General features: G+C 37.4%; 5 protein-coding genes and 3 pseudogenes across 9 annotated transcripts in view; 7 read left to right on the plus strand and 1 right to left on the minus strand.

Moving 5' to 3' along the window:
* Positions 1 to 5,778, plus strand: part of LOC104603906 (uncharacterized) — a 12,450-nt gene extending 6,672 nt beyond the window's left edge. For 3 of the 4 annotated variants that reach the window (XM_088901433.1, XM_088901432.1, XM_010268067.3), the window contains exon 4: positions 4,458 to 4,752. In XM_088901433.1, coding sequence (XP_088757559.1) covers positions 4,458 to 4,503 — 46 coding nt within the window. In that variant the 3' untranslated portion in view covers positions 4,504 to 4,752. Of the gene's footprint in view, positions 1 to 4,457; positions 4,753 to 5,621 lie in introns of those variants that run through there. The other variant, XM_088901434.1, reaches the window with a different exon arrangement.
* Positions 5,779 to 13,780: 8,002 nt separating this feature from the next.
* On the plus strand, positions 13,781 to 15,343 carry LOC104603903 (heavy metal-associated isoprenylated plant protein 2-like). The gene is made up of 3 exons (XM_010268064.3): positions 13,781 to 13,843; positions 14,087 to 14,162; positions 14,721 to 15,343. The coding sequence occupies exons 1-3, from the start codon at positions 13,832 to 13,834 to the stop codon at positions 14,966 to 14,968; spliced, it is 336 nt and encodes a 111-aa protein (XP_010266366.1). The 5' UTR covers positions 13,781 to 13,831; the 3' UTR covers positions 14,969 to 15,343.
* A 6,104-nt stretch (positions 15,344 to 21,447) lies between these two features.
* LOC104603902 (heavy metal-associated isoprenylated plant protein 43-like) lies at positions 21,448 to 23,140 on the plus strand. Of its 2 annotated transcripts, XM_010268063.2 has the most exons (4): positions 21,448 to 21,577; positions 21,699 to 21,774; positions 21,970 to 22,272; positions 22,900 to 23,140. In XM_010268063.2, exons 1-3 carry the CDS (start codon positions 21,521 to 21,523, stop codon positions 22,236 to 22,238), a joined length of 402 nt encoding a protein of 133 aa, XP_010266365.1. In that variant the 5' UTR covers positions 21,448 to 21,520; the 3' UTR covers positions 22,239 to 22,272; positions 22,900 to 23,140. The 2 variants fall into 2 exon arrangements, with proteins under 2 accessions (XP_010266365.1, XP_010266364.1); XM_010268062.2 differs by lacking the exon at positions 22,900 to 23,140 and having other exon boundaries at positions 21,970 to 22,866.
* An 8,801-nt stretch (positions 23,141 to 31,941) lies between these two features.
* LOC104603899 (cytochrome P450 89A2 pseudogene) lies at positions 31,942 to 34,324 on the plus strand (annotated as a pseudogene).
* Positions 34,325 to 45,185: 10,861 nt separating this feature from the next.
* Positions 45,186 to 46,156, minus strand: LOC148801158 (uncharacterized; annotated as a pseudogene).
* A 2,489-nt stretch (positions 46,157 to 48,645) lies between these two features.
* LOC104603900 (cytochrome P450 89A2 pseudogene) lies at positions 48,646 to 51,022 on the plus strand (annotated as a pseudogene).
* A 3,610-nt stretch (positions 51,023 to 54,632) lies between these two features.
* On the plus strand, positions 54,633 to 56,904 carry LOC104603898 (cytochrome P450 89A2-like). The gene has a single exon (XM_010268061.3). The coding sequence runs from the start codon at positions 55,149 to 55,151 to the stop codon at positions 56,652 to 56,654; it is 1,506 nt and encodes a 501-aa protein (XP_010266363.1). The 5' UTR covers positions 54,633 to 55,148; the 3' UTR covers positions 56,655 to 56,904.
* Positions 56,905 to 61,785: 4,881 nt separating this feature from the next.
* LOC104604066 (Tetratricopeptide repeat (TPR)-like superfamily protein) lies at positions 61,786 to 64,736 on the plus strand. The gene has a single exon (XM_010268298.3). The coding sequence runs from the start codon at positions 62,263 to 62,265 to the stop codon at positions 64,651 to 64,653; it is 2,391 nt and encodes a 796-aa protein (XP_010266600.2). The 5' UTR covers positions 61,786 to 62,262; the 3' UTR covers positions 64,654 to 64,736.
* The last annotated feature ends 7,353 nt before the right edge of the window (positions 64,737 to 72,089 follow it).

Genomic DNA, 72,089 nt, shown 5'->3' on the forward strand with positions numbered 1-72,089 from the left:
TTAAAATCCAAAATTCGTGTAGGCAGTCTGTTAATCAAATAAGTGGCTGTTAAAACGGCTTCTCCCTAAAGATACTTAGGAACCTTAGTTTGAAAACTTAGGGCTCTAACAACTTCAAGGAGATGTTTGTTTTTTCCTTTCAGCCACCCCATTTTGTTGAGGTGTATTATTACACGAACTTTGGTGTACAATTCCTTTCTCAGCAAAAAAATTCCCTAACACATTGTTAAAAAATTCCTTTCCATTATCATTTCGAAAAATTTTAATATGAGTCTGAAATTGTGTTTGAACCATGTTATAGAAATTTTTGAACACAATTTTAGCATCAGATTTCTCTTTTAAAAGGAAAACCCAAGTTATCCTAGTATGATCATCAATAAAAGTAATGAACCAACGTTTTTCAGAAAGAGTTGTTACTCTAGAAGGGCCCCAAACATCACTGTGAATCATGGTAAATGGTTTTGATTTTTTATATGGTTGAGACTGAAAAACAGCACGATGATGTTTTGCTAGTTCACAAGATTCACACTTGAAAACTGAATGATTTTTATTCATGAATAACTTGGGAAATAGATGCTTTAAATATTGAAAGCTAGGATGTCCTAATCGATAATGCCATAACAAAACTTCACTGTCACTAGAAACAGAAGTAGAGCTGAAACAAGTCTATTGGTCTTGCCTTCCAAAGGTAGATCCTTTATTAAAGAGGTAGAGACCACCATCCTGTTTAGCCCCCAATCATCTTCTCCGAGGTTAAATCCTCAAATTCACAACAAGAAGACCAAAAATTAACTCGACAATTATGATCAAGGGTTAGTTTGCTGACTGATAATAGATTGTATGATAGGTTAGGAACATGTAGAACATCTTTGAGGTTTAGAGAAGGAGAAATAGATATAGTTCCTTTCCCAGCAACAGTAGCAAAGGAACCATCTGCAATCTTAACCTTTTGATTCCCTGCACAGGGTGTATATGAAGAAAATAATTGCGAAGTGTCGGTCATATGATCAGTGGCACCTGAATCTAGTATCCAGGAGCCATTAGATTTGGTACAAGCAATGGCTGCACTGAAAAAATTACTTGGCTAAGCTAGAGAACAGGATGGGTTAGAATTTCTTAACGATTGAGATTGAAACATTTTATATAAGTGCTCTATTTGTTCCTTTGTGAAAGGAAGAGACTCTGAGGATGATTGCTGCCCTGGATCCGAGTTGCTTACTTGAAGTGCGTGGACATCTCCCCCTGACTTGTTGTCACTGCCTGATTTTTTCTTCCAACCCGCCGGTTTCCCGTGCAGCTTCCAGCAGGTTTCCCAAGTATGCCATGGCTTTTTACAATGATCGCACTAAGGCCTTTGCTTTCCTCCTCGCTTATCTCCGTCTAAGTCTGCACCTCGGGCCACAAGAGTGGACCCTTCATTCTCTGTTTTTGTTTCACTAACATTCTTCAACATCACTTGCCGCCTTGCTTCTTCTCTACGCACTTCTGAAAAAACCTCTCTTATAGTAGGCAAGGGCTTTCGTCCTAAGATACGTCTCCAAACCTCATCAAGTTCTTTGTTCAAACCAGTCAAGAAGACAAAAACCCGATCTCTTTCTATCTTCTTTTTGTATCGAGCACTGTCACTGGGACTTTCCCATTCTTCTTCTTCAAATAAATCCAACTCCTGCCAAACAACCATCATCTCATTATAATAAGCTATACTTCACATTCACCTTGCTGCATCTTCCACATTCGGGTATTCAGTTCGAACAGTTGTGAATGATTGTCCAAATCTGAATAGGTTTCCCTAACAGCTTCCCACACATCGCGAGCCGTTGACAGAAACATGAATGGTTTTCCAACTACAGGATCCATAGAGTTGATCAACCAGGCGATAACCATAGAATTTTCAGAACGCCACTGCCTGTACTTTGGATCATCAGTGGCTGGCGGTTTCACTTCGCCATTCAAATAGCCGAGTTTCCCTTTGCCGTCAATCACCAACTGCACGGACTGAGACCACTCAAGATAATTTTTTCCATTCAATTTGTGAATGGTAATCTGCAGGGAATTCTTAGAAAGAGAAATAGCCGCTGGTTGAATACCTCCCTCCGAAGATGTCACACCACTGGTCACATCCGAAGATGCTGAACCTAAGCCAACCATGGCGGCTTTAAAATTCATGGTCGAACCCTAAAGTTCTGATACCATGTTGCGAAATATAGAGAGAGAAAAGAAGAAGCTTTTCTTTATTGATGATAAAAACATATTGAGCATACACCTTAAGTAAGAAAAGATAGGAAAGACAAAACCCCTAGAATTTCTCTCAATCAGGGATTGACTAAATCTTTCCCTTAATCCTAGGATATGACTTTCCTAAATTTATTCAAATCTAATCTTTCCTAAATTTATTCAAATCAAATCATATATTTCTTAATTTGCCGCAAATCCTGTCTTTCTTAATTTGCCGACAATAGACTTATGTCCACCTATCATTAATACCGCAGGTTGTGCCATGCTTACATTATTAAGAATTCTGTTGGTGGCTTCCACCTAACCTTTTTCTTGAGCATAATAAGGTTTTGGGGTTAAAAATCCTATACTGCTTATCAAAAAAAAAATCTAAATCCTATACTCATAATCAAATACTTGGGTCATTGCAATTGTCTTAGTAGTCCCAGATAGGGGTGATTATTTCTAGCCTTCCCAGCCAGCCTTCAAATTTCTGGGCATGGGCCTAGGACCAATACTTTAGGTCCAGCCCATAATATATACTTATATATTATATTTTTTTGATGGATATATTATAATATGATGCATTAATGTATCATATATAATATTTTCTGTTATATAAAATAGAAAAAGAGGGTACAGAAGGGGAATGACCGGAAGTCACTCAAGATAGAAAAGAAAAACAATCTCCAACTCACAAACATGCAACCAACCCTGCCGAGCCTCAAAATCACCAAACCCAAGAGCCCAAAATATCACATCAATCAAAAAAAAAAAAGAGCCCAAAATATCACTAAACAAACACAAGCTACAACAACCAAAGACCAAGCAAAACTCAATAATGTGAAAACTCAACCTCAACACCAGCTCCACCTTCAAAACTGCAGCCTCTAAACCACTAACCACTAAAAACTTCTAGAGGTTTTCTTGGTCTTCAAGATTTTCTTGCTTGGTTTAATCCCAAATAGGCCTCCTTTTAGTCTAGCAAAAACCTATGAGACCAGAATGTCTCGATGTTTTCTGTCTTTTATCTTCTATTTGCTAAAACACACTTCTGGGAATCCAACAAGCAAGGTGGGGGTTCTCATTAATTCTTTCCAATTCCAGAACTGTGTTTCTCTTAAAGAATTGGGCATCAACTAAAACTGCAGTTTTTTTTTTCTCACTACCATCCTCTTCCAAACTCGTTGTGGTTAAGTTGTTATGGCCTTCATCAATTGGCGGCACAGGCACTTGAAAATCTCCAGTGTTCTCGTTTTCAGGCATCACGTAGTGTTCTTCCAGATGTTGGAACATTTTCCTTGTAAATGACTCACCTCCCAAGACAAGCAAGCCTAGAGCTTTACTTACCTCCACAGCTTTCTCTCTGACCTTAGCCACACCAATAGATTTGTCAATCTGATGAGTCTCATCTAAAAGACTTCTTCCTCATCCTCCTCACTTAGACTTCTCTCCTCATACGTTCTTTTCCTATAATAAATTCTTGTTTTCCTTAAGCTCTGGTCACATTCTTTGATCCTTTCTCCGGAATAGTAATCAAAGCCGAACAGGATTGTGGACCCTTCACTATACTTCCCCCATCTCCGTCTGGATTCAGCACAAGGATCTTATCCGTGCCTTCAATCAACAGAGAATCAACCCCCAAAATTTTTGATTGTTTGCTCTCAAGGGTCTTCCTCATATTAAACTTAGAGAAATAGAAAGAATCAAAGTAACCTACCTCTGATTAATACTTGTGTTCCACAACATTGTGACTGAGAGAGGTGCAATCAACAAGCTCTTTCTCCACCCCGAAAAACAAAAGAGTCTTCTCACCTTTTCCTCACCTTGTGGTTTGTGCCTTTAATGAACAAAAAGACTAATTATATGCAATTACAAGTTTTTCCTTGTGGATTTTGGTTTTATCCTCCTCTGAAATTGAGATAGGATGGGAACATAAATTTAGTGAATAAGTAAACTTTTCATTTACATATTTGGCCATCAATTCTATTATTAGATAAGCCGTGGGCGTTTGTGCAATTTATGAGAGCCCGCAATTAACCAAATTAAATGTTGAGGTTGTAGGTATTGTTTTTCCTATTTCTTTACTCAGCTGGATTGAAGTATCAGGCTTTAGATGGTTCTGATCCTTAGTATTTTTTTATACAATTTCTGGAGCCAAGTTGAATAACGAGGCTGAAGATGGTTTGGTTATATATTCAACTTTTTGCATATGACAGAAAATTGTTATGTTATGCATGTAGAGATAAAAAGAGAAAAGTAAAGGACATGGAGCAGATGATGGAATGAGAGATAGGAGATCGTCTTTGAGTAAAGGGAAGCAGAGATGGAGCAAGGCACCCTCCTTGGGATGGCGAGTTATTTGTTGACTGTTCTTTGGCTTACACCTTATTGGACTGGTCTTTCTCTCCCACTCTCTCAGGGATCTTGTAAAGAAGTGAGATGGTTACATGACTAACCCATATAAACATCTTAATTTTTTGAGAAATATAAACTCTACGTAATGAAATCGAGTGAAGTGGTCCCTCTTTGTTTCAAGTAGGCTTCCTTAATTAGTATAGATTTTCTGCCAAAATAAGCCCAATTTAATTGAGGGAAAAAAAATCCTTAAACCTCCCCCGAGGTTTGTTATAAATACTAAAACATCTCCCCATCTTTCTAAATGGATAACCTCCTCCACAAGGTTCAAATGTATCGGTCGATACGTATTGTTTCGAGAGCTCCCCGATACATCCCTATAAGAAGTGTATTGGGGTTTTGACCAATTCAGGGGTGGAGTCTTAAATCGCTCTTGAATCGGTTTTAAAAAAAATAAAAAAAAATACCGATATGGTCTAATACACCCCTACTGTCATATCGGACATATCGATATTTTGAACCCTACTGATATAGCATGACAACCGCCCTTCACTTATGCTAAAAGTTGCTGTCATCATAGGGCCGTCAATGGATCGGGTCTGGTTTGAGACAAGGTGTATCAGTCCCAACCATCGGGACAAAATTACAGACCCAGAACTGTCTAGATTATTAATTGAGATAATTTGGTTTGATCTGATTAGACTTGATTATACTGACATCTGTAATTAATTATGTTAATAACAACTTCAAACTTAATATAACTTTGACAATGAAATAGTAATTTTTTTTTATGTTAATTAATCTATGTATTTTTAACCAAAATTATCTTATATATGATCTATCAAATTTACCTTTTATACATAAAAATATAAGAAAACTAGGAGACTTTTATACATTATTAACTCAGTAATCGGTTCAGAATCAATCAAGTGCTTTTTAATCTTGTTAGCCACCTGTCATTCCAATAATTTATGTCCATGAAGTTTTGTAAAAGTAGAAGTCTAACTTTGTTTTATTTGTCAACTTCTGATTGGGCTGACATTATACAGGTGGCATATTTAAAGGATGGGCTTCAATATGAATGATTTTGATTTGTCAGAAAGTTGTTATATGGGCCACGTCAAAAACTAGGTAACTCACTCACTAGTAGGGCATTTTTATGTTAGATTCAAACATCTAAAAACCTTATTAGGACATTCTTGATGTTTCTCCCATTCTGTTAAAATTAACAGCAGAATCATGGGATGTTTAAAGATTATGATAAAACTGAGGCGGGAGGATGAGGGGAGAGGGGTTAATGTCGTACTATCGGCTTAGGCTCAGTTTGGAAGGAGTACAAACACAAATGTAAATATGTAGAGTGCAAAATTTTGTATTTTGTATTATTTTGTATGTTTTATATGGTGTATATTTATATTTGTACTTTTTCCAAACTGAACCTAATGCTTAGTTGGAGAAGAGTGCAAATACAAATATGCATGTATTTGCACCATATACATTTGTATTTGCATTCTTCTCTGGAAAGAGTACAAATACAAATATGTACAGTATAAATACATACAAAATAATACAAAATTTAAAGATTTGTACTCCTTTCAAACTGAGCCTGAACAGCTTGTCCAAATATGGTTAAGGAACCAGAATTATACAGATCCTTAATTCAGTCTGTCCGACCTTTTTGAATGGGCTTTATAGCAGCCCAATAATAATCATTTTATAAGATACAAGCAGTGGCATCATAATGCTATACTCCCTGATTAAAACCCTTGTGATCATTATATTTAGATGATCAAAATCTCTCAAATCTAGTCTCAACAAATAGCCCCTAAGCAAGTTTCGAAGTATCGGCACGTATTTGCAGGTGCCGTGAAAGGTGATGTACAAAGCGTTGCATGGTAAAGTTGTTTATTAAAAATGTCATGTGTATTGCTTATACGTCACATAGATATGAGCATTAGACTACATAATTGCCGTTTTTATGGATATGCGATGTCAAACTCTCTGGAATAGCGCGAGTCGGTCTGGATTAGGTTAGGGTTGGGTTGAGGTCAATCTTAACCCAGTCATCAGCCAGTCAGCCCAAATTTTCTTTATTTTTTTTGTTGGGCTGGGTCTGGTTTTTTTATTTCATTCTGCTAAAATGTTTTTTTTTTTTTTTGGGCAAATGCATGGTAGTATGTGAAAATTTATTCTATGAGAATGAATTATAACTACACAACACCTCTTGTAGTGGTATTTGTTTTCAACTTTTCATTACGACATTCGGTCCCATGAAACTTGTGGTTGAGGTTAGTGGTGAGCAAGAAAAACTGAAAAAGTATATCAATCCGGAAAATTGATCGAAACTGAACAAAATATTTGATTAATTCGCTAATCAAATCGATCGGTTCAGTTAACCAATATAGAAAACTGGCAGTTAGTAAACTGACCACTATACATATAATTCTATATATTTTAGGTATATTTATGTATATCATATATATTTATATACATATTTTATATTTTCTTTATATATTATAAATTAATAAATATGTATTATATATAAATATATATTTATAATATGTAATATATTATTTATTATTTAAAATATACTATTATATATATATTTCTGTTTTTTATTATTTATTTATATAATTTTTATAATATATATTGTAAATATAAAAAACTGACCAACTGAATCAGTCAATCGATTAACCGATCGGCTTCGTTTTGATTTTATTTACTGGTTTTTCAGAAACCGATAATATCAATTCGGTTCTAAAAATAAGCCCATGATTAGGTTAACTGAACCATGAGCACCCCTAGTTGAGGTTATTCACTTGTCTTATGAAACATAGTGATTTCTACACAATAGTAAGACTTTATTTATTTTCCTTTAAATTTCATATAAACATACTTTGATTCAATGCATAAAAAAAGTTAAAGGTTCACTGGTTTTAGCATATGTAGGAGTACCATTATATTACACTAGAGAATTTTGTTTACTTTAAATTTAAAACTTATTGATATATACATATTTATATAATATGTATGAATATATAAAGACATGTCGGGTTGAAAGTAAGTTGGGTCTGGATTCTTATCTTTCAACACTTATCCTAACCTTACACTTTTGACCAAACTCCCTCTATGTTAAAATATTCAGCAATAGTGTCCCGAAATCCGACCACTGATGCAGCCCAAATGGGAATTAATTATTTCACTGGTTGTATGTAAAGGAAACCAATCTGTGATAGTTGAAAAACAGTTAGGACTCCAAGTCCAACCCAGTTTTCAGAACACCCATATATTTAACTCGTCTGATTTCAGTTTTCAAACCGTAGAATCAAAGAAAGTTCCTTGGGGTATTCCAACTCCTTCCCTTCTTAATGGCCTTCAGCAGAAGATCAGATCAGAACAACATAGAATCCGCCATTACTAATTCCACCTTGCGTCCACAGATTACAGACCTCTTCAGGCTGTGTTTTATCATGCTATTCTCTTTCTAGGTTATTTCTACTCCATTTAACTAAAATATCTTGACCCCTTCTCCTTCTTCCTTCTTTTTCAGCCATATTAAAAGGACACATATTAGACTACGACCAAGATGTGGCTCTGATTCTTTCTTTCTCATCGTTTGTTTTATTATTTTTTATTTGTTAGATATTTGGTAAGTTGCAGTTGAATCAATGTGTCACACTTCATCACTGAATTCTTTAAGTCAGGGTTGGTTAAATACAAGAAACAAACAAACACGCACACACACTCTTTCTCATCTTCAAATCTAGAATTGACACACGTAAAATAAAAATGCTGGCCATACGGTCCACATCCATATGGGCACCACCATCACCACCTCAAAGGAATCACCTTAACTGGGTCCCATGCATTGTTTCTCATAGACGGTGATAGACAACGGTTTTATCCACCCTGAACCCGAATTGCTAGAAATATAGAATTGGAGTCAACAGGGTTGGTTTTGTGGACCAGCCCAACACAATTGTCATTGCTTCAGTGCCTGGGGTCCCGGGACACCTATGTCATGGGTGGGTCCCAATACTTGCCCTGCATTGCATGTTTCTAGAATCGCGGGCCCCATCATTATATGGGGCAATTATTGAGTGGCCCCACTGAAGGATTGACCGTGATTAAACCCAGCATATAACTCAGATCAATTTTAACCATCTGACTTGAGAGCAATATTTGAAGAGATTCACCAACATTTCACCGCCGTTCAATTAATCCAAAATATCAAACAAAATCAGATGGTTATAATCTCATGTGAGCCCTCGGAGGACAGTCCTTTCTCCGTAAAAGTGGGGTATGATCATTTAGTATGAGATTTGCTCTATGAATCAGGAGTGGTTCCCTGTTTGGGCTGCCAAATTAAATAAATATCTTTTTCCCTCTTCTTGAAAGTAGGGGTGTCCATAGTTCGGTAATGGAACCATGGTTGTAAATCAAATTTATGGTATCGGTTTTTTCATTTTTTCAAAATAAAACTGAATCGGTACCACCGGTTAACCGGTCCATTGGTTTTAATTTTTGACCGGTTTGGTTTTTTATATTTATAATATATTATATGAATACATGTATAATATTATATTATAAATAATAAATAATATATAATTTATTATCAATATTTTAAAAATATATACTATATAATATATTTATAAATAGATATTATAAATATAACATAAATATATATTTATATATAATATATAGAAAATATGTGACATATATTATATATATCGGTTGGTTCGGTTAACCGCTGATTTTTTTGTAAATTAACTGAAAACCAAACCGAAATTGAACCGATCAGTTCAGTTAACAAAATTTTGTGGTTTGATTTTCTTGATTCGATTCGGTTTTTTGGTTTTTTGGTTTTTCATGAACACCCCTACTTAAAGGCTGCTTCAAAACTATACAGAAGAAGTTATATATATATATATATATATATATATATATATATATATATATATGCAAAAGATGTCATTCTAATAATACCAAGAGAGATTAATTTAAAAATGAAATGAATTGAAGTTTTCTTTTTTATAGTCTATAATATATAATGGTTGCTTTCTTAGTTTAGAGAATTCTAACATTATAGAACTATACTACATTACTACTCAACATGGAAAGTTGTCTAAATCAACAATTCAGATGAACAAAGAATATTCTTTATTCATAGTCAAGTTTCAGTCCTGGCAAAACTAAATCCATATGGTGTATTTTAAAGCTTAAACAGCTCAATTTCTTAGAGGCTATTGACCAACATAACTTCAGAAAGGCCCAATAACTGATTAGAGAGTATGGAGCTGATGACATAGAGTAGGCCCAAAGAACTGGCTAATCCAAACAATGCCCCCCCCCCCCCCCCCCCCCCCCCCCCCACAAAGGTTCGCCAATCTCTATTTGTACATTTTTTTCCACTAGGCTGAAAGGGAAAAGGCCAATTACAGGAAGTTTCTCCTCTTTTTTTACCATTTTTTAAAGTCAGGTTGGTATGCAGAGGTAGCCTACTGCATCTTCTAATTAATTATAACTATTTTTCTTAGGTGGCCTACTGCAGTCTTCCTTTGTCTATTTTACATCTTGTAATTAATTATAAAGCAGCAAGAGGCAGTTCCATACTTTTCAAGGTAATTTTTCCATCAAATTTAGTAGAATGAGTATTGATTTTCTCAATATTTTTTTTTTCATTTAAGAAAATAAATTAAATATCACCTTATTTAATAGTAAAATAATTATTGATTCTACTCCTCTCAAGTTTGTATTATGATTTCAGTTTAACATTAAATGCTATTCTATATAACATATTTCTTCCCACTTCTCTCTTTAGATTCAGAGCTCCATCCCCCTTTTTTTCTATTCCAATTAGTGTATACATTTTTAAAAAAGATTACGAGGCCCTCCACATACTTTGCACACTAGGAACTGCCTATCTAAACTATTTTCTACTCTTGTAATTTGCATTCCCTTTTGTCGTATTAGATTTTTATTATAAAAATAAATGTAAGATCTCGGATTTGTTGTAGAAGAGACCTGAAATAAAATCCCACTGTCACCAGGGTTTAGGGAGACCGTATTTACTGTGAGGGAGACATATGAGATATATTGAATGTGCGGTTGCAACTTGCTGTGAGGTGCGCTTTGGAAGGAGCAAATCCGAATTTAGGTTGAGGGGGGGCTAAGGGATGGGAGATAGGCTACCCCATTGTTGTATGGTCCCATGAAAACAAACAAAGAAAATACTTAAACAAATTAAATGATATCATTAGAGCTCTTCTGGTATGTCTTTCTGATATTGGGGGAAGGGGCTCACCTTGAATTAGATGAAATTGGATTTAGTTCTCACAAAATGATGCTATCCTACCAATTCATAGCCACTCACAACTGTGTGCATCGGAAATATTTCCTCATGAAACAAACAACTATATAAATACATAAATATTTTCAATAATACACGGTTGTAAGTAGATTGCGGTACTCCAAGTTGGAATTAGATGAAGTAACGTTTTGGTGGGGCCATAACAATACATCTACCCTGTGGTTCTCGGTTTTAGCCTTTTAGCCCTGCACTGCGATGAAACTATGTCATGGCAATTGGCAGAAGTGAACTCTTTAAGTTAGGATTCCCAGATGTCTCTCTCTCTCTCTCCTCTGAGTTTAATGACAGAACCTTGTAAGAGGTGCAGCTTTAGAATTTTTAGAAGTGATGAAGAGGGCGGAAGAATGTAAATTATGAACAAACGATTTTTTTGATCGAAACTGGTGATCGGAAGAAGCAGAGCCTTCGTTTGAAGCCAGTATGTTAATGAACACATGATTTTTATTTTTTGATATGTAGACAGCTGAAGCCTTTTCCTTTTTTTTTTTTTCCTGCGATCGATCATGGTTGCTTTCTATAGATTATAATACGAAGCCTATTCCTCTGGTTCTACCTCCACCTCTGCTCTGCCTGTTAGCTTTAATTATTCGAGTTTTCTTTCTGGTTCAATCTCATGTAATATTGTCTTTTATTTTCTCCAAGATTTTGTACATGATCCGGTGGTATATGCCACACTTCTCTCTCTCTCTTGGATCTGCCGCAAATAATGGTGTGTGAACCGAGTCCGGATCTGCTAATCATAGAGCGTTCCTCGCATCTATTTCACAGCATGTCCTGTGGCTGTGAGACGAATGTGAAGAGTAGGGGTGAGCAAAAAAAAACTGAAAAATCGAATCGATCGAAAAAATCGACTGAAACCGAACTGAAAAATCAGTTAACCGAATCGGTCAGTTCAGTTTCACTTCAATGTTCTTAAAAAACCGACAGTTTTGGTTTGGTTTTAATTAACCAGTTAACCGAACCAACTGATATATATACAGTAATATATAATATTATATATATATTATATTTTTTTTATTTTTATTTTTTAAAATAGAATACAAAAGTTTGGCAGTCTCTCAATCTCTTCGAAACCTTTCAGCCTCTTTGTCTCTTCAAAACCTAAACTTAATACATTCTCTGTTTCTCACCCTCTCAGTCTCTCTTAGTCTTCGTATCCCCCAGACGACCAGACCCCAATCCCAAGTGGCCAGTTCGACAGTCGACGTTGCAGTTCCCCTTGCTTTCCTCCGATGCTAGTCGTCCTTCTCCTTTGATTGACAGCCTCTCCGGCTCTCCCCCAGTGTCTTTGTCTTTGTCTCTCATTCTCTGTGAGTGAATGAGTCTGTGTCTCTATCTCTCTCTTCTCGCCTGTCATCTCCGCCACGTGGCTTGCGCCAACCACCAGCACCAAGCCGTCTTGCCGGCAAACAAGCACCAACTCCATCTCTGTATCTCTTTTCTCTCTCTCTCTCTCTCATCTCTCCTTTCTACAGCTCCACCAGCGCCACCTCTCAAGATCTCACTTCAGGTGACAGCTGACAGCAATCACCGGTACCAACCATTCCAGCACTGGCAAATCACCACCTCTAAGGCGCCACCTCTTTTAGGTATTTTATTTTATTTTTTTATTTTAAATGTATAAAAAACCGAAACACGATTAATTGCATTGATTCAGTTTTTTTGGTTTGAATATTTAAAAAATGATCAAATTAGTTCTATTTAAAAAAATACCTTACGATTCAATTAACCCAACTGTGAACACCGCTAGAGGACTGCTCTACGAAGAACAGAACCCAATTCATGTGAATCAGGCTATGTAACCAATCATGAGGTAACACTACGTCAGTGTTGTGTAAATTGGGATCCAACTCATGTGGACCGTGTGTGGAAAACACTGTGATGTCATGTGATTAGAGAAAGTTTTCTGTGACTACATGCAACCCGAATAATGAAATGCCAACACACTAGTGTTTGAAAGATAAAATTTTAGTTAATGTGATTTGTTTCGTGTATTTCATTTGGGGTTGCATGCGACCATGGTTGCAGCAGATGTAAGGTTCTCGTCGTATAAGAGAGAGAACCACCGATATGTTTTGAGAGGAAGGCCACGTATAAGAGAGAGATAAGCAGAGTTGGGGAGCCTGAAATTTGCAGGGCTATTCCCTTATCAGCGGATACATATCATTATTAGTGACCCACCGATATGTTATTGTAAAGACCGTTTCAGGGGTAGACGGGCCTTTAAACTAACCCACAATTAGCTAGAAATATAAAACGCTTATCAACATAGACCTGTATCAATATTTAGAAACCTTGATAGAATCAAACCCCGCTGCTCCCACTAGGATAGAGGGATGGGGATATCCCAACATGAAGCCTGAAAAAAGAAGAAAAAAAAAAAAAGCAACATGAAGAGCTCTTTCACATTGGTTTTGAAGTAGGAAACAATGAAAATGAGGGGACTGTTAGAAGGGCAAAATAGAGCTTTTAAAATATTAAATAAATCACGTGACGTCACATGCAAGTGGCATGTGAGGTTTCACTAACGGATGGGTAGTTGTTGTCCAATGACATCACTTGAAAAGGTATGTTATGGTGCAGTCAAAAGGTTGAGGGTATGTTTAAGTATTTAATTATCTCTAATAATAAACAACTACTAGAGATTTTGTTTTTCATGGTAACCGCGCTCTCTGTGCATTATATGGTTTTGACATCACCTTGCCCAATTTAAATAATGGGAAGTTGCCGCCTTCTTTCCTTACCAAACATGGTTTGTTTAATATATACTAACAGCTTGCTGAATTCTATAAAAAGCTATTTTCTGGATTCATTCAGATTAATTTGATGAGGGAATAAGGAGTAAGGTTTGCTGATAATTCGTTATCCTTAGCTACTGTAATTAACATCATGAGCACCAAGGTAAACACAAGCTTGGTTCCTCTCTTTCTTCTCTCTACCTCTCACTCAACTTTTCATTTTATGTTTGTGTTTGGATGGAAGGAGTGGTTAATTGGAATTGAATTCTGTGCCAAAAATACACCATTCGAAGTCTTTAGTTAGTTTGCTAGTTCTGTCCCCAGTTCCAATTCTACCCTGACCCAAACACTAGCTTTAATTTGCCATTTTTAATTCTTCATGTTACATTTTCATGTCTTGACACAGAAAATAGAGATGAAAGTCAACATCCCCAGCAACAAGTGCAAGACCCAGCTATTGAAATCCGTTACTAAACTTCAAGGTAATTAATTCTTAAAATCCTATCTCAGTCAATTCTACTCTCAAGTCTCAATATTCCAAAGCTATCAAACGTTCTTTGTCTCTTAATTACTATGTTATAACTTCGAAGGAGCAAACTGTGAGTAACTTGTAGCTTCTATCTTACTTTGTTGAGGTTGGTGAACCCTGAACCATATTGTGACTAAAGCAATGGTAGCTTACTTTTTTGGGGGAAACTGAATTGCTTTTGGGGAGAGGAATTTGTGAGTGGGCTTAATTATGGAAGCCACATAAAATCCTACTTTAAGCTTTGTGCTTTTGGTATCCAAACATGCTTTAATTCCATGGAAAAATATCTTTGTGGGAAACCCAACAAGAATCACCAACTGTTTGTTTCTTGTAATCCTGATATGACTTCATTCTGCTTTAACATGTTGAGAATAACTTCATAATAGAAATATTTATCTAATTCTATGTTGTATCCAAATACCCCATAAGAGATCAAATATTAGCATCCTGCAGCTTTGATAATCCTTCTGATGAATTAAGCTGTTGCGTTTGTTTTGGTTTGATGTTGCAGGCATAGATCAGGTGTCTGTGGATAGAGAAAAGGGGACGTTAACGGTAATTGGCACCGTCGATCCAGTAGAAGTAACAAAGAAAGTTAGGAAAATCGTGAAGGTGGTTCAGATTTCTAGCGTTGGACCCCCCAAGAAGCCTCCATCCCCCAAGAAACCTGAGATTCCTACTTGCCCCCCATATTGTCCTCACTGCCAACTTATTGCCGTCAAACCCTACCCAGACAGCTCTGTTTGCTCCATCCTCTAGTTGTCATTTTGGTTGTGTTTGGTGCCATTTCTGTTTCTACTTAAAAGGTTGTGGCCTGTGGGTTGATCAATACAAAATTAATGAGAAATATGTTTCGTCACCCCATCTCATACTTACTAGAATCACTTCAGCTAGAACAGCAATGATACCAAACACAACCTTAAGCTTTGTGTCTGTAAGTTGCATTTCTATCATTTCTTGCACAAATAATATTTTTCTTTTTGTTATTCCTGGTGCTTTGGAAACCTAGACATGGTTGAAGATTTAGATGCATTTTAGAATGCAATTATCCATTGAATTGTACAAATTTAAATGCTTTGTATCATAGTAAATGCTATGAAATTTATAAGTACATATAATTCTGATATGCTTTGACCTGAGCAGCCAGTAATGTGATCAAAAGTTAGGAAATTAAACATATAGAAATATTTGTGGAAGAAGTGTTTGTGGGGATTACTTTTTTTTCATTATTTTTCTTCTAAACAATCATTCAACATCGATATTCATGGAAAACTTTTTTCCTGATAGAGTAAACTTGGGGAGCTTCTCTACATACATAGTTTTGCTACATAGAGGGATCTTTAAGCAAGGGGCCATTACTTAATGGAGTGATGTGGCTCTAAAATCCATCATGGAAAGGATCAAAGTAAACTCTTTAGATGATGGGTATACTTTCTAATCAGGTCAAGTAGGGAAATTTCCTACTGGGGCCTGCACCATTTCTCCACATGGAGGATGATGTAGTAGGTTTGATCTATCCACTGGATTGGCCACCTGTCCAATCCTCCAACATAGACTATTAAATGTTTTCAATATAAATCTCACATAAAAGAGAATATATGGATTATATATTTTGATGATGTGGCATAGGTCTTCAGGCTCAAATGATAAGGAGAGAGAGAGAGAGGGGGGGGGGGGGGGGCTGGCCAATCCTGTATTCACCCTTTATTAATTTTTTGTTTTTTTATACAAGTAATTAATACTGGCTATTGAAAGATACAATATTTTAATCCATAAATTTGCCCAAAAAGATAGGCTTAATATTCTGTTGTTTGGGCTTTAAACAAACCCAACCCCCCCTAATTATTACCTTCACTATTATATACATTACTTCGTCATCATACAAGCAATTTCAGTGGTTAGGACTTGGGATTGTAATTAAGATAACAAACACTTATATTACAAATACAATGCTGGTAAATCATTTTAGAAAGATTTTTTCAGCAGTGTAAATGGCTAAAAACATATTGAGTTTTTGGGGTCTTATCTCTAAATACAAAAGTCATTTGATAAACGATTTGATCTATGGGGTTTTTAAAAATGCTTTTAGAGACTATCTATCACAAGAAAACCCCAAAGGTTTCATTTAAAACTTTTTGAAAGGTAGCATTTTTGATCTTTTCAGGTCTTTCTGCACGGGTATTTCAGACTTGACAAAGCCTAAAAAAACTGTACGAAAAGACTTATCAAATGCGGCCGAATATAACCATATGTCCTATTTCAGACATCAGTGTTTTAAATAACTTAATAATTTACCTATTTCATTTAAAATTCAAATAAATTAATTAGAAAGGTTTCCTTATTAGAATAACCATGTCCACTTTGTTTGGACCACGCATTTTGTGACATAGGGATATAGGCATCCTGTGGCCAATCTGAACCGTCCATGAAGTAAGAAATCCTAAATTGGCTACTTGTACATTTTTCATATCTACATTATGGTTTTGAAAGTCATATCGAAAACGAAAGCATTTTGACCACTGGTTCCTAGGTCCAATGATCTGACCATCCGGTGCAACTCCAGGCCGGACAGTTTTGAGATCCAAAACCGGATTTGGACCCATGACCAGTTCCTGGGTCAATTAGTCTGACCCTCCCGGTTCTATTTTCAAAACAAAGCATTCCAACTTTCACACACACACATTATATATACATATATATATAATGCTGAGTTAATCAAATGGATCTCCAAGAAGCATAGTTTAAAAACGGGAAGATGCATAATTAGGATTTGCAGTTTGATAGGCCAAATGTGTCACATCATATTTGGGCTTTTGAAGCAGCCCTTTGCCAAGCCCTCCCCACGTAATGGTCTGAAAATTTAGGCCCATCTATACATGATCTGTATCTTTTGTCTGGTAAGCTGGGCTGGGCTTTAATATTAAAGCCCATGAATTAAACTGCAACCGGGTTTCTTCCACACATGAATCTCTCTGGTGTCCATTTCTGACACCAGAGAGATAATAGGTCTGCTACAGAGTCCACTGTATCTTCCACACAGAGACCCACTCTCTCTGATTGGCTCTTTGATCACTTTTTCGTCCATTTAGCCCTAATACCCAGCAACTTATTGGAGCTTGCACAAGACTTATGGACGATTAAAAGTTTTAACTAGGAATTCCTGCTCTCACCAGTGTCTCTAATGTCAAAAGAAGCAAACACTCTTGATAGGAGATGTTCCCACACGTGCCCCACAGCACAACCCAACCGTGAGAACATATCTCGATGACAAGTACAAAAAATGTTCCACACTGAGATGTGCATGTGCAACGCCAATCTAACGGACATAAAAGCATGGCTAGGTCGGCCAGTCTGACTAGCTGGTTCCAATTAAGATTTGTTTGGATAAAACCTTTGGTAAGGTTTAAGCCTTGAGGCTCAGTTTGGAAGGAATACAAATACAAATATGAAGAGTGCAAATCCTTATATTTTGTATGTATTTATATTATACATATTTGCATTTGTACTGCTTCCAAACTAAGCATAAGGAAATCAAATGCTTTCTTTCTTGAGCGAGTCGAAATAGATTCAGAAAGAAAGCTGGGAGAGATCTCGATTATGGGAGAAAGACCTGGGAAGCTGAATGCATAAATATAACTCTCTCATAATTTATCTTTCCTTTTCTTGCTTTATGAGCTAGACCAGAATCATACAATAAATGACAAAGATGAAACACAATATGCTATATATCAAGATGTGGATGTGGTTCAATTCAATATACCCAGTGACCCAGTTGAATTGAGTGATGCCATTTGCATAATTGTTGATGACGAAGGGATGATGGGCGTCATTCACGACTCAAGATATCAGAATGGATTGGGACCTTGACTGGTTTACCCCATTAATGACACTCTTTGAAGGTTCCTTCCCCTTCCGCGATCCCATCACACGTAGAAACTACTAAGCAAAAAGACAGTTGATTTAATTAAGCTTTCAGAGAAGTTGAACAGGATCCATTGGAATTATTATTGAAACCCAAATAATTTCCCAAGGATAGAAGACCAAGATGGCTGTAAACAAGATTGTTTTAAGCCAGAAGCCAGTTCCTTTTCCTTTCTTTGAGTTGCATAAGAAATTCCTGTTTGACTCGTTTTGATCAGAAACATGACTAGATTAGTAGAATCTGTATGTTTTCTTAGAAAAGTGAAGCATAACAGACTCATAATCTACTGTAACCCAATTTTAGAATTTTGGGAAATGAGTTTTGGTAGAATGAATATAATTAACTTATTGTGGGTGTTGCATGGTTTTAAGAATCCCAGTCTGATAGGATGTGGAAAAGGAAACCCTATATGTATAATTGGCTTAGGTTGATTCAATAAAAGTTGCAAATATGTGATGAAGATATCTGTGATATTACAGCCACACATTGGGAACACCTCCCCTGTGAATGATAATAAATAGTACAATAAGAGATGTTCCCAGTATGCGGCTGTAGATGTGTGTATAAAACGTCCTGTGTGTTTAAAATATCGATACATTCGATACGTTAGTAGGGGCATATCAGACGAATCGATACTGCTTTTTATTGTTTTTTTTTTTATTTTTTTTCACAATTGATTCAGGGGGGGCAGTTTAGGGCTCCTCCACCCTCTGAACCGGTCAGACCCCTGATACACCCATTATAAAGGTATATTAAAAAGGTCCCAAAATGATACGTATCGACCAATACGAACCGACACGTGTCTGATACTTTGAACCTTGATGTCTACTATGCGGAATTGACCTACTTGTCTTAAAGTTTGTTTTCTACGTGATGATATTTTGGAATTTGTTAGGCTAATCTTTTCAATTTCAATTTCGTATGTATTTTCAATCGTAATTGCAATCCGACAAAAGAATTTAAGATGAAAGGTTGAGATTGAGATATGATCAGTAGAGTATTAGATGTAATTAATTAGTTTCAGACAAATATATCCTGCCAGTAGAAAATCAAGGCTCTGTGTTGGAGATATATCATTTGAAGTTTGACATGGGAAGCTTTATAAAGCTGGCTACCCTCAGTTGGTTACATCCCCATCAGTCCATCACTAAGCTGAAACAGGAAGAAAATTGGTCTCTATTTTCATGGCTTAATTATTGAGGGTTCAAAGTTGAGATATCTGATCCTTTTACAAAAAACCCAAATAAAAAAGAAGTTGATATTTATTAAAATTGGTCTCTATTTTCATGGCTTAATTGATATTTATTAACCATTTATGAGAACCGGGGAGGTAAGAACACCCATCTGAGAGCTTTTAACCGGTTCAGCTGCTTTAAAGCGCTCGGGATAAGTTATTGAAAGAGATTGAAGCAGAGGCATATTTGTGCTCGAAAGGCTCAAGCGTAGTGGCCTATGGCTTTTAGAAGTGGTCCCTATATGAATAGTCTATGTTGGTCAATAATCCAAAAAGCTCGAATTATCATCCATCAGCTTAAAAACAGCTGAACCAGCTTAATTTAATATTCAGTTCGGCCCTCCCAAATGGGCTCACATATCCAGGAAGGGATTAGAGTCGCTTTTTTACATGCTAAGGTGGTGGTAGTGGAACCCTAAAGTCTCAATTCCCAATTATTGTAGTCACTCATCTGGTACTTCTCTTCTTTTGACCCTTTTTCAAGGGATTTCATCCAGAAATGCAGAGTTTATGACCGACCAATTAATATTTTTCATCATCATTTAGCTATTTGCATTGATTTTTACCATTGATCATGTATATATATAAAGCTAACTTGAAAAAGGCATCTAGATCAAGCCTAACAGAATTTCTAGGGTAATTCTTAAGCTGTACCATTGAACTTTTGGTTAGTTGAGTCCTTGAATGCTAGGTTTGAGAATGTATGACCAAGACTCTAGGATTTGGCTTCAATTGATGAATTCAACCAATCAATACATACATCAGTTATTAATTAATTAATAAATAAATAAATTGAGAAGATTAATTATGTAAAAGTCACAGAAAATATATATATATATATATATATATATATATATATATATATCAGAAGAATCATAAATAAATTGAGAATGCATGAAGAGTAAAGTAATATTAAAAAAATAATTCTGAAGCTAAACACCACCATTAATTTCCTGATGGATGTTTGGCACATGATTGAATGTTTGGAGGAAGATGACAGCACCATTAATATCCATGATATAGCATTGTAGTTTCCAGTGTCCTTGACTGTATTGAGTCTATTGACCGTATGACCCTTTTTTCAACAAACATGTAAGAAATTTGAGTCACGCAGACGCCAAGAATAAGAACGATTGCTTTCAGGATTCAAGTCATTAGATGAAATCAGTAAATTCCATATACTAAGTGATGTAGCCAAGTGACGATATATATGGGTGGGCAATACTGGCTTGCGCCTACCACCTCCTGTGATTTTTACATCTAAACCCTAAATCTTCAAATATAAAACCTAAATCCCTAAACCGTAAATCCTAATCCTAAATTTTAAATCCTAAATCATAAAATCTAAAATCTAAATCCTTAAAATCTAACCCTGAACCTTAAAACCTAAGCCTCTAAAATCTAAAATCTAAAATCTAAATCTTAAATCCCTAAACCCTAACCCTAAACCATAAATCTAAAATTTAAATCCTTAAACCTTAAACCTTAGATCCTAAGTCCCTATGCCCTAAAATTTAAAATCCAAATCTTTAAACCCTAGATCCAAAGTCCCTAAACCCTAAAACCTAAACTCTAAATCATAAACCTTAAAATCCTAAAATCTAAACTTTAAACCCTTAAATCCTAAACCTTAATCTAATTATGCGATACACCCTAAATCATAATAGATTCCTTGTCTTTCAAAGGCTTGTTTGGGCACATTCCAGGAGCACACTCCAATAGTAGACATATTAAAAGACAAAAACACTCCTGTATGTTGAATTTTTTTGTCATTATAAACAAGATTTTCCTTTGCCTTTTTACCAGGGCAAATGCCCAAATAATCAGCACCCCTAAAATGATGCTGATTATTTCTTGTTGCACACACAACTTTTTCTCTCAAATTTTTTGTTGAATAAAAAGGAAAATGATTTGACAATTTCCTATTTTTAATAGAAAAAATCACACCTCAAATCATTTATCTGTTTCAAAAGACCACAAAATATATAAATATATAAATATATAAATATAAATATATATATATATATATATATATATATATTGACTTCTATAATAAAGGAAGTCGTCGTTTCTTAGTCTTTTCACTAGCTAGGGTCGTGCCCCTCTTATCATATAGGAGGTTTGCCCTAATCACTCCCTATATAAACAGCTCCAAATGAGGCTCCTGCACTTCATAGAAAAGATCTGTGGTTGTGTCACCATGAGCATCCAGGTAAGGAATTAATTAGGACTAATTAAATTAAGCTGTTATATATCCATCCACTGTCTTTGTTTTAAATTAGTTTAATTTACATGAGTATTATTCTTATTTATTTTGTGGTTTTGTACCACAGAAAATCGAGTTGAAAGTCTGCATTAACTGCCGCAAGTGTCAGAGAAACTTAATGAAAGCTGTTACCAAACATTCAGGTACTGACTACAAATCTCACCCAATTCAATTCTAGCCTTTATTTGACATCAAAACAATTGGGTACTGTTCAACCAAATAACCCAGAAAAAAAAAAATTAGCTTCGAGGTGATCAGTTTGAGGAGAAAGAGTGAATATTAGATACGATTTCTACTGGTTTTAGCTGAAAATTTTAGATGGGTTTTGATTCTTACAGGTATAGATGAGATATCAGTGGATGCTGAGAAGGATATATTGACTGTAATCGGCGAAATTGATCCGGTAAAAGTGGTGAAACAAATCAAGAAGATTAAGAAGGAGGCTGATATTATTACAGTTGGGCCCCCTGAGAAGCCAGAAAATAAAGAATCCAAGAAATCTGATGATAAAGACAAACCAAAACCACTCCCCCCTTGTTGTCATGACTGCCAACTTATTACCATAGGCTATGGATATGAAGATGGCAGAGTCTGCACCATCCTCTAGAGGGCACAGGCTGATACATTGCGCCTTTTTATTTGTAATTTTCATGATTTCTCTGCAACAAAATATATATATTTTGTTCTTAGCTCTTCTCAGTTTCTAGTTGAGTTGTGTTTTTCCCAGCTGCAATCGTTCTTATTTATATGGCTGAGTTGTGTCAACTTGCCACATGTTCTGTATTCAGAGGAGAGGGGCCCCACCATTAGAAAGGTCCCATTTAAAAGATCATTGCTTGACTCGAATGACTAGCAAGAGGAAATCAACTTTTAACCATTCTCCGTTCATTATACATGTACTTTTCGGGCAGAAAGCATCACTTCACAACCCACATATTTGTATCACATACGTCAAAAGTGCATTTAAGTCTGGACTTTTTTTTCTTAAATGGATGGCTGTAGCCTATTATCATGTTCGGATGCGCAGAAAATGGGGTTCTTTTTAGAAATGAGGCAGTTAATTTTCAGAGAATTTTTTGTTAAAATTCAGAACCCTTTTGCTTATTGTGAGTCTTATTGTGTTCAGGAGAATTTGGTTCCTGTTTCTCTTTCTAATTCCTTTATGTGAGCTTCTGATATGGGTTCTGTTTCTTTTCGTTTTTTTCTTTTTCTTTTTTCTGGTGGAGGTATTATTGATGATAATTCTGGTACTTATGTGATTGCTGCAGGAGGAAAGTGCTTGATCAAGTCATGGAGTCGTAGTAAGTAGAGCTTTTTTGCAATCAGGAAAGCAGTGTCGTTTGTGGCAGTGATAGATCTTTAAAAGCAGTGTCGTTTCCTGTCTAAATTGGACAGGATTTCCTTTTGTGATGTAAATAGATCTTTAAAAATAAAAATATATATCAGCAGCTCATACTGTGGTGTTGATCCTCTGGATTTTTTAGACCTTTGCTTTTTGTAATCCTTTCTCTGCTTAAAGAAAGTTGTTTTTCCATAAAAAAATGGTCAAGAGTGCATGATGGTTTGAGAGTGCACAATGGTCGAAGATGATCAACAGAAAGTGCATCAATTAAGGGCCCGTTTGGCATGTCTTTCCGTGCAGTCTTTCGGCTGTTTACAAGTCGGGCAGACCGATTTTCACTCTATTCCCTTTTAATTCGCAGAAGATCTAGTTGTCAAAAGTTGGAGTGTCGAAAAGATGTGAGAAGCCTATTTTGGGCTGATTTCGAGAAACTCTAAATGAAGCTTTTTGCGTTTTATTCTCACACGAAAAGACATGATACTGCTAAATTAGCTTTAGGATGCTCATATCTTCATGCAAATGCTCAATACATCTTTTGACTGTCGGTGCTACCAGAGCTACCAAAAGATCTTCCTAAAAAGACTTGCCAAATGGGCCCTAAATAAATAAGAGAAGATCATCATCATATGAGATGCAAATTAAAGAAAAAGAGATCTAGGAGCCGAAGACAACCCTTTTCTCCACAACAAAAACATTTTGTTCAAACAATTCCTTATTAAAATCTTGAGATTTAAAGCCAATAAAGAAAACCAAGAAACTACCTAACATTTTTTTTCCAAAAAATTCCTTATCAAACACACATTGCTTTCCAAAAATCACACAAAACAATACTACTTTCATTAAAGATGGTTGTTTTCAAAAGAAACCAATTCTCTCCTAAGTCATGTTTGGTTTGTAGGAAAAGGTAGGGAAAAGAAGAGAAAGGCAGGGAAATCAATATAAGATTTGTATAGGTTTCCCTGCCTTTTCCTTCCTTTCCCTGATTTTCCTTTAAACCAAACATAACATAAAGTTTACTCCTTTCTTTCTTTTTCCGGCCTACTATTCAAGCTAATAAATACAAGCATAAGATTGGCCACATGTCACACTCTATATTTTTCACACGGCCTATGATTTTCTTTCCTGAAAGTGTTTTGAGCATACATTTTTTTTTTAAACTAATCTAACTATTACATCTAGGAGGTGTCAATTGGATCAGATTTGGTCAAATCCAATCCAATGAATACTTTGGACCATTTTGGACCGGTCCAATTCAATGTCCAAACTGTCCAATCTGTTCAAATTGGTTTTATTTAGATTTACTCCAATTCAAACCTAATCCATTCACACATGTATTCTTATCTTCTATCAATGGATCAGATATTTCGGATATTATTGGTTCAATCTAATCCAATCCAATATAAATCCATTATAGATGGACCAGATCCAAGCCAATCCAAAAAAATACTCTGGGCCATTAAGCTTGGACTAGTACAATAATTCAATGTCTTATAGGTCCATCCAATCCTTCCAAATTAATTTTAATTTGGACCGAGTCCAACCCAAAACCAGTCGATTGACACCCCTACTCGCATGTAAGATTCCTTTGTCAGCATTTAGGAAACTCCCTGACCAAAGGCACAAGGAAACACAATGTGAACACAGTTTTACTGAAATGTACTCCAAAGCGATGTTCAACGAACTTGACATTTGAACCAGAATGGGTTGCATTCCTGGTTTTTTCTGCTTCAATCTCAGAACTGCTATCAAAACCAATCTAAATTATAGAACTGGAATCAGGTCCAATGTGTTCAGATTACATCATTCTAAATGTCCAACCCAACATGGAAGCATTATATAATTTGGATTCAATTTTATCTTCAAGAAGACAGCAGCTTCCTATGATCTTGTAATGATATGTTGCACCGATCCTTACAGATTAGCCACTTCATTAAAAAAGAAAAGAAAGAAAAAACCAACACTGCAAAGACAGATAACCAAGCTTCCATGAAATTGATAGACATGGACTAAAGAGAAAGGCTACAAGGATGAGTAGTAGCTGTCTTGAGTGTAAGACGGTGCAAAAAAGCTATTTAAACGAACAGTCAACTTTCTTACGAACGGTAGATATATGGACCATATCTTCACCAACCAACTCTTCTTGTTTAAAATTCAATTCCTGGGTGCATGGTGTTTTTATGGGTATCTTTTGGAGAAACATGTTTGATGGAAACTAATTGATCAATGATGAGAGATGTATGGGCAATTGAAGCTATTATTTTCTGTTTGGGTGTTATAAGAATTGATGGTGCGTGATCTGGAATCTCTATGCTAGAGGGCAGCTAGGATGCCAAGTTAGATAATTGCCAGGTCAACCTGTAAAGAGACAGTGTCAGAGTGCCTAGGCTGTTTTATCCGGGGTAGGTTGTCCAATGCTTAAGTCAGCGAATTGGAGATTTTTGAGAGAACTAAAAGTGAAAAAGTTGCGAGAGCTAAATTGCGACTTTCTAAGGTTGGAAATGAGACATTTATATAGGTGTAAGGAACAGAGAGCTTCTTGTAACGCTTCCGAGATTCCCCAAAAACCGGGTTTGCCATGTCCAGAGGAGAGGGATAGTCTGTTCAATCAACTCCGATGCAGACGATACGGAAAAATGGGTGTAACGGTCGAACGTCGTGGTCCCGGAGAAGTCGGAAACAGTAACTTGTTCAAGGAAGAGTGGGCCTGGAACTCAGTTAGATCAACAAATCCTGTTAGAGAATAAAACCTATTCAAGGACGTCACTTAGCAACTTAAGTTTTTAAGTTTAATGGTTCTTTGAGATCAAAGCCACTTTGACCAAGTGGTCTAGTGTTCAATTCTTGTCACCCCCATTATAATTAATTAAGTTTCAACACAAGGTATGAGTAGGCCTATGTTGCCCATGCTTCAATCCTAATGGGTTTTCGTGTGAGGGGGCGTGTTAGAGAATAAAACCTATTCAAGGACCTCACTTAACGGCTTAAGCTTTTAGGTTGAATGGTTCTTTTAGAAGTCCTCAAGGAGGCAGTTGTCCACGCCGATGCCACTTTGACCGGTATTAACGAGGTACCATAGGTCAACAAGTCCTTGAAGAGGTCGCTGGACGAAGTAATGACGATGTACTACGGGCTGGCCCTGGACTAGGTGCTGCTAGTCGCTTTGCCGAGTTGCCCGAGTTGTGTATGAGGTCGCCAGTTAGGTCTCCAGTAGGTTGGCGAAGGTAGGTTGCTAGTTGGGTTTCCATTAGGTTGCCAGAGGTGGGTTGTCAGGTGGGCAAAGGTAGGTCACTAACTAGGACTCCATCATTTTGGTTAAGGAAAATCATCACCTATATGGTGCCAAGATGTCATCCAACTGTTGTGAGATGTCATGTGTCATGATGTTAGCAGAGGGCCAAATCTACCCTCCTCGAGAATCTCAAAAATCATTAATTAATAAACCAAGAATATATTATGAAGGAAGTATCAAAACATGCTCCCCCTCACTTGGGATTTCATTTTGTCAAGTGCATATCATGGAAATTTTTCTATCGCAATCGACCCATGATTCCCAAAAAGATGCACCAAACGAGCCCAGATTGGCACATTCACAAGACACAGAAAAAAGGCATCATAGAAATCACCAATCAAAACGGTCCTCTTTTACAAGCCTTTTGGCTTGGTCAATCTAACAAAGAGGCATCATCCAGAGATTCTTTTTTTGGGGTGTATTTGTAAATCAGATGAATTCGAATTGAATTTGGATTTCAATTTTTAAATACCAATTATAAGTTAAAATAAAAACAATCAAAATATTATTTTTTATGAACCAAATGAACTAAAACTGACTTTTATATTCTATATCATGAAAAAAATTAATTAGAAATAACTTTAGGAAATATGCAACATTCAAGTTAGCCTTATTAATAAACATAATAAAAAGGGAAAATTCCCGATTAGTACCCTATACTTTGGGTCTAGTGTCTCTTTGGTCCCTAAACTTTAAAATGTGACAATTCAATACCTGGACTTTCAAAACGTGACAATCTAGAACCTGTCATTAACTAGCTGTTAATCAGCCGTTAAGTGACATTTTAAAAAGACACAAATGCCATTTGAGTGTCGTCTAATTTTCTTTGTCAACTATCCAAACATTGATAAAAAAATTAATAGTCCTAAATCCTTACCTCTTCTATTCAAGAAAGTTGGGGTCATCTGAATGCTCACTGAAACTTAACCCCAACTTTCTTGAATGGAAGAAGCAAGGATTTGGAATTGTTAATCTTTTGCCAATGCTTAGAAGGTTGATAAGGAAAATTAAATGGCACTCAAAGGGCTTTTGTGCCCTTTTCAAATGCCACTTAACGGTAGGTTAATTGCTAACTAATGATAGGTATTGGATTGTCACGTTTTGAAAGTTGGGGTCCTGAATTGTCGCATTTTAAAGTTTGGGGACCAAAGTGGCACTAGGCACAAAGTACAGGGTACTAATCGGGAATTTTCCCTAATAAAAAGGGTCATTTATTAAAACACCCCCTATAGTTTGTTAGAATTACTAAAACCTATTCTGTAGTTTGTGTTTTACTAAAACAACCCCTATAGTTTGCAATCAATTTACCTAATTGACCTTCCATTAGATTAGATGATAGTGGCAAAAGGCAGTTTGATCCTAATGCCCATTTGAATAAATTTAATCAAAAGAAAATAAAAATAAAAATATCATTTTTGCCCCTAGTAAGATAAGAGCATCCACTCTATTCGACTCTATGCGATCAATTTTGTTTTAAGAAGTGTTAAGGGTAATTTTGAAATAAACAATCATAGATCCATGCCTTTGAACATTTTGCACTCAATTTAGGTGATCTTCTTGCTATTTTTAGATGGCAAACCAAACACTTCTTACTGGTTGGTCGTTGAGTAAGCAAATTGCAAACTATAAGAAGTGATTTAATTAAAATATAAAAATTATAGGGTGAATTTAAATAAATCCGTGAAACTATAGGGGGTGTTCTTGTAAATGACCCTAAAGTATTTAATATATTTAATTAAATTAAATAAATTATACTAATAAAGATAATTAAGTAAATTAAGCAATTAAATCAATAAATTAAATTCATTAAGGAAACAAAATTAATTAAATTAAATAAAGGTAATCAAATAAAAAATGACCCTAAAACCATAACATTTAGAAGTTAGATCGTTTGGTCGAAATAGACAATCCATGATGTTTTGAAAAATAAAAAATTACCTAAAAACCATTTATCAGATCAAACAGTTTAGCAGTTCAACCATTTAGGTCACTAGTTTGTTGGGCAAGTTAAAATTTCAAACAATCAAATTATTCGACCTAGGAATTGGTCAATTGTCTAGTTCCATTTTATACTATGCCCTGAATCATTTCACCTAAGAACTAGTGGAATGAATTGATTGAATGGTCAATTCCATTTTATACTTGGCCCAAATTTTTTGAAAAAAAAATATATATATATTGACTTGGTTAAAAAACCGATGTCCCAGACGATAGAATTGCTAAATTGTTCGATCTAGTAAATGCTTTTTGAATAATTTTTTATTTTAATTATATTTTTCTAAATGTCATTTTTTGAATTTTTTTTAATTAACTTTGTTTCCTTAATTAATTTAATTGCTTAATTTACTTAATTATCTTAATTAGTATAATTTATTTAATTCAATTTAGCTCTAACAACCCCTAAAATTTAATTAATTAAGTAAATAAATTAAAACTTAATTATACTTTTAGGGTCGTTTAATTAGACCTTGAAGTAATTTACATAATTAACTTTATTATATTGGCCCATTTTCAAAGTTTAGGGACAAAAGAGGCGTTTTTCAAACTTAACAGTGCTACATAACTATGTCTAATGGATCTGTTAATCACATTTCAAATGCCGTCTATTTTTTGCCTATGGTTTGCCTTTTCTCCAATGTCGGGTGAAAAATGGCCTTTTAAATTTTTTAGGGTTAAAATTGGCCTTTGGCAATTGAAATAAATATGAATTTGGACAAAATGATCATCTCACAACCATTGATATAAATATAAAATATATAACGAAAGAAAAGGGTAAAATACTTAAATTATGAAATTACTAACTCTATTTATATTGTTTACAAAAATGTCTTAAAATACTCCCTAAGTGGGAGGGACTGTAATTTCAGATTTCTGAGATGGATTACAGTCCACTTATCCCTATTTTTTTTTTTTTTCTTTTGTGTCCTCTTACGTACTGTTTTTTTTATTATTAGTTCTTCAAGTTTGAGTTATACTTTTTTACAACACATATACAATGAGATGATCATAAAAGTTATTTTAAAAGAACTAAAGATTTAAGGGGGTGGTTTTTGATTCTTTGCAACTTTGGTGGGTGAGGTAGAATACTATGCTGAGAATGAGATATTCTCTATGTGACTGTAATAAACGTGGACAGGAAATCCGGACTCGGGTGAGGTACGTTTTCATGGGCTGGCATTTGTGAAATCAGGCTAGTTTTCGGCCCACCCTGATTTTCAAGACTATTTAGCGGAATCAAGCATTACTCTTTGAACCCGTTTGTTTTGGAGATCGGATTTTTTGAGTTCACGTTCTGTGAACCCATCGGTTCACTGGACACGTGAACCCTCTGAAAAACAGGCTAACGTTAACGGGCAAGTGGCCGTTAATTGAAGTGCGCGGTTGAACCGACACAAAATGACAAAATCTAAATTGAAACCCTTCCCAGTCTTTGTTCCAACTTTGAACCCTGCTTCCCATTTTCTCTTCTCTTCCGCCGAACCCTCCTACTCTAACACATCGGCGAGCACACCACAGCGGCCATCGTTCATCGGCCATCATCCACCGGCGGTGAGACTCCGGTGCCAGTACGTTGTCTGGCATCCTCCTCCTCCTCTTCTCTTCTTCTTCTTCTTCCAAAGGTATTCCTTGTTTTCTGTTTTGAACAGATCAAAGGTGACCTGAACCTCAGCTCACACCGGAGGCTCAGAAAAACTGCACGCAGGCTCAGAAATTGTGGACTTGTTAAGGTTTCTATAAATATAAAAGACTTCCTATTGGTTCTTGGATTCAGTTTATTATCAAAATGAAGAGGAAAAATATTTAGAGACCTCTCTGAGAAGGGCATTTGACTCTAGATATTTACTAGAAATTACTGGGAAACTATTGATGTTATTACAGATTCAATGTTAAAGGTTACTTGAATTTTTATGATCTAATACAGAAACAATGAGAAAGAGAATAAACTGTATCAGTCTGCTGATTTCCTGGATTGTTTGTGTAACTGTTGATTTAAATGTGATTTTCTGATTGCACTACCCAACTCTATATGAACAGCATAGGATACTTTTTGGATCAATAGCGAATATGGGATAGCATCCTTATGCAATGTTCGTCCCAGCTATCTGGAAGTTTGGGAATAGAGGACTGGAGAATGGTCACGTTCGATCTGTTCAAAACAAAAACCAAGGAACACCTCAAGAAGAAGAAGAAGAGGAGGAGGATGATGATTATGCCAGACAACGTACTGCTGAATCTGTCGCCGATGAACGATGGCCGCCAATGGAGGCAAGGTTCGAAGTTCAAACTGAGACAGAGGGGTTTCAATTTAGATTTTGTTGTTTTGTGCCGGTTCAACCACACACTCCAATTAACGACCACCTGCCCGTTAACGTTAGCCCGTATTTGCAGAGACGATGCGGTCATCTCTCATTGGCGGGTTCACAGAACGCGGACTCGGATTTTTCATGTTCAGTTTGCGGGAGATTCGCTAGTGCTCTTTAAGATTCAATCTGTCTCTGTTGGAGGAAGCGATTCCTCCTTTTTGGCGTTTTCAGAAATTAAATGCCAATTTGCAGAGGTTTCATAAGTTATCTTCTCCCAGTGCTCAGTTTTACTAATTTTTTTTTTTTTTTTTTGGTTCAGCCATTTGGTCTGCTACCTTTTGTTCTCTATCTTTGCCATAGTTATACCCATGGCCTTTATTGCTGTCTTGATTGTATGTATGCATTGCTTAGTGGATTATGGCTGGTTAGGCTTCAAAAAAGAAGAAAGAATTAAAGTAAAATCGGCTTTGGGGTTTTTTAGATAAACATTGTAGCTTTCAGAGATTTTGTTTCATTGGATTCATTGGTAGAAAATTCCAAAAGTTTGACTGATCCTTGTTTTGAAGATGAACACCTGGTTATTCTTCAAATTTTCAAAACGTGGTTGCACTGTTTAAAAGATTCAGAGGCCCAAACGCCGGACAGAACAAGTGATTTGTCATCCCAACAACACCTTCCCTTTCTCTCTATTTAGTATTTACCTCCCACGGTCCCACCTTTCTTTCTATCTATTATGTGATTGTATCGGATTGGAGGGCTTTGACGTGCTCAGGAATCAGGGTTGTAGAGGTGTAAGATGAAACCGTAAACCCAGAAAGAAGCAACTTGATGATGAGAAAGCTAGAGCCTAGAGGATGTCATAGATAGGCTTATTGTTGAGTATGATCGAAAATTACAGGAGCTCTTAAGCATCTAGATGATGAGAAAGCTAAAGCTACAATTGACAGTCTCAAGGAGATGTTGAAAGAAGTTGATCAGAGACAAGACTGATAGTAAGATTCGGGCTTTGAACATTGAAGGGTATTTTAACTGGTTTTTGAAAGTCTCAATTGAAGGACAAGTTGATCAGCTACAATTGACAGTTCGTATTTTTGGTTTTTTATGAGCTCCCACAAAGTAGGAGAAGATTGTAGGAATTGTGATAGCTGCAAACAAACGGGACCTAAGAGAAAGCATTAAATGCTACGTCTTCCTGTGACTCCTGAGTCAAACCCCAACCCACTTATCTTCTTCATTCCTATCGTACCAGTTTCCTTGCAAATTCCCTTCGTTCCAATAGTTGACTTGACTACTGTTTATTTGTTTTGATTTATGAATTATTACAAAACGAGGGCCCATAATTCTATTCTAACTTTTCACATCAAATTCCCATAATTCTTTCTAAGGCTGTGTTTGGTTGGAAGGAAAAGGTAGAGATAAGAAAGGAAAGATAAAAAAACCTATATACGGCTTGTATGAATTTCTCTACCTTTTTCTTCCTTTTGACGTGATGAACACGTAAATATCTTTCTCTCTCTCAGTTCTCAAACACTTTATAAGAAGTACCAATCAGCCCAGGTCAGCTCAGAATTCTCTAACCCCAAAGTACAGGAGGAATGCATCTGACCGTGAATTGATCACAAATTCACGGGCAGGATGTGGTTTATAGGGGGCAGAAGACTAGTAGTAGGGGGGGCTGGAATTGAAATTCTGCATCGTGTGTTTTTGTACTTCTCCGTATAAATTAATTGGCCATTTCCACTTCATTTCAACAGAAAGTTAATCAAAATCGTAGTCAGTCTCCAATGGAGATTTGGTTCATCATCCTCGCCTCTCTCTGTATCTCTGCAGCCCTGAAATCCCTCCTGGATCTACTCTCCCTCAACCACAATAAGCTCCCACCAGGTCCCTTTACTGTCCCCATCATAGGCGGCTTCTTATGGATTCGCAAATCCCTCTACGATATTGAAATCAGTCTTCGCAATCTACGCACCAAATACGGCCCCATTATCAAGCTTCAAATTGGCTTCCGCCCAGTCATTTTCATTGCCAACCACGACCTCGCTCACAAAGCCCTCATCCAACACGGCGCCACCTTTGCCGATCGCCCTCCGGCTCTCGCAACCAGCCGTGTCTTTTCCAGCAACCAACAACATCATTGCAGGCGTCTATGGCCCCCTCTGGCGCCTCTTCCGACGTAATCTCACCCATGAGATCCTCCACCCTTCACGGATCAAGTCCTACGGCAACGCCCGCAATTGAATTTTGGAGATACTGACCAAGAAGCTCAGAGAACAAGCCAATTCCAAACAACCCGTTCGCGTCATGGATCACTTCCAGTACGCCATGTTCTGCTTGTTGGTGCTCATGTGCTTAGGAGAAAAGCTCGACGAGAAGGTTATCAAGGAAGTCGAATCCGTTCAGAGGAAGGCTATAACCAGTTTCGGTCGATTCAACGTGATAGCTTTCATGCCAAGATTGGGAAAGATTGTGTTCCGAAAGAAGTGGAAGGAGCTTTATCAGATCAGGCACAACCAAGAAAGCGTTCTCATTCCTCTAATCAGAGCCCGGCAAGAGCAAGAGAAGAAAAACCAGAAGGGCGAATCCATCGTCTGCTACGTCGATACGCTGCTCAGGCTTCAACTCCCAGATGGAGGAAGGAAACTGACGGAGGACGAGATGGTGAGCTTGTGCTCGGAGTTTCTAAACGCGGGCACTGATACAACATCCACCGCGTTGCAGTGGATCATGGCGAACCTGGTGAAGCATCCACACATCCAAGCAAAGCTGGTCTCAGAGATCGAAGGAGTGGTAAAATCCGGCGAAGAGATCAAAGAGGAAGATCTGCAAAAGATGCCGTATCTGATGGCGGTAGTATTAGAGGGTCTGAGAAGGCACCCACCTGCACACTTCGTGCTACCACACGCAGTCACAGAGGACATCACCATAGATGGGTATGTCATACCGAAGAACGCCACAGTGAATTTCATGGTAGCGGAGATGGGATGGGACCCAAAAGTGTGGAAGGACCCGATGGAGTTCAAGCCGGAGAGGTTCTTGATCGGTGACGTTGACGGAGGAGAAGTGTTTGATGTAACGGGGACCAGGGAGATTAAGATGATGCCGTTTGGTGCTGGAAGGAGGATCTGCCCTGGTCTTGGGTTGGCTTTGCTTCATCTGGAGTATTTTGTAGCCAATTTGATCAGGGATTTTGAGTGGACGGCTGGCTATGGAGATGAAGTCGATTTGTCTGAGAAGTTGGAGTTCACCGTGGTTATGAAAAATCCTCTGAGAGCTCATATATCTCCAAGGATTAAGTAGAGTAGGTAGACCATGCATGTTGATGAACTATTTTTTGGGGGCCCATATGGAAATAAATAGTGTATTATTTTGTAGAATAACTTCTGTGTTAATATTTTTGTGCCCATATCCCCTTGACGTTTAATCTATACAAAGTTTATAAAAGTTTCCTTTCTTACTTTTTCCTTCAAACCAAACATAGCCTAAGTGAAAGTGGGTGTTAATTATTCATTGTCAATTAAAAACAAAACAATGTAGAAGAGATTTTGTGAAAAGTGAAGACGACGTGAGAAAGTGAAAGTTGGGGTGGTAGAAGTAGAACTGGGACAACTGGCACCTTCACGAGAACGGAGCTTCCTCGTACGATCTATTCCACTCCAGGTGGACAGGTGGAGGCATCTCCGTGGCAAATTTATCTGATTGGTTGGCAACCATTTGGACTAAATTAACCCACATAGATATTGTCTCTTTCTCTACGATTGAATAGCGTTGTTTTGCATTTATTAATAGCATTTCTACATATTTTTTAATGCATTCTAAGTTTCTAACTCATAAATTGGACTGAAGTCCTAATTAAAAAAAAAAAAATGTGCAAAGGAAATTAAAAAAGATGAAAACCTTTCAAAACTGGTTAGTACATTCGAGCCTGACTCAAGCCCGAGCCCAGCCCAGCCCAGCCCAAGTTGGGTTTGGGCTTAAGTTGGATTGTGCCTAAATCCAAGGTTTGAACTTTATGGTTTGTTTGGTTTCTGAGAAATAATAGAATGAAAAGGGATGAGATGAAAAGGGCCTGGGTTGACCCTCAACCCGACCTAATCCAACTAAGTTGCAATCTTAAATTTTGTCTGTCTATCAGATTTAAATTTAAACAAGATGATTTCAAATTGAATTTGGATATTAAACAAAGTTAAAATAATCAAAATATTATGTATTATAAATAAAACGAACTAAAAATGACTAATATTTTATATCATGAATAAAATGAAGACTTGAACCTGTAACTCTTTATTAAATGTCTAGGGGTTCTAGTGTGGTTGAGATCAACTCAAGTGTACTTTCAGGTTTTAATGTTTTTTTTTTCTTTTTTCTTTTGAGATGGGTTTAAAAGTGGTGAAGGTATTTTGAGAAGGGGGTTTGTAATTTTTTCAGAAATGGGATTAAATGTAAAAGGGGTGTTCTAGTAATTTTGGGAAAAGTTTGAATGATGGAGAGATTTAGAAAATGATTTTCAGAAGGGAAAAGTGTTTTGGAAATTCTTCAGGAAAAGGCTCAAAGGAAGGAGGGGGTGCTTGCGTAAATATTTTAGAAGAAAGGTTTTAAGAAGGAAGGTGTGTTTCAATAATTTCTTGGCTTGAAGGATGAAGGGGTATTTCTATAATTATTAAAAATGTGCCCTCTTCCCAGGAAATGAGTTTTTCAGAATTGGGTACCCGGGACGGAAGGTCTAATGACTCGAGGCATCTCAGGTCCAATGGCTAAATGTAAGGTTTTTAAAAACGATCCAGAAATAGAATCGGTCATGGACCGTTTTTTGGTTAAGCGGTTCAACCATTCAGGTCGAATGGTTTGCCCTGTGATGTCATAAATCAATTAAAAAATAAAAATATATTTATAAATAATAAAAAATAGCATTAAATTAAATAAAATACAGAAAATAAAACTATCTAAATACAAAAATAATAAAGTATAGAATACATAGAAAATATACAAATAAATTACAGAAAAAAAAACACAAAAAAATATAGAAAAAAATACAGAAAATTACAGAAAAATAAAACTATCTAAATACAAAAATAACAAAGTACATAACACATAGAAAATATAAAAAATGCAAAAACAAATTCTAAAAATACAGAAAAAACATAAAAAATTCAACAAAAATACAGAAAAAATAAACATAAATTAGGATGTGTTTAGTCATACTCATACATGTGCAAAAAAATAAAAAAATTCAAAAAACAACAGAAAAAACACAGAAAATTATAAAAAAAAATAGATAAAACACAAAAAATTAAAATCAAATACAGAAAAATACTGAAAAAATACATAAAAAACATAAAAAAAGAAAGTAGGATGTTTTAGTGATATGTGTTCAGCCATATGTTTGTAGAAAAAACAAGAAAAATACAAAATATTAACTACAAAAAACACAGAAAAATACCAAAAAATACAGAAAAAAAAACACAAAAAATGAGTTCATATAAACATAGAGTTCACTAAACTTACAATATTTTTCTAAAGTTCAAACAATTTGCTTATCTAGTTCATATAAACATAGAGTCCACTAAATTAACAATGTTTTCCTAAACATTCATGACATTATAATTTGTCACACTTTAGAAAAGGAGGGAAAAAATCAAGTACCTTTGAGCCTTTTGAAGATCAAATTTCTCTACTCTAACCAAGTCACTTTTATTCAAAGCAAATGTAATCAACACTGCACATCAGAAATTGCAACTCGATGTACCTGTACATAACAAGAAGTAAAACTAAATAAAAACAAGACTTACTTTAGAAATGCCCTTACCTATACAAATGAAAAGGAACCCCTTTAGATGGTCAAGTCTCTCAGAGTTTCTTCTGGACTTCCTATTCAAAAATACTAAGAAAACAAGAGAAGAAAATTTGCAAAAGATTCCATAGATATTGCCATAACATCATGCATTCCTAATTCATCAAGCACAATACTTAGGTACTCAAAAATAAAAAGATCACAATTAAGTAATATAAAAAGATTATAAACCAAGTTCAACAAGTACTAAACAAAAATCAAAACTTCAAGTTCAACATATAAATTGTACTAATCCAATCCAGGGGCGAAGCCAGGAATTTTTTATGGGGGGGCCAAAACTTATGGATGGGCTATAGGGGGGGCAACCGTTGGGTGAAAAGTGAGGGGAGAGAACAAACTTACATTGAAAAATGTATTGAATGTGCAAATTTTTGGACCATAGGGGGGGCCATGGCTCCCCTAACTCCACCCTTGATCCAATCATCCAAATTCTCAAGATATGCTAGTCTCATTTCTCAATGATACCAACTACTAACCCAAGCCAGGTGGTATTTCACCATCATCTTCATTTTCGTCTTCGAGAGGTTATGTTTCATCTACTTCTCCAAGTTAGGTGTTGGCTGAATTTTCCCCCATGATTCCTCATTGGTCAATGAAAAAATCATCATCACCATTTAAAGAATAAAAACAGAAAATTAGAACTCAAAAAAGCAAAAAGAATCAAGTATGAAAATGTAATACGAGATAATATCAATAATAGTTACCATCAGTCCTACCTCTTTTTTTATGGTGATTCCATTATTGGAAACGTTGTCTTATCAGCTTTAAACATATCATCCTTCTCATAACCATCAAGTAATGGTGGGGGGGGGGGGGGGGTCCTCATCATCGTGCATTATCCAATCTTCCACAACATCAACATGTTCATGCCCAATTGGGTCAAGACTTAATTTTTCTCCTACAAAGCAATAAATGATAAATTAGATGCAATAAAGTATAAAAAAAATTGACAATCATGAAACATAAAACACTTACCCATCCATTACATGTAGTTTGCAATGAACATATACTAGATCATTGAGTCTTTGGTGCTCTAACTATTCATTCTCTTCGTGTGTATACGTTCAAAAACACTTCAATTGCGTTCACATCCAAATGAGCTACATGTCTGGTTAAGGATTCGTACAACAATTCTTTTCAAATTTGGAGTGTTACAACCAAATATTGACCACCATTCACCTATATGCAATGAAATAGAGTTGATTTAATTTATAAAATAAAATTGAAATAATAAACATGTTATAAGAAAAAAATATTTATTACTTGGAGGATTGTCTTAAATGCCTTCACTAAGAAAAGTCTTTCCAAATTACCACAACAACTTTAAAAAATAGTAAGCTATTTGTTCAACTTTATATCCACATCATTTGATTTGATTGCAAGTTTTTCAATGACATCAAAAACTATTGACATAACGGCTAGGGATTTTACTTTTGATTTTGGATCATATTAGAAGGCTGGGTTAAACTAATACCTTGCAAGATAAAGCCTTTGATCTATTTGTCTATTCCATCTTCTATCAATAATCTACATGATTGTGTCATATTCAACTTTTTTATAATTAAAATACTTTTTCAATGATTTCTTTGCCTTCAATATAGCATGATACATATACCTCATTTATTACTTGGAACCAATGATGAGGTTCCACGCCACTATTAAATTCATGGGCCCCATTATAATAGATGCGGGGCCCATGTATTTAATACTAGCGCAGGACTTTACCATTGGTTCCACAGCTAAACCTTGGTTCCATAGCTAAATGGGTTAACTTTGGCTGTTGGGGCCCAACAGTATAGGCTGTTGAGACAGTTTCTGGACTGGCCATGTTTTGGGCAATTCACCTATTCACGCCCATGGTTTGGATTTTAGTAAAAATAAATTAAGATGTAATTACTAATTTACCCATTCTCAAGGTAACATGGTATTCTCAGAAATTCTCTCAACAGCATAGGTTGTTGGCCCCCAATAGCTAAAGTTTTTCCTAGCTAAACCTTGCTCGTCTAATTGGGCCTGAGACATCATAACTCATAATAAAAATACAAAAATTTAATAAACATGTAAAAATACAAAAAAAAATTGTTATAGAAAAAAGTGCTCATGTCTTTCACATTGTACTTGGGTTGGATTTGGATTGGGTCCAATTACATTTGAACTCGATCTGGTTATTGAAACTCCAAATTTGAATCCGATATATTGGACTTGCATCGGATTTGGATTTAACCCAAGTGCGTTTTGTTTGTGTTTAAAGTAGAGATAATTAAAAGGTTTTAAAAAATTAGATTTTAACTCATTCATATATAATAATTTTTTATAAAATACCCTATTTAGAAGGAGGCCAAATCTGCTCCTCACACCGACCTCATTGGCACATTCTACCGTGCATTGAGAACATCTCCTGTACTTATGTGTTATTATTTACAGGAGATGTTCCCAATGCACGGTTGGATGTTCCTATGAGGTCGTCGTGAGGCACCCTCTATGAGGAGTAGATCCCAATTCATTTAGATGAGGAGTGGGGTGGAATGATGGAAATTAGACCTGTTCATGGGTTGGGTAGCCCGACGGCCCGGCCCAACCCGATCCGTTATTTTTTGGGCTTGGACAAAACTTTAGGCCAGTGGGCTCAGGTTTTCTCAAATAATCCCGGCCTAGGCCTGAGCCTGGCCCAATACTATTACATAGAATAAAAAAGCATTTGTGTTATATATAATATATATTTATTTCTTAAATTATTAATAAATATTAATTTACTATTAAGAAATACAAGTTGGGCTTCCAGCTCAAGCTCAAGCTCCGTGCTTTATATAAGGGTCAGGCTTGGGCTTGGACTCGGGCCTGTACATTTTCTACTGATAAAGAGACAAAGTACGGCCCGGCCCGGCCCATGAATAGGTCAATTGGAAATGGAAGATTGATAAATTTCTATGAGAGGTGGGTGGGGAATTCTACTATAGGAGAAATGATAAATAGTTCCAGTCCTATAAACGAAGAGATAAAAGTGGGAGACTTAGCAAACAGGAAAGGATGGTCCAGAAGGAAAGCCAAATCCGTAATTTAGTTCTTAATCATGTTTGGAGAAAAATAAAAGCCATCTTCCTCCCTTTGAACTAGGGATGCAAATGGATCGAATCGGATTCGAATCCGATCCGACACTATTCATGTCGGATCCGATCAGATCTAATAGGACTCGATATAAATTCAAATCCTATTGGTAAATCGGATCGACTTGTTTTTTTTTTTTAAACAAATAAATTATTAAAAAATATACTAATTATTTTTATCATATAAATTCAAATCCTATTGGTAAATCTTCTTGAATCGGATAGGAGTGATTAAAATCGTCGATTCGGATGATCCGATCCATTTGCAAATAATTTGGACATTCGAAAAGGAGACTATAAAATTTGGGGCCTGAATTCCCCCCCTCCCCCCAGTTAAAACTTTCATATTTTTATTACTAAACATAAACAACAAACATCAGAAGTCCTTGGACCGGTGGAACAATATGAAACAATACAAAAACAAATTAATTTTAACAACAAAGGGCTTACTCCTATTTTGATATTTTGATTCCAGAGCAAGCTCTCTCTGTGCTCACAAGTTTAAAGGTAATTAACTCACCCCTATCACGGTATTGAAATTAGTTTTCAAGGAACAATTAATTTTGACGCCACTTGGAGAGAAGATGGGTCATGTACTATAAGCGTGTATAGCCACAAATCACCCCGAGGAAATTTTGGACATGATGCAGGGATAGCTGTTTGACTTGTAGCGTCGGCCGGATGCATACTGGTTATTCATCATCAATTAATACCAATCGCCGCCACTTATTCTTAAACGTCCTTTTCTAAGGCAACTTCAGATTTAAAGGGGTTTTTTCTTAGATTCAGGTAAAGATAAAAACACAGACTTAAGCTCTAAGTTGTCTTTTAATCATAAGAGTCTTCGCCCCGGGATAACTCCCAGAATCTTTATAGGCTTCGGATACCAGAAATTACATTGTTGCTCTTGTCTCTGCATTTGGTAACAGCATTTAGTATCATCTGTGGGAAACATCTGATTTAACCAACTAGTGTCTCCGAAATGGCTAACAAGCAAGACACCATTCCCAACATTCAGAACTTAGTCACGACCGACTAGTTTGAGCTGGTCCTAAACGGGATGGACAACTTGGCGTCTTGACCCAGCAGTTGGACAATATAGGGCATCCGGTAAGAGGCCACCCATAGGGCGGTCGCCCCGTTGAAAGCCACGAACAACATGGCCGGCAATCCATCCAAACCCTGCTAAGCCAACGCTTAGACAACTTGGAGGTGGCCAACCCCTTAGAGTCCAACAACAACAGCCGATGGGCTAGCAAGCCCCATTCCAAGACTCCTCGGCTCTCCAATTGAGAGGGCAACCCCATGGGGTCCCATGCTGAGCACAAGAACCATGACCGTCAGCACCGTTGCGTTGCGACCAACCGGGACGATGACAGGCGCTCAAGCCACTACAGTTCCCCTGGGGGGTCAGGAGGCTGACGTTGCACCCTCTCCCCCATCGGTTTTCGACCTCCTCAACGATCGTCATGCCCGCAAGGCTCAGGATGTGTTGGCGTCCAAGAACTCCGAGAATAGGGCCAACTCGTCCCACATGAGAGAAAATCAGAACCACTCCGAAGCAATGATGCCATACATCGACCAACACCTCGGACATATTCAAGCATAGATTGGCGCCATTTAGGATCAGCTTCAACAAGTAAAGGAGAGCAGAGGTGGGGCCTCCGCTAGTTGCCATGCCTTATTCAGTCGGATGGAGGCCTTCATGGATTCCATAATCTTCGAGCCCCAACGCAGGAGACCTATGATGGGAGTACAGACCCGAGGACCACCTGGAAAGCTTTCGAGTCCTCATGGTCCTGCGCGAATACTCTAACGCCCTTATGTGCCAAGCCTTCCAGACCACACTCAATGGAGCAATGCACCGATGGTTCATGACACTGCATCCACACTCCATCGGCTCTTGGGTACAATTCGCGGACCTCTTCCTAGGTCACTTTGTGAGCAATCGATAGTGCTAGAAAACCATCATCTTCCCAATGTCCATCAAGCAGAAGTGGGAGGAGAGCCTTCGGGAGTATATGAAGAGGTTCAACTAGGAAGAACTCGAGGACAAGGACCTTGACCCCTCAGTCTCCATGCATGCAGCCATTAATGGCCTCCGGCTTAGATCCCTCTATTGGTCCATCTTCAAGACTCCGCCCAGGACTAAAGTCGAGTTCTTGAAGAATGTCCAGAAGTACATCGTCGTTGAGGAGGTCGAAGCCAAGAAAACACCTCCAATTACATGGTGAAAAGGATCGTGCCCCACGACAATGCATTGGTGGTATCGATGGTCATTGCCAATTACATGGTGAAAAGGATCGTCATAGACAATTGCTCCTCAGTCGAGTTGACACTAGACCGATTGCATCCCATTGACGTGCCACTCATCGGATTTCTTGGAACAACTATCAAACTTGAAGGGAAGATAACCTTACTGGTCACTGTAGGGACCGAACCTCGTTACGTCACTCAGATGACTGAGTTGTTGGTCGTGAAGATAGGCTCACCCTACAATGCCATCGTAGGGAGGCCAATCGTTCACGCACTCAAGGTGGTTATCTCGTCTTACCACCTTGCCATGAAATTCCCCACGGAGCATGGTGTAGGGGATGTTAGGGGAAACTAACAAGCTACCAAACAATGCTACGTGGCGACGCTAAAAGGAAAGAACAAGGAAGCCTTACAATTGAAGGGGCTCAACCTCGGGAATGAACTATCAAGTTGAAAGGACCTCATCTCGGTTCACCTAGGTGAGGCCGTTATCGACATGTTTGCTTTCCGAACTGGTAAGCTTCCTCAAATCCATTATTGACATGTTTTCTTGGTCTGGTGCTGATATGCTAAGAATTGACTTCTCGGTCATTACTTACAGGTTGAGCAAGAACCCAAGCTGTAGACCGGTTTGCCAAAAGAAGAGGAACTTTGCACTAGAGCGCTGAAAAGCCATCGAAGAGGAAGTGGATAAGCTATTCGGCACTAATTTCATAAGAGAGGTACACTACCCTAAATGGCTACCTAATATGGTCATGGTTAAGAAAGCTAATGGGAAATGGTGCTTATGCATTGACTTGATAGATCTCAACAAGGCCTATCTCAAAGACAACTTTCCTATACTGAGGATTGATCATTTCGTCGATGTCACCATGGGGTATGGTTAAGGAAGCTTCATGGATGCATTCTTCGGCAACAACCAGATAAAGATGCATCCGAGCATGACACCTACTACTGCAAGGTGATGCCTTTTGGACTTAAAAATGCTAGGGCCATTTACTAGAGACTGGTGAGAATGATTTTCAAAGAGCAGATGGGGAGAAATGTCGAGGCCTAAGTTAACGACATGGTTGTGAAGAGTCTTAGAGCTTGCCAATACACCTTGGACATTGACGAGACATTTGGGGTACTGAGGAAATACAACATGAAACTGAACCCCACCAAATGCACCTTCGAGGTCACCTTAGGAAAATTCCTAGGTTTTGTAGTCACCTAACGAGGCATAGAGGCCAACCCTGAGAAGATAAAATCCATATTGGACATGGAGCCCCCTTGGTCAAGTAAAGAAACCGGGAGGTTCACTGACCGGGTCTCAGCCTTCAACCTATTCATGTCCAAGTCGGCCGACCGGTGCATACCCTTCTCCCGGGCCATTAAGAAATTAAAAAACTTCCAATGGACAAAAGATTTCTTGAAAGGCTTCGAAGAGTTAAAGTCCTACCTAGCATCGCCACCATTGCTCATGCGGCCCATCCTAAGAGAAACCTTATTCTTGTATCTCTCAGCTGGAAATGAAGCAGTCAGCTCGGTGTTGATTTGGAAAGACAAGGGAATTTAGAGACCAATATATTATGTCAACAAGGTCCTCCATGAGGCTGAGACCAGATACCAAGTAGTAGACAAGATAGCCTTTTCACTAGTGGTCTCGGCTAGGAAGTTGAGGCCTTACTTTTAAGCCCATAGCATATCGGTGTTGACCAACCAGCCCCTTAACTCGGTGTTCTCAAAACTTGAGACCTCGTGTTGGTTAATCAAGTAGGCTACCGAGTTGTCAGAGTTTGACTTACACTACCAGTCGAGGCCTACAATAAAGGTACAAGCATTGGCAGACTTCTTGGTTGAATGCACCTTCAGCTATGACCATAGCCAAGCCCCCGAGATTGATGAGGAGCCTCGGCTAACTAGGACCTTGTTTGTAGATGAATCCTCCAAAGCCAAAGGAAGGAGGGACTAGTTAGAACTACAATTAATTTGAAATGTTTTTGGGTGAAATAGTGATGCAACATTTGGAGATCCACACTCTGAGGATTCTGGGCATAAAAGTTCCTCAATAGATATAGAAAGGATCCATTGGGAAGAGGGGGAAAGGAAGTGTTCTCCATTAGCTTATTTTACTAACTTTTACAATGCATCCCAAGCTGCAATTTCTGGTAGCAACTCCACATTTTATGATGGTTTGGCCTTTGAAAGAATCAGTTCCAAGTGCATGAATCCCTCCCTATTTTTGTCATCAATCTAACCCACTCAACTTCAACCATTCACAAATGCAAGAGAAAATAAATCCCCTCTATTGAAATGAATTATTTTAGGACTCAGTGACCCTCTCTACTCAAAAACTATCATCTGTTTTCTCAGGTTGTGGCTATATCCGTGGAGTAGCGATTGGCATTTGAACATCCTCAATGTTTCAAGCTTAAACTTAACAAAGATGAAAATGGAAAACGGAGATGGAGGAGGAGACAGAAAGCGGAACAACGATGTGATTCCTATCTTTCTGAAAATTTTCATCAGTTGGATTTTATTTTGAAAACTTGAGGAATATTGAAGGGCAAATTTGACATTTTGTTTTTTCTATTATAATTTAACGGCAATGTCAATTATGAGAAATAGTAGGAGTACTTTAAGACAATAGTAAAATAGTAAGGGTAGAATTAGCCAATTAACTAAACCATAAGGATAGTTTAAAAAATTTGCCAAAAAAAACTGACATGAGAAATTGATCCCATGTGTCTATGCATGAAATTATTACATATTCATCATATACATCAAATAAAAATAATGTATGTAAAGCAAGAATTTGTTATTAATGTTGGATATATGTAACCGGTGACTCAATAGATAAATACTAAGGTTGCATTTGTTTCAGATGTAAATGCAGTTTTACACCGATGGAATTGAGACACGATGGTTTGGTGAGAGTGTAAAATATGGACCAGCCATTGTGCTCATTTACACTCATCCTATTTGGTTACGTCTTGTTGCAGTGGAAGATTTATCAGAGAGGGAGGGAGAGAGAGAGAGAAGGGTGGAAGGGAATCAAGAGACAACCTTATTTGTTTACACCTTTTATAAAAGTAGAGTAAATTAGCAAACACAAGAGTATAGAGAAAAGATTCTCAGAGGCTCAGAAGAGAGAAGGGGCAAAAAGATAGAGCCACCATACTAGCTCTTGAAAATTTTTCACTATGGCAGCTAGGAAGAGCTACCTCACCAACGATTAGTTCTGATACCATGTTTGAATTTGACAAACCGGCCAGTGGAATTTGAATCACGCTGCCTCGCCTGAGTTGAAGAAGCCGATGACCAATGTACGTGATGCTGCAGCCATGGAGGGAGATTTGTGCCAACACAGAGGCATCCAATTCCAGGACAGTGTAGAACACATATGAAGAAAGTGGATTTTATAGATTAGGAATAGGGAAGGGCAACAAAGGAAAAGACTATGAAGACGTATATCAGAATCAAGAATCTGATATGCACGGTCAGTTCCTCTTGAGCATACCAAAATAGCTCAGGGGAAGCTACTGGAATTGAATCTCGAAGTCGTCCGTCTCGTCTGCCAGCCCGCTATTCCTCCTCATCTTGATCCGTTTCAACCTCTCTATTGCTAGCCGCAACGTCAGCTTGTGGCACCGCCGCTGGTACTTGAGCCCATTGATGCAGTAGAGAGTCTGAGCCACCGAGACATAGAAGATGAGATGGGCCATGGTGAGGAGGCTGATGGGGACCCAACAGTGGCGACATTGTAGCTTGGGCGACTGGACCAGGGCAATGGAAACCGGGCCTAGGAAGAGGAAGAATTGGAAGAGCTTCCAAAGTTCCTTCTTTTCGAGATCAAAGGCACGCTTCTTCTCCAAGGTTTTCTTGAAGTGGAGCTTGATTATGGTGTTTAGGGCTTGTAGGGTTGTTTCCTTTGGAACTGCTATTCATAGCCCACCATTGCTGATTGCATGCCGAGTCTTGGCCCCTGACCTCCTTCTCAGTTCCCACCCAACAAATGTGGTGGAATGATGCAAGGAAGAGACAAGGTGGAGCAGAGATGGCTTGAAAAGACAAGGTAGAATGATGCAGAGAGAGAGAGAGAGTGAGAGAGAGAAGGAGAAGAAGAAGAGAGAAGGAGAAGAGAGAGAGCGAGCGAGTGAGAGAGGAGAAGAGAGAGAGAGAGATGTAATAAATACATTGATAATTTTGATGTATTTATTACATCGATTATCGATGTAATTAAATATAAACATGTAATTTTATATCGAAAACATGTTTACCAAATGTCAACCGGGGTGTAAAATTTACCCGATTCTATTTTACACCTTTACCAAACGCAGCCTAAGTTACTAGTTTGAGATCATTGTTAAATGTTGGGGGTGGATACCGTTATGCATGCTTATCACTTTCACCAATTTACCAATTGATGTGGAGAAAACATGATTATTTGTGTTTGATGTATATGCCTAATAAATTTTAAATTTTCAGAAGAATGATATAAATTATCAATTAGGGGCTCCTCTTCATATAATTAAAATAATTCTATTTGACAATAAAAAGCTTTGGAGTTTTATAGGTTTTCTTTTTCATCAATTTTATTTAACAAAGCCCATATGTCACTTGGATCACGATTTAGTATCATGAAACAAGATAAGTATGAAAAAAAAGAAAAACAAATAAATAAAATTATGTAAAAGTCAACAAGTACATTGCATTAACTTCAAAATTCTTAATCCGACGGTTCGTAGAAATAATTACCTAATATCGTGTTCTCTAAGATCAACTAATGCAACGCACTGAATTTATTGCCACCATTTCATTTTTCACTGACCTAACTACGTTCTATCACTTTAACTCTCTCTAAACTATGTTTGTGTCAAACTTCCCCAAACTTTGCACCACTCTGACGGTGTTGAAAAATTATAAAATTGCTCATTTGTTGTCTATATTTACAAAGAAAATGATATTTTTAGGGTTTTAATTCCGTAGTCTTAAAAAGCCAATTGGAGGACTTCACTTTGGCTGTTTGGAAAAAAAAAAAAAAAACAGCCTGGTCTGTTTTGGGAGTCTTTACATATGACACCTTAATTAATTTATAGATCCTCATTTGTCTTTTTAAAAAGATATTAAGTGTAAATATTATTTTATTCGCACTTATTATGTGATGCCATTGATTGCAGGCTTCCAAAACAGCCCAAGCAGTTTTTTACAAACAGCCAAAGTTTGCCCCAATTAGAGTAATTTGTGTTATAAATTGGGTGAAAGTTTGGGACGGTGATACACACAAAAAAAAAAAAAGTTTAGGAAGTCAACAGTGGAGTGATGGATCCCAAAACAAAAAGGGGATACCTTTAAGCAAAAAATAAATAAATAAAATGAACTTTTGTACTTGGAGTTTGGGGTGGTCATGAGCCGACTCTTTCATGTGATATTTGAGCTCGGCTTGTGAAAAGCTCGGATCAGTTCGATTTAAATCGAGCTTCGAGTCAAATTAGAGCCTGATATATAGGCTCGTTTGTTAATCGAGCCGAGCTTGAACCTAATGAAACTCGACTCATGAGGCTTGCGAGCCTAGTATTAAATAAATAATTTTTATTATACATACATACATACATACATATAATAAATGATTTTATTATATATATAATATTTTTATTTTGTATGTAAAATAAAAATAATTTTTATAATTCTTATTTTTTTTATCTAAAAAATAATATAAACCAAACCGAGCTTGAACTCAAACTTCTAACTTGAATTGAATTCAAATTGAACCGAGTTGATCTCCAATGGCTAAGTATTCGACTTGGCTCAGCTCGAATCCATACTACTTGAAGTTAGACCTGTTCATGGGTCAGGCACGGGTCGGGCTTTTGCTCTTCATTAACATAATTTTTTCAAGCCCGAGCCCAAACCCGGCCCAACCAACAAGCCTACAACTTGCACCCGAGCCCGACCCTCATAAAAAGCCCGAAGCCCAGGCCTGAGCCTGAAGCCCGACTTGGGAGTCTGAGCGTCGGTGCCCTCTGAGATTGAGAGAATGGTGCCTGAGTTGAGTTTGCCGATTCTTGGGAGTCTGAGAGTGAGAATGGAAACTGAGAAAATGAGAAGATAGAAGATGAAAACAGTGTCGGCCAGAGAGAGAACTCACTGCCAAAGAGAGAGACGACCTAGTTCTAGTGGCACCAACCGCCGGTTTTTGAGTTCGCAGAGTGAAAACGGTGTGCCTGGTGGGTTCGCCGGTTTTGAGAGTCTGAGAGTGAGAAACTGAGAATGAGAAGATAGAAGATGAAAGCGGTGTTGGGTGGAGAGAGAGAGAGAGAGCTCAATGCTGAAGAAAGATGACCTAGCTCTGGTGGCACCGACTTCTAGTGCCTGAGTTCGCAGGTGCAACTAGGTTCGCCGATTCTGAGAGTCTAAGAGGGAGGAGCGAGAGCCGATTCTGAGAGTGAGATTGAGAAATGAGAATGAAAAGAAAAGTTTTAAGAATTTAGGGTTAGGGTTAGATGGTTTAGGAATTTAGGGTTTAACTTATACAAAAGTTGGGCGGGGCTGGGATTGGGCCGAGCTTTTTAACAAATCCCGAGCCCAACCCGTAAAATAGTCAGGCTCGACCTTTTAGGGCCGAGGTCAGGCCTACGGGCTAAAATGCATGTTCAATCCTGTCCGGGGGCCGGGCCGAGCCAGGCCTGCCCGTCGGGATACCCGGCCCATGAACAGGTCTAGTAATACTTGATGGGCAAGGAATCGGTAGTTAGTGGTCAAAGTCGAGGAAACGGTCCACCCACGGTGTGCTACGTGCTACAGTGGTCGAAGTACTTTTATTTACTCTACTTTTGCACTAAATTGGCTTTTTAGTGCCAATCTACCCTATCTCATGGTTTCCATCTCCAACCAAACACACATCCAGAAACCCAGATGACGTCTGGACAGTGGTCAGACAATGAACGGAAGAGTATATGTAAATTCTTTACTCCTTAGCCATAAAGAATTTCCGAAAGAAGAACTAAAGTATTTGATATATAAATAATTGGCCATCTCCAGAAAAGCAAAAATCGTTTGTAAGAAGTGTTTGTAATAAGTCTGATCACTGACCAGTGTCAACATCCCCAATCTCGGTCTATTCCAATGGAGATTTGGTTCATCATCCTCGCCTCTCTCTGCATCTCTGCAGCCCTTAAATCCCTCCTGGATCTACTCTCATTCAACCAGAAGAAGCTCCCACCAGGTCCCTTTACTGTGCCCATCATAGGCAACTTCTTATGGATTCGTAAATCCTTCTACGATATTGAAATCATTCTTCGCAATCTACGCACCAAGTACGGCTCCATCATCAAGCTTCAGATTGGCTCTCGCCCATCCATCTTCATCGCCAACCATGAGCTCGCGCATAAGGCTCTCATCCACCACGGCGCCACCTTCGCCGATCGTCCTCCAGCTCTCGCACCCAACCGCGTCATTTCCAGCAACCAGCACAGCATCAGTTCTGCTGCCTACGGCCCACTCTGGCGTCTCTTCCGGCGGAATCTCACCCACGAGATCCTCCACCCTTCACGGATCAAGTCCTACGGCAACGCCCGCGTCTGGGTTTTGGAGATACTAACCAACAAGTTCAGAGAACAAGCCAATTCCGGACAACCCGTTTGCGTCATGGATCACTTCCGGTACGCCATGTTCTGCTTGTTGGTGCTCATGTGCTACGGAGAAAAGCTCGATGAGAAGATTATCAAAGACGTCGAATCCGTTCAGAGGAAGATGAATACCAGTTTTGGTCGATTCAGTGTACTGGCTTACATGCCAAGATTGGGAAAGATTGTATTCAGAAAGAAGTGGAACGAGCTCTATCTGCTAAGGCACAATCAGGAAAGCGTTCTTATTCCTCTAATAAGAGCCCGACAAGAGCAAGAGAAGAAATTACAGAACAACGAAGGAAAGACGGATGACACCGTCGTCTGCTATGTCGATACACTGCTCAGCCTTCAACTCCCAGATGGAAGAAGGAAGCTGACGGAGGAGGAGATAGTGAGCTTGTGCTCGGAGTTTCTAACCGCCGGCACTGATACAACATTCACGGCGTTGCAGTGGATCATGGCAAACCTGGTGAAGTATCCACACATCCAAGCAAAGTTGTTCTCAGAGATCGAAGGAGTGGTAAACTCCGGCTCAGAGATCAAAGAAGAAGATCTGCAGAAGATGCCGTATCTGAAGACGGTAGTATTAGAGGGTTTGAGAAGGCATCCACCTGCACATTTCGTGCTACCGCACGCAGTTAGAGAGGATATCACCATAGATGGGTATGTGATACCGAAGAATGCTGCAGTGAATTTCATGGTAGCGGAGATGGGATGGGACCCAAAAGTATGGAAGGCCCCGATGGAGTTCAAGCCGGAGAGATTCTTGACTGGTAATGTTGATGGAGGGAAAGTGTTTGATATTACGGGGACCGGGGAAATTAAGATGATGCCATTTGGTGCTGGAAGGAGAATCTGTCCTGGTCTTGGCTTGGCTTTGCTTCATCTGGAGTATTTTGTAGCCAATTTGATCAGGGACTTTGAGTGGACGGCTGTGGATGGAGATGAAATTGATTTGTCTGAGAAAGTGGAGTTCACCGTGGTTATGAAAAATCCTTTGAGGGCCCACATATCTCCAAGGATGAAAAAGAATATCTCCATCACAAGGTCTATTTAGGGGGCTCACACATACTGAATAGATTAATAGAATATATTATTTGATATTTTTGGGCCCATTTTAATATTATCTTTACTTGTAAATACATATAAGGATGTTGATGGGTCAGAGTACGGGTGCAATTTGGGTCGGGTTTGGGAGGGAAAAACTTGGATCAGGTTAGGTTGGGAATCTGTTTAATTTTCAATAGGCTTGAACCCTAACCTAACCTAAGCATGATCTAATTTAAATTCTTCAAAGCACTTAATTATAATACCTTTTATGGTAATTAAGGAGAGAAGCCCTCTTGTAGTTTACAAAATGAGGACCTGCTATTGTTTGAGTTAAACGTGTTACGTTGATTGCCTTTCTCTTCCAAGGTTGCCTTGCATACACTCCAGATCTGCTGCGGAAGGTAAAATTTGTTTGGATAAGTGATGTTCTGGTGTTCTTGTGCGTTACAAAGAGTGGCGACAGGGAGAGTACTTGTTGGCATGCAGATAAGTTGTATGTTTATCCACCTTTTACGAGGAATAGATATTCTCCAGAAACCTTAGTTACCATGGGACCCAATATAGCGGCAAACTGAAATATTCTCGATGTGTGGCTGCAGTGTCTTGTGGATAGTTAGGTTGTGGGTTGCGTTTTAAGTAGCAGATCTCGATTCATATGAAATTGCGGGCTACATAATTCCCATGTTAAATGAGCACTTTCAAATTTTTTTGACACCTGTCCCTTGAAATATCCCCAACCTAATTAATTAGTTTCAGACAAATATATCCTATCAGTAGAAAATCAAGGCTCTGTGTTGGAGATATATCATTTGAAGTTTGACATGGGAAGCTTTATAAAGCTGGCTACCCTCAGTTGGTTACATCCCCATCAGTCCATCACTAAGCTGAAACAGGAAGAAAATTGGTCTCTATTTTCATGGCTTAATTATTGAGGGTTCAAAGTTGAGATATCTGATCCTTTTACAAAAAACCCAAGTAAAAAAGAAGTTGATATTTATTAACCATTTATAGAACCGGGGAGGTAAGAACACCCATCTGAGAGATTTTAACTGGTTCAGCTGCTTTGAAGCGCTCGGGATAAGTTATTGAAAGAGATTGAAGCAGAGGCATATTTTCTCCAAAAATATATGCTTTTAGAAGCTAAAAGCACCCTTTCACTTCTGTATTTTTAGATCCAGTTCCACTGTTTGCTGGCTTCTTTTTGGACTCATTAGTAGAAACCCATGACTAATCCATATAAATTGGTACAAGGTGACTCCCTATTGGATCATCAAACGTTCTGCATCTAGGGATGGTAAGTTAGCTCTGGATATCACATTGAATCCTTGATCCCCACTTAAAAAAAAGTGATAATTCCTCACCTAATTCAATTTATATTGGAACGCTTCACATACACATAGAACCACTTATTCAGAGTTATATAAAAACCTCCAGCTCAAGCTCCTTTATTCAAGGAGAGAAGGTTAGTTGAATCTCCATGTTCTATTCTGCTACCATGAGTATCAAGGTAAGGACTATGGAGGCTGAATATATCTGTTCTCCATCTCAAATCAGCTAAATTTATCTTAGCTATCCACTGTATATCTTTATCTTTATTAGTTCTCTTTAGTTTACATAGACTCTCGTCTTTATCTTTTGTTTCCAGAAAACCCAGTTGAGAGTTGACATTAACAGCCACAAGTGCAAGACCAAAGTAATGAAAGCCGTTGCCAAACTTTTAGGTACTCTCTTACAAATCTTAGCCAATTCTACTCTTAATTTGACAAAAAACCCAAATCAGTTTTCTTTTTTCACTTAATCATCAATATCAACTAAATTTCCTTATTTGAAGCAAAAAAAAAAAAAAAAACAAGTGTATATGATCCAGTAGTCAATTATTTTCTTAGGCTGCATTTGGACAATGCAAATAAGTGTGAATGCAAATATGTAGAGTGTAAAAGGGTTCAGATAAATTGCAAAATTGGGTTAATTTTGCACTGACAAATTTATCTTTTTATCAAATAGATTTTTAGCTGTAATAGATGCAAACATGAATTCCAATAAAATATATGCTTTTTTTTCTATCAAAAACCCACTTGAATGCAAATTTACTTCATTTTTATTGATGTACTTTTACATCTTATTATCAATATAAATATGCATTGATCTGTGTTGGGCCAGTAATTTACATCTTACTTCATTTATTGATGTACCCTAAACTGGGATTTACACTCTATTTGCAATATTCTTCTAATCTTCTTTGACTTTCGTATTCCCCAGACGGCCGCGTGGCCCGCACCAACCACCAGCACCAAGCGGCAATGCCGATCGCCGTCTCATCAGCAAGCAAGCACCAATGCCATCTTTGATCTCTATATCTCTCTTCTCTCTCTTTCTCACATCTCCTCTCTGCGGCTCTCCAGGCACCACCTCTCAAGCTCTCACTGTAGGCGACAACCGACAGCAACCACCGGCACCAACCAGTTTGGCATCGACAGCAACCATTGACAGTTTTAGTTTTTTTTTTATTTTAAGTGCATAAAAAAACCGAAAAATTGAACCACGAACCAGTTAACCGATTGCATCAGCTCGATTTCAATTTGGATATTTAAAAAACCAATGAAATCGGTTAGGTTTGAAAAAATACCCCAACCGAACCGTGAGCACCCCTGCATAAAACCCCATAGTTCAATCCCCAATACCCAAAATACCCTGGTATAGACAGTGTACAAACATTTTTTGCCTTAGGCCCCAGACTCCCATAATTGTAAATTTCTCCTAGTTTTTAGAAAATTGAATTGCTATCAAAACCTCTACTAGTTTGATCTCCAAAACCCATAATACCCTTGTATGGATGTTGTGTACAAGCATTTTGTTTGTGATATTCAAACTGGGTGCAAATTATGCACTGGGTTCAGTTTTACACACGCTTGTCTGATAGTATGACTTTCCTCCCTCCCTGATGCAAAATTTGCATTTTGTTTCATTGGCACTCATAGACAATGCAAATTTTGCATCCAAAGCTTGATGTTAAATTTTCACCACTTTTATTATCAGGTCTGGGCCGGTTCAGTTAATAAATACACACACCTGTTCCAAATCTTATCACTAATCCAGATAGTAAATAGGTGCAATCTGATAAGATCCAACTATAATTGAGAGGCCTTTAGGCTTTGTAAATTGACAATAAACCTACTAACTCTCTTCCTCTCGTTTCTCAAAATGTCTTACTTATCCCATATAAAATAATAACAATTTTAGACATTTTATGTGAAATTATATATATATATATAAGGGTTATTTTGTCATGTGATGATGTATCCAATTTTATATGTATTTAAAAAATTGCTTCATTTTCCTTCATTATAAATACAACCAAACAGAGCCTAATGGACCAAAGAAAAACATAATCCTCACAAACAAGATAACCATACAGCAGGGGCGATTCATTATCAAAGCATGTGTGGTTCCATCAACTAATTAAGACCTTGAAATGATCTTAACCACACAAATCATTTCTTGATAGAAGTTTTAATAACGATAATCTATTCAACTAACCGGAGGTATGCGTGCATGATATACGAGGACGGAGGTGATGTCCATTAACTACATGTTACCTTAGTATTCACCCACCTGATCAAAAGGGCTTCAAAACAAGGTGCCAAGGATTGATGTGATACGCAAGCTGAGGTGGTTCAGTTGGTATGTTAGTTGGTTTATTTTAATAGAGATGGATTCAAATTCCCTTATCATTAAATTCTACTATAATCAAATTTGAAGAGGGTGATTACAAATGCTGTTGTACTTTGCTATTCATTATTTAGACAGCCCCTATAGGTAAGGGTGTCAATGGACCGGTTTTGGATTGGACCACGTCCAATATAAAATTAATTTGGACAAATTGAACAGACCAATAAGACATATTGGATTGGATCAATTTAGTCCAAAATATTTATTAGATTAGATTGGACCTAGTCCATCTATAACAAATTTATATTGGATTGGGTTAGATTAAGCTATTATCTGATCTATTGATATAAGATAGGAATATATATATACCAATGAACCAGGTTTGTGTTGAAACCAATCTAAATCAAAATGAATTTGAACAGATTGAATGGTCCAAACATTGAATTGAACGGATCCAAATTGGTCCAAAACATTCATTGGATTAGATTATTGGGCCTAATCCATTTATAACGAATTCGCATTTGGCTGAATCGAATTGGAGTCCAATTGACACCCCTACGGGATTCGGGCGTCTCACCAATTAACCCTCAAAAGTTGCAACATGTCCTATGTCCTAGTAGAAAACTTGGGGTTTTAACTTTCTGTTGCTGACTCAAAACAACCTTCTGCCCAGATATCCTGTTCACTTTTTCTATCCAATCTCTACCCGCTCTGAAATTCTGCCACACATCTCTTCATTCATAATTCATAATAGAGATGTGTGGCTCCATGGATAGGAAAAGTGAATAGAAAATCCCGACTGCCTTTTGAAGTCTGATAGGTCCAAAGTGGAGGTCTAATCTCGTACAATCTCTTCTCCGCCTTCTTTCTCTATAATTGGGCGTAATATTATACACCATTGGTTCCTTCATCGATCCTCACATGGAACAGCGCCACGTCAAAACGTCTGATCCATGGAATGACGTTTTTTCTAGTATAAAGCACCACGGATAGAGTGATAGAGATCCATTTTTGTCCAGTCCTATAGAAAATTTCCTTTGTAATGGAAGTCTGGTTCATCTTCTTCGCGTCTCTCTGCGTCTGTTTCTCTCTGAAATCCCTCTTGAATCTCCTCTCACACAACAAACACAAGCCCAAAGATCTGCCACCAGGACCCTTTTCTCTTCCCATAATCGGCAACTTGTTTTGGTTCCGCAAATCCTTCTTTGATCTCGAACCCCTACTCCGAAACCTCCGCACTAAGTACGGCCCCATCCTCAAGCTTCAAATCGGCTCTCGTCGACTCATCTTCATCACCAACCACCAACTCGCCCACAAAGCTCTGATCCAACATGGTGCCACCTTCGCTGATCGCCCACCACCTCTGCCCATGACCCGCATCTTCTCTAGCGATCAACACAACATCAGCTCCGCCGCGTACGGCCCACTCTGGCGTCTCCTCCGCCGAAACATCACATCCGAGATCCTCCATCCTTCCCGGGTGAAGTCCTACGGCCATGCCCGCAAATGGGTCTTGCAGATATTAATCAACAAGCTTAGACAAGAAGCTGAATCCGGTGAACCAGTTAGGGTGGTGGATCACCTCCGGTATGTGATGTTCTGTTTGTTAGTCTTCATGTGCTTTGGAGATAAACTCGACGAGAAGGTTGTCAGAGACATTGAGAACGTTGAGCGAAAGATCCTGCTTGGCTTTCGTCGATATAATATACTCTCTTTGATGCCAAGACTGGGAAAGATATTGTTTCGAAAGCGGTGGAACGAGGTATATGAGTTGCATCGTAGTCGGGAAAGTGTTATTGCTCCTCTCGTAAGAGCCCGGCAAGAGAGAGGGAAGGAGGAGACAGTCGTCTGTTATGCAGACACGCTACTCGACCTTCGACTCCCCGATGGAGGAAGGAAGCTCACGACGGGGGAGATGGTGAGCTTGTGCTCGGAGTTCCTGAACGGTGGCACTGACACGACAGCCACGGCGTTGCAGTGGATCATGGCGAACCTGGTAAAATATCCAAACATCCAAGCAAAGCTGTTGTCCGAGATCGAACGGGTGGTGGGGTGTGGCGAAGAGATCAAAGAGGAGGATCTACAGAAGATGCCGTATCTGAAGGCGGTGGTGTTGGAGGGTCTGAGAAGACACCCGCCGGGACATTTCGTGCTGCCACACGCAGTGACGGAGGATACCAAGATAGATGGGTATGTGGTACCAAAGAAGGCTATAGTGAATTTCATGGTAGCAGAGATGGGGCGGGACCCAGAAGTGTGGGAGGAGCCGATGGAGTTCAGGCCAGAGAGGTTCTTGGGCAATGGCGATGGAGATCAGGAAGTGTTTGATATAACGGGGTCTAGAGAGATAAAGATGATGCCGTTTGGTGCAGGGCGAAGAATCTGCCCTGGTTTGGGTTTGGCGCTGCTTCATCTGGAGTACTTCCTGGCCAACTTGGTGAGAGAATTTGAATGGAAGGCTGTAGATGATGTTGACTTGTCGGAGAAACTGGAATTCACAGTGGTGATGAAGAAGCCATTAGAGGCCCAAATTTTTCCGAGAAGATAAGATATTGTGTACTTACGGTTGGAGCCTGGGGGAGGCCCATTTACATATTTTAAAGTTTATGATTGAACGTTGAAACTTGAAAATAAACGCCTTGGTAATAAGTAGGGTAGTTAGGCAATTATGGCGTTGTATTAGTTATTCTAGTCTTTCTATAGCCATTACTTTATTTATACGCATATTAAGAGTTTCATACTTTTCACGTTGTATGATAAATGCAAATGGATTACATATTACAAATAGGGTTTAAAAGTTATTGAACCAAAGTAGATTGGAAATATTAGAAATTGAGTTCATCGGTTTTATTAGTTTGATTAGGAATGGCAATTGGATAGAGCGGGATGAGGAGTTTTTTTCCCATCCTGTTTCCGTGAAAATCTCCATCCACTTCTTTGTTTCCATTCCCAATAAATCGGATAAATTTATCCCTATCCCCATCCCCATTCCCATAGGAATCTCCACTCCTTGTGATTCTTTATAATGTCAATTATTATGTTTTTGTTTTTTATTTTATTTAAAAAATAAAAATAAATTAAAATAGTTAAAATTTACAATCCTATTAGAAAATATTCAAATATATTCAACCATATTTTTAAAAATATTAACATATAGACATATGTGTATATATACACACATATAAACATATGTGTATATATACATATATTAGCGGGGATCCCATGAGGTAGGGAGTCCTTTCTTTGTCCCTGCCAACGGGGATGAAAATTTCCCCATCTCTGTCCGTGCAGGTGGAAATCATCCCCATCCCTACCCCATTCAGGGCAAATTCCCACAGGAATCGGGGAAATGGGGAAAATCGTCATCCCTAAGTTTGATAAACAACCCTATTTAAAATTAATTATTGTTATTTTTGTATTGTAAAAATTATTAAAAGTAGAATATAAAATATAAATGATTATTAATTATTATATAGAACAATTGTATACTCTTACATGTTTCTATTGTTTATCTTTAGCTTAACAAATCTCGTACGATACATTGGTCCCCGCAAGTAAGCATATTAAGAGTTTCATACTTTTCACATTGTATAATGCAAATGGTTGACACAAACTATACACAACTTGGTGTTCTTTACAAGGGAAATAACTAAGGGGGTGTTCAACAATATTTTTCATTTGTTTTTCGAAATGCCACGTCAACAAAAAATAAAAATATGTTATTGAACCCAATTTTTGTTTTCAAAGGGAAAATAAATTGGTTTTTGTTTCGAAAAATAATACATGTTTTTGGAACCAATAAAATATTGCTTTTTAAAACAAAAATAATTTTTCTATAAATAAATTAAATGATTTATAGAACATGATGTTGAATAATCAAATGAAAACATGTTTTCAAAACCATATTTAAGTAGATGTTTCTTGTGTTTTTGTTTTGAGAAATATTATGTTTTCAAACAAGTTGGTTTTGATTTGTTTATGGAACCAGCAACAAGAAAACAATTCACAATGTAGAACACCCCTAAACGTGTATGACACCATTTTCTTGTGATGCGTATATATATTTCCCTTCCTTTCCCTATCTCTCCAAACTATATAGAGCTTAACAGCTAAATTGATAAATTGAATATTTATAGGGATTTGCATAAATTAAACAAACTCATGTGTTTATGCCACAACTTGATTCCACAGGCTGTCTTCATGAGCCATTTTTGGCATCTTTTTGAGCTTTTTTTTTTAATTTTGGGGTGTAATTGGATAGGCCTAGGTTGAATGTTTGTTAAGTTTTGAAGGGTCTAGGTCCAATTAAGGATGTAAACAGATCAAATTCGAATAGAATTAGGCAATATCTGAATTCAAATCCAATTAAATATTTTAATTAGAATCAAATTTAATCAATTAAATATTTTAGGTAATTAATAAATATATAAATTATTTAATTATATAATTTAAATATTATATATAAATTGTATACATTATTCAAATATTTTATATATTGTATATAAGAATTAAATAATCTATCAAATCAGATATTTATCAAATGGAATAAAGCATATCCAAATTCAATTTGATTATGTCAAATCTTGAATTCGAAATTGTATTTCAAATAACATTGACACCCCTAGGCCTGATATAGTTTTCTTTTTCTTTTTAATCATGTACCCAATTTCGACCCTTACTTTTTAGAGAGGGATTGGTTTGGGATAGTGTGTATGAGTTTGAACCAATTATTAATTGGTTCTATAAGGTTGACCCAAAACCAAACCAATTATTGGTTGCAATAATCAAGTTGACTTGATTAGACCCAATTATACTTGACATCTATGATAACAACAACTTAGAATTTGATATTTTATAATATGGTCATTTTGCTAAAACCCTCTATAGTTTCGCAATTTTATTTAAACCTACCCTATAGTTCATATTTTACTAAAACACCCTTTATAGTTTGCAACCTATTTACTTAGTCGACCTTTCATTAAGAACTATTTGTTTTGCCATACGAAAATAGTAAAATGATCACCTAAACTAACTGAAAAATGTTCAAGGGTATGGACCCATGGTTCTTTATTCCCAAAGTAGCCCTAAACTAAGTGGAAAATGTTCAAGGGAATGGGTCCACGGTTGTTTATTCCAAAAAGTACCCCTAACACTTTTTTGTATAAAAAACTAAATTAACCAAATAAAGAAAAATAGAGTGGTTGTTCATGTTTTACTAGGGGCAAAAATGACATTTTTGTTTTTAGTTTCCTTTGATTAAATTTATTTGAATGGGTGTTAAGGTTAAAACTGTCATTTTCCACTTTCATCTAATGAAAGGTCGATTAAGCAAATTGATTGCAAATTATAGGGGATGTTTTAGCAAAATACAAGCTATAGGGTAGGTTTTAGTAAATTCATGAAACTATATGTAGGGGTGCTTTAATAAATTGTTTATATGGTGATAAAACAAGTATTTTTAACCAAAATTATCTTATATACTATCTATAAAATTTATCTATTTATACATAACAATAACAATTTTTACAAAAAAAAAAAACTTTACTGTTAGCATAAATTACAAATAGGTACCTTGAACTTTCAAATGCAATACTTTGCCTCTTGAACTTCAAGAAATAGACACCCTCTTTTAACTAATCTAACATCATTGATTATTCTATGTGGTAAAAATACTAAAATGTGCATATATATATTGAATTATTGAAAAACAAAAAATTGAAAATGACCAAAATAATGCTGGTTAAATACACGTTTTTCTTGAGAATAACCTTAGAACAATCAAACCTGAGAATGAAATCCGAGAAGAAAAGTAAGGATTTCAAAAATAACAACACAAGAATGAATACCAAATAACTACGATTCGTAGAGGAGAAGGGCAATACAATTTCAAGAATAAGAAAAATTAAACCTAAGAACGAAACCCCTTCTCTTCTTTCTTGATTGATTCATGTTTGTTGTAGTTTAGACTTGACAATGAAATTTGATAGAAAATTAAGGATTTGAAAATAAACCAGGGTGTCTATTTCTAGGAATTCAAGGTGTTTAAGTGTCGGATTTGAAAGTTTAGACACCTATCTATCACTACCCCAAAGTATAGGACACTCAAGTATATGTTTGGCATTGATGTTGCAAATATAACACCGTTGTCTTTGTTGATGTGTGGGTTAGAAGCACCGTTTTTTGAGAAAATGATGTCGTTGGAAATGTTGCTTCCAGGTAGGATGTTTCATGGAGCAACAACAACATTTTCTATTTGGTACCAATGCTTCAGGAAACGCTTTCAGCATGGGTACCTATTATCCAGTGCCACAACATGTCCCAATCATTGCCATCTCATGTCCTTGTTGGCAACAATGAGCTGTAGCTCCAGGTAACGCCAAATTCGGCATTGCTCCAAGCCACGCCTTCCCAATTTCTAAAGCGTGGCTTGGAACACTATTTTTTATGGAAAAGCGATTCCAAACAAGCAGGCGTTTCATAGAGCACCATTTTTTTCAACATAGTGCTGATGTGTCGCTATTTTCTGGAGCAACGACACCGATGCCACACAAATGCCAAGTGTCACATTTCAAAATGGTCTAAAAAATATGAAAATGATAGTTTTGGGATTCTGAAATGTTTGAAGTCACACATAACTTCACTTGTTGTGGATAAATGATGTAGTACTACAACTGCAATAGGGTGTCCATTTCTAGGACTTTAGGGTATTCAAGTATTGCGTTTGAAAGTTAAAAGGATTGATTTCACGATAGAATCAGTTTTAGTGATGACAATTTGACCTATCCTCGTAGGACCCTGCCCTGGTCAGGGTAGTTTTTTTTACCACTAACTAGGGTTTGGGGTGGGTTCAAGGAAACTCAAAACTTAGGGGAACAGGGATGATATTTGTCCACCCCGCCCCGACACCCGCCCTGAAGCCGCTCCGACCATATGTATATATATATATATATATACATAATACCGTTTATGTGAAAATTGGGGATGGGGTTAGTAGGGGTAGCAACAAGTCGAGCTTTCCACGAATTGCTCGAGCTCGATTCGGTTCGGTTTCAACCAAGCTTCGAGCTAAGCTCAAGCCCAATTCATTGGCTTGGATATGAAACGAGCCGAGCTCGATCCTATTAGAGCTCAACTCGTGAGGCTTGCGAGCCAACTCGAATATAATTATAGAAATTAAAATATATAATAAAAATATTATAATTATTAATTATTATAATTCCTAGTTTTTTAAATATCAAATAAAAAATATTTTTATATATAATTTTTTATTTTTATAAAACATTTTTTCTCAAAATCGAGTTCAAACTCAAGGTTCTGGCTCAAACCGAACTCGAACTTGAATCGAACCTTGTAGAACAGTCTCGAAACGAGCTCGAACTTTGTACTATTCGACTTGAATCCACCCCTCGGGTTAGGATTTCTAGCCCCGCTCGGGTTCGGGGCAGAGACGGTGCAGGGCATTTTTGTTCTGGTGGGAGAAGGGGCAGGAAAAACCCGGACCCGCCCAACCCCTTTGCCATTCCTATTCGGTTACTCTACATTTTCAAATCCTCTATAGGAACCGAAGGATAATGGGCCGCCCAATACTGATGACTGATGTCAGGGTCACAACTTCCTGACCGTGGGATCCGTTTTACGGATCTCAACTGTAGACGATTTAAAGTTTTGAACTCGTAAGAGTAATGAACGACTGTGACGGTTAACGATTATTAGCAGTTCTGCTTGAGAGAGCCTGAGACTGAGAGCTTCTCAAAAGATTATGATAGATTCAGGCATTCAGCAAACTTTCTTCACGAACTCTGGATCTTATATTATTTTTGCGCTTGAAAACATGTATCCTGCCCTCCACCAGAAACTCGTCTCTTCTCACAAAGACAGCACGGTTTGGCGGTATCTGCGAACAAAAACAAAAGGACCTTTCTTTTTCGATCTCGAGAGCTCTGTGTATAGCAAACAGTATTCAAGAGCTCAAGAGGATTCACTCTCTTATCATCACTTGGGGACTCGAACAATCTGTCTTCTTCTCCGGTAAACTTATTAGTAAATACGCCCAATTCGGGGACCCTATTGCCTCTCAATCAGTTTTCCGTCGAGTTTCGCAGTCGAGCAATATCTATCTATGGAATTCCATCATAAGAGCACTTACCCAGAACCGGATGTTTTCCGAGGCTCTGAACTTCTACTCCGAGATGCAGAAGTTGGACCTGCGACCGGACAGATTCACCTTCCCTTCGGTTATCAATTCCTGTGCGGGTTTGTTGGATTCAGAGATGGGAAAGGTTGTTCATCATCATGTTTTGGAAATGGGTTTTGCCTCGGACCTGTATATTGGAAATTCCTTGATTGACATGTATTCGAGATTCGGTTGTTTGGAAGAAGCGCGTAGTGTGTTTGAAGGAATGCCTCAAAGAGATATTGTTTCTTGGAATAGTTTGATGTCGGGGTATAGCGCAAATGGGGAATGGGAACGAGCTTTAGAAGTTTATTACAAATTAAGAATGTTGGGTTTTATTCCCGATTCTTTCACGGTATCTAGCATTTTACCTGCATGTGGAAGCCTGCTTGCTGCTGAAGAGGGGAAGATAATCCATGGCCTTGTCCACAAGATCGGGATTGAGAAGGATATATTAGTGAATAATGGGCTTATTGCTATGTACTTTAAGTTTGATCATATAACAGATGCTCAAAGAATTTTCGGTAATATGATAAAGAGAGATACTGTATCTTGGAACACTATCATTTGTGGGTACTCAAAATTGGGGATGCATGAAGAAGCAATTAATCTGTTTCAGAACATGGTTTTTAGTTTTAAACCAGATCTGTTAACTATAACAGCTGTTCTCCATGCTTGTGGTCATGTGGGTGACTTGGAGCTTGGAAGATATGTTCATGAGTACATGAGTAGAAACGGGTATGAATGTGATACTACAGCTAGTAATATTTTAATAACAATGTATGCGAAGTGTGGGGATCTACCAGCCTCGCTTAAAGTATTTGATGGAATGGTAAGTAGAGATTCTGTATCATGGAATTCCTTGATTAACAGTTACATACAATATGGATGTTATAATGAAGGGATGGAACATCTTTTGGTGATGAGGAAGATGGGATTGAAGCCTGATTCTGTTACTTATGTCATGCTCCTATCTATGTGTACTCAGATAGCCGCCATGGTCCTAGGGAAAGAGCTTCACTGTGATATCATTAAAATGGGATTTGATTCAAGTCTAATTGTGGGCAATGCTCTTGTTGATATGTATGTAAAATGTGGTAGCTTGGAGGATGCATTAAAAGAATTTGATGATATGGAAACCAGGGATGTAATAACATGGAACACCATCATTGCTGGATGTGTTCAGATTGGGGATTGTAGTTTAGGATTGAAAATGATCAGCCAGATGAGGGCCAAAGGAGTGATGCCAGATGTAGCAACCTTCTTAGGGATTTTGCCTGGTTGTTCCCTCCTGGCAGCTAAACGACAAGGTAAAGAAATTCATGGTTGCATTTTAAAATTTGGGTTTGATTTGGATGTTCCTATAAGGAATGCATTGATAGAGATGTACTCGAAATGCGGTATTTTGGAGTGGTCTCTTCATGTTTTTGACCACACGAAAGTGAAAGATGTGGTGACATGGACTGCACTAATATCTGCTCTCGGGATGTATGGTCAAGGAAAGAAAGCTCTAAGAGCTTTTGCTGAAATGGAGGCAACAGGTATTGTTCCTGATCATGTGACCTTTGTGGCTATTATTTTTGCTTGTAGTCATGCAGGTTTGGTGAAAGAAGGTTTAGCATGCTTTAATCAAATGAAGAATGACTATAACATTGAGCCTAGAATTGAGCATTATGCTTGTATTGTTGATCTTTTATCTCGATCTGGGCTTCTATCTGAAGCAGAAGAATTTATCCTTGCAATGCCATTCAATCCAGATGCAAGCATATGGGGATCTCTACTCAGTGCATGTCGTATAAACAGTGGAACCCAGATCACAGAACGTGTTTTGGAACATATCCTTGCAATGAGTTCTAGTGATACCGGGTACTATGTTCTAGCATCAAACATATATGCATCTTTAGGAAAGTGGGATCAAGTTCGCAAGATACGGAAATCAATCAAAGACAGGGGACTTAAAAAGGATCCTGGATGTAGCTGGATTGAGATCCGAAATAGGGTTTATGTGTTTGGAACTGGGAACAGGGCTGTTGAACAATCAGAAGAGATATATCAGTTACTGAGAAAGCTTGGGGATCTGATGGTGAAAGAAGGATATGTTGCTGATCCAAATTTTGTTCTGTATGATGTAGAGGAGGAAGAGAAAAGAGATATGCTTTGTGGACACAGTGAGAGACTAGCCATAGCATTTGGATTGTTAAACACAAGTCCTGGGACCCCTTTGCAGATAATGAAGAACTTACGGGTTTGTGGGGATTGTCACACAGTGACCAAGTACATTTCTAAGATCAAGGAAAGAGAGCTGATAGTTAGAGATGCAAATCGATTTCATATCTTTCGGAATGGAACATGTACTTGTGGAGATTATTGGTGATGATAATTTTCTGACCTAAATTTTTTGGTGAGGAACTGGAAAAGCAATCTTATAGAGAAAATGAAGACATTATTTCATTTGCATACCTTTGTGTTTTCCACAACCCACAATGTAACTTGCACTGGGTAAGGCTGGATGCCCTTTTTTACTTGGTAAAAATAAACTTAGTTAAGTTCTATCCCAACACCATCAAAATTGTCTATAACACCATCAAAATTAATTTAAAAAGAACCAATACCGCCTTCTGAATGTTACTTATTGAGAATTACATCTGTGTCAGCAATTTTGATTGTCAAGTTATCCCTCTCATCTTCAAGCATTTTCACTGGCTTTTAGGTCTTTTTTCCAATTGTTTTTTCACCTTGGGTCTACCTTGTAATGGTTTATGTAACACTGACCCTAGATTTTCCCTATAAACATTAATCAATGCACTTTTGCTGATCTGCATTGCCGTTATACAATCATTGTTTCTCTTCTCTTCTCCTCTTCCCATCCTTTTCTTCAAGTTGAGCTCTTAGTCATCTCCTTTTGTATAGATTTTAGAGTAAGAGGAAGCCCCCTGTCCCTTGATTTTTAACCATTCACAATTTGATATTTACAAAATTCAGTTAGTTTTTACAACAAGTTTTTTCTCCTTGTAATGCTTTTCATTTACTATTTCAGGTCTCAGTAGTAGGAAAAGCTAATTTCCTAAAGGTTCAAAATATCAAGCATATTGTATCATATCTTTTGATGCCCAATACACCAAATATTAAAACTTTTGATATTTTAACTTTAAAACATTAAAATACATGATGTGACAAGTCTGTTGTCACTGTGTCAGATAAAAATATACAAAAATATAGTTTTGCTTAGCCAAACTCTCGATATGCAAAAAATTGTGTATCAAGAGCATTAATGCTTTGAGCCTTGGCTTCAGTTGCCAAAACTGTCTTCTTCTGTCAGTTCATTAGCACGTAATTTTTGTTTTATATACTCCTTTATGTGCTTATTTCTTCTTTCAGCTATTGAATCTTTTATGTTGGTGGATACATATACAGACTGAAGATCTTCTATGAATGTTCTCACCGCTATTATTTTCTCCTTTTATTCAAGTTATTCATTTTATGGGTTTTAAATTTTTGATATTATGAATAGAATAGACATGTTCATATGTTGCATATTATGAGTTCATAGTGATAATAAGTAATCTCAATGCTGGTAAAATAGCAACAAAAACACTAATAATAATAAAAGAAAATATTGACTCTAATGCAGCCTGAAAAGAATACAAGTGAATTTCCTGTAAGTGCAATCTATATTTTTCTTTCTGAACCTTAACCAAGCTTGGACTGGAAAGATTTGGCAGACCATTGTTGTCACACGCAGTGGTATTTTGTTGGGCAACATTGATCAACTTGCTACCCAATATTGAGGCTAAGAAGAATGGCCCATATTCTTATGCAATATTGTTCTATAAAATTATTATTTTATAAACTGACTATATCCCATTTGGCTGGCCAAGTCTAACAGTCCAACCATGATATCCCTACCCATAGTTGGGTCTGATGTTAAACTTGTTTTTATTCTGATAATTAGAGGTGTAAATCGGGTCATGCCGGACTGGCATGGCACAATCCATGGGCCATCCCGAGCTGTACCGCCCTCCCCTGGGATAACTTGGGGGGTTGGCCTGGCACAGCCCACAGCCCAAGCCCATGCAGGCCCGTGTCATGCCATGGGCCAGGCTGGTCCGTGGGCCAAGCCTTGGACCAAACCGGGCCATGGACTGGGCCACGACTATTTATTTAAAAAAAAAAATTGAAAAAAAAAACTTAAATTTTTTATTTTATATGAAATTTGATGTATGTGATTGCTTATATATACAATAATTAAATAAATTAATATAATAAAATTAAAAACAATTGTTTATTTTATTAATATATTATATACTATATACTCTTATATAATTATAATTTATATAAATATATAAATATTATATATATAAATAATATATTGGTTATGCCGGCACGCGGGCCACGGGCAGCACGGCCCACGAACATAAAACCCCAGGCCCAGCACGATCCACATGATCATGCCGGGCTTGGCATGGCCCAATTTACACCTCTACTGATAATCTCTCATTCTCATACTCTATATATATGGAGATCCTTCGATTTTCTAACCTGTTCCTTTATCTTCATTACTACATGTTCTTTTCTTTGCATATAGTAAAGTGTTTGATATGCTAGTATATACTATATAGTTGACAGAATTAGGTTAGCTTGGTTTTTCCATGGCTTTGACCTACACAAGTATTGTTCAGTCTAAGGTTTGATCACTTAAACCCAATAATATTGTTTGGAAGGTTAATTTGGTCTGTATACTCCACCCTAACCTAAAAACTTTGATCCTAGAACAATACTTCAGTGTCAACTAGGCCCACGGGCACACCCTAATAAAATTCTTCTCTGTTCACCCCTTCCCTTGATAATGAATCTTGCTAAACATATTGAACACTTCTAAAATTTTTGTCCAATATTTAATGTAATGTTTTCTATAACCACTTCCATTGTATGGTTTATCTCCTAAAAAATTTTAGCAATGCATTCTTCTCTTACCTTTCATTCCATATTTTCTTTCTTTCCTTTCTCTTTTTTCAGTGATGAGTTTTTGGCACTACATTCTTCCCAAATCAATAACAAGGCATTTCAACATAACCCCGCCTAATCCTTTGCGAGAGTTGAAGAAGGTAGATCTAAGAAGCCAGCTCTCCTCTAGCAAAGTCTACCTGATTACCAAAGAGAGAAGGAATGTTGGCATATGTTAACGAAGAAGGAGAAGGATTTTAGTAAATTAGATGTGGATCCAATGTCCTACAAAAGCTACATCTGTGCACATTAGTCGACAACATAGGATTAAGCCTAACTTTCTAGGCTCAGGCCCAGCCTGCAGCTCAAAATCCTACAAAAATCTTGGGTTGGGCTGGTTGGTTTTGTATAGGATCACCTAGTTGAACCCTATTAGAGTAAGAGATTCAAGAGGAAAGTACACAGTTCCATTTAGATAATTACAATAGGTCTACGCTAGAGGTCATCTCTTGGCTCATATTTATTTGTTTGTCATGGATGAACCAATTAGATATCTAGAGGAAGTGGATCTGCTATATACTAGTCTTTTTCTTATAATCTTCAGCTGTAGTCTCTCTGGCTTCTCTTTTTGTTTTCCTATAATCTTCAGCTGCTAGAGTCATGGTTTTTAAAAACGAACCGGTGACCAAACCGGTCAGGGGTCCTGTTACCGGTTCGAACGGTCGGACCGTTCGACTCGAACGACCGGCCCATTCTGACCACAGAATAAAAAAATTAAAAAATTGGAAAACGATCAAAACTGTTCGAATGGTTAACCAGCCGGTTCAGTGATTTGCTGACCAAAATTAACGGTTTTAGGGGGAAAAGCGGTTTTGGAAGAAAACGGAACCAGTCAGGTGACCGATTTCCTTTTTTCTGGTCCAGTTTTGAAAACAGTGGTTAGAGTGGAAGAGCTTTCTTTACCCAATTTCTGTAACCCTAGAACCCTGAAAGGATAATATTTTCCGAAATGTTGTTTCAGATGCCAAAATGTTGCCTTTTTTATCTGATGTGGTGCCTAATGGTGCTTAGCTGTTATAAAGAAATAATAAAAAAAATGTGTGTAACACCACCCACTCTCCCTATTTTAAGACAAATTCCATACAAAGGTTACCTAAGAAAACGGGAATAGTTCCAACCATACCCTGAATGGGAACATGGCTATATTATGGGTCACTTTCTATGTTGCTTCAATTTTCATATTTTTCACCGTCAATTTTTCAATCAATGACGTACAAGGATCATTACCCAAGCTTTGGAATTTTTTGCATGATCTGCCAAACTTGAACCAGCGTTCTCTCTCTTGTCAGTCCAAGATTTTACCACTGCACCAAGCAATGACCTCTATCTATCTATCTATCTATGTATTTATCTATCTATTTGTCTGTCTGCATGTCCCTAGATTTGTCTATCTGTCCGTCTATATAATTTTTATATCCCAAGAATTTCAACTATTCATATGGTTTCAACTATGATATGGAAAAGATATGATATCGAAAAAACAACTAAGAAATAAATTAAAATTATTAATATGAAAGCCAAACAGATGTTACTTATCAAATTCATGGGTGGATTTTGATTGGTCAAAACTCTTTCCATATTATATCTTTCCTGTATCATAAATTTTCTCTATTCGTAATTTCAGGGCATGCCTTATTTGAACAAGAGAACTGTTTGGCTGAATGTAAAATAAAGAAAAACAAATGTTTTCAAAACATTGATAATAAATTGACTACTCCTTCTGATTTTCCATAAATAATTTTCTGAACATACATACGTGTGATCCTCTTGTTTTGCAAGTAGAATCTAACATTAACTAAAATAATGTATTTTCATATTAAATACCATTTCCCATTTAAATCATTCATTTTCCTTTGTTTTACAAAAAACAAAACACAATCAATGTATATTATACAGGATGTTAGCCTGTATATTGGATCCCATGGTTATTCAGGATACCTGAGTAACTAATACCCTCCTGAAAGGTGAATAAATAGCTTACCCACCAGCTTGTTGAAGCCAATAAGTGCTTTCTTCCTCTCATCTGGCTCTTTACCGGAGTAACTGGTAGCATACAGAAATGCTAGAAACTTGCTTATCTAGGCAAAATTTTTCGGGTAAATTATAGATAGGTATTCTGTACTTTGAGGGTAGTAACAGATTGATGCACTGAACTTTCAATTACAACACTTGAATACCCTAAACTCTTAAAAATAGACACGGGTCCATCTGTCAGTATTTCCATCAGTTAAACATTACATAATGTCAAAAATACCCTTTATTTCTAAGGTCATTCTCGAGTAACCAAATGTCTCCCAATGATGACATTCTCACATGAACAGCAAACAATAGATTAAATTTTTTGACGACAGCATTCTCTGGTGATGATTTTACTCCACAGAATGATCTCAAAAAATACATGAGAAGGGTATTTTTGATATTATGTAATATTGTAATGTCTAAATGACAGAATACTAATAAATGGATCCAAATGTCTATTTTTGAGAGTTTAGAATACTCAAGTGTTACAATTGAAAGTTCAAGGTACCTATCTGTCACTACCCCCAAAGTATAGGATACCTAACTATCTATCTATAATTTATCCAATTTTTTACCTAAAAAACACTTGTCCGATAAACATATATTACCCAATTAAATAGAAATGAACGCGCCTGAATGCTAGATTGCGTTTAGAATCTCTGGAGTCTCCTGATTAGTTTCCAGTTTCCACTACCTTGAGGGGGGCTTCATGACTGCTAGTTGAATTTTGGGGCCCTCATAGATTGCCACGCAAAGATAAATCAATTGGTATACGCCAAAGGGCAGCATGAACCAGATTTGTTCAGACCATGTGATTCATGCAATCATTTTGGGAGAATGACGGTTCAGCCCAATTTTTAGGCCCAAGATACATTTGGGGTAATTGACTGTTTGGAATTGATGTCAATTCATGGCCAGACATTGATGTATAGAATAAGGGTATTTGACATTTTAAATGTTTATAATTCTACAGTAGAATTCAGAAATCTGCAATAAGTCTGTTCATACTTCTCTGAATCATTTTTCTGTTTGCTTCAAAAATGCAGGTTTCAGAAAAGATTTTTATGCTGATTTTGGCTCATCTAATCTTCAAGCTAGGACCCATTGAATAATGGGTGCTGCTGATCCTCCTAAATCTGTGCATTAAAGCATAATCTTTGTACTAGAATAATGTTAATAACTCAATAGTGCATATTATCGGAGATGAGACATGATATGCGCAAATTAATACTGATTCAAAATGAGCAGATGTTCCCAAATTAACCGTTCGATCTGAATCTGAGATGGGTTTATGCCAAATACCAACATCTTGATATGGTCATTCGGCATATCACTCCTACTGTACGCCCTCTAATGTAAGTGAGATGGAACCTTGATTTCCATGGATACTATTAGCTAAAGCTATAGCTGCTCAGCAGTTCGTGGAACCAATAATAACATTCTGGTGTAAATTTCTTTGATTATTGATGGACATGGGACATCCATTACAAATACTTTTTTACCCCCAACCCATTATAACACTTCATGTGCTAAAAACTCCCAAACAAAACTGGATTTTGTCCTTAACAATCTTTCGCAACCTTTCCATCCGTGCATTGGGAACATCCTCCCACGAATGAGAATATACTTAGTACGGAGATGTTCTTAATGCACGGATGCAAGTGTTATAAGGAAAGTGTGAGTACAAATTTTGTAAGGACAAAATCTCAATTCTTCCCGAACAGCTTAGACCATTTTTTCCCCCAAATAACTAGAGTTTATCTGCAAAATTGTGGATTCTCTGTATCAAGGTTTTAAAAACTGACTCGGAAATAGAACCGTTCTGACCACTGGTTTCTGGGTTAGCGGTTCGACTGTCTGGATCAAACGGTTCAAACGGTTTGAGCATCTTACCCATTAGATTGGAATATTATGGTAAGATGCATTAATGCATATTATATAAGAGGAAATAAGGGTTGAAACTTGAAACTTGAAAGCTGTCGGCTGAACTAAAAAAGCTTAGAAGAAGAAGAAGAAGAAGAAGAGGAGGAGGAGGAGGACTTGCAGGCTTGCAACAACGATGACGACGGCGACGGCGACGGCGATGGCGATGGCGAACTACAGCAGCAACAGCGGCGGCGTTCTCAGTCTCAAATCTCACTCTCTCTCTCACCTTCTCGCGTGAGGAAGATAGGTCTGAGATTTCTCAGTCTCAGATCTGAGATTTCTCAATCTTAGTGATTTCTCAATCTCAGAATTTCTCAAATCTGAGATCTGACCAGCAAACCGTTCTCCGGGTCGAATGGTTTACCAATCAAACCATCCGGGTCAATGATTTATTGACTAATTTAACGATTTTTTACCAAATGGTGGGTTTAGGGTAAAACAGAACCGGTCGCTTAAACAGTTTCCGGTCCTAACAGTCCAACCGTCCGGGTTAACGACAGTTCGAAAACATTGCTCTGTATTATTGTGGTGGGGTGTCACCGTACTTTGCAATGTTGTTACTCAACTTCCTATTAACATTGACTAACATTTATAGTGTATAACATTAACCCCCAAAAGAACTTTACTCTATAAGATTGTTCACAAATCAACACAAACTGAGCTGAATGCTCACTTGGCTTGGTGTAACCCTGAGAAAGCCAATGACTGGTAGAAATGCAGGTGCATAAAGCTTGAAAGTCATAAACCTCCAATAAAATCTTGGTGATGAGTTGTGTTTTCCAAGTAGATAAAGATTTGCCCCTTCACAAATTTTTATTGGTTCTTTGAATGTTTTGTCCCAAACCCCATCTATGTTACAAT

The sequence above is a fragment of the Nelumbo nucifera genome, chromosome 3 (assembly GCF_055504915.1).
Source record: "Nelumbo nucifera cultivar China Antique chromosome 3, China Antique-T2T, whole genome shotgun sequence".
Lineage (NCBI taxonomy): Eukaryota > Viridiplantae > Streptophyta > Magnoliopsida > Proteales > Nelumbonaceae > Nelumbo > Nelumbo nucifera.

What these genes read in the sequence shown, in the direction of transcription:
- LOC104603903 (XM_010268064.3), top strand. An exon ending in ATCCGTTACTAAACTTCAAG is followed by an intron (nt 14,163 to 14,720) that starts GTAATTAATTCT and finishes TTGATGTTGCAG; the next exon opens with GCATAGATCAGGTGTCTGTG.
- LOC104604066 (XM_010268298.3), top strand. Translation starts at nt 62,263, where the DNA reads ATGTTTTCCGAGGCTCTGAACTTCTACTCCGAGATGCAGAAGTTGGAC.
- LOC104603902 (XM_010268063.2), top strand. Translation starts at nt 21,521, where the DNA reads ATGAGGCTCCTGCACTTCATAGAAAAGATCTGTGGTTGTGTCACCATG. An exon ending in GTGTCACCATGAGCATCCAG is followed by an intron (nt 21,578 to 21,698) that starts GTAAGGAATTAA and finishes TTTGTACCACAG; the next exon opens with AAAATCGAGTTGAAAGTCTG. An exon ending in AGCTGTTACCAAACATTCAG is followed by an intron (nt 21,775 to 21,969) that starts GTACTGACTACA and finishes TGATTCTTACAG; the next exon opens with GTATAGATGAGATATCAGTG.
- LOC104603898 (XM_010268061.3), top strand. Translation starts at nt 55,149, where the DNA reads ATGGAAGTCTGGTTCATCTTCTTCGCGTCTCTCTGCGTCTGTTTCTCT.